The sequence below is a fragment of the Pipistrellus hanaki genome (genome assembly GCF_964339955.1).
Source record: "Pipistrellus hanaki genome assembly, chromosome: 16".
Lineage (NCBI taxonomy): Eukaryota > Metazoa > Chordata > Mammalia > Chiroptera > Vespertilionidae > Pipistrellus > Pipistrellus hanaki.
The window spans coordinates 45110345-45182433 of NC_140518.1; the positions used below are offsets into that span (position 1 = coordinate 45110345).

The 72089-nt window shown below is 41.9% G+C and overlaps 1 protein-coding gene across 1 annotated transcript; it reads right to left on the bottom strand.

Annotated features, from left to right (window-relative positions):
• Positions 1-12318: 12318 nt before the first annotated feature.
• Positions 12319-58097, bottom strand: TEKT3 (tektin 3). Its single transcript, XM_084861440.1, has 8 exons — positions 58064-58097; positions 36881-37488; positions 34176-34259; positions 31746-31816; positions 27641-27784; positions 24447-24669; positions 21643-21797; positions 12319-12633 (listed from the first exon to the last, which is right to left on the bottom strand). Exons 2-8 carry the CDS (start codon positions 37457-37459, stop codon positions 12417-12419), a joined length of 1473 nt encoding a protein of 490 aa, XP_084717566.1. The 5' UTR covers positions 37460-37488; positions 58064-58097; the 3' UTR covers positions 12319-12416.
• Between the last annotated feature and the right edge of the window lie 13992 nt (positions 58098-72089).

The following is a 72089-nucleotide window of genomic DNA, read 5'->3' on the forward strand; positions in this document are numbered from 1 at the left end:
GATGTCTTCCTCACAGCCAAGTTGCAGCAGGAGACTTACTAGAAAACACTCTTTCCTTATGTGTCCTGGCTGCCCCGTAGGTGTTCAAGTTTGCCACACGGCTCCAGAGCCTTCAGGATTTTTGACCCTCAAGGGTCTGGGGTTGTTCGGCTGTTCCATAGACTCAGAAATGCCTGCATTCTGGGCTGGCCGCTCCTGTGCCTGGGAGGCCTTGCCATGCCCTCTTCCATCCTGAGTGAGTGCAGACGAGTCTTACTACTGCTTCCAGGGATGGGGGTCACAGGCCCCTGGCTTAGGCAGCACCCTGCTCATGTGGGGAGTCAGGAACTAGATTTCACCGGGGAGACTGACCCATCCCAGGAGCCTCTGCCTCCAGTAGGTCCCAGTGCGGGTGCACCGCAGGCTTGGCGTGGCCGCAGTAACAGACAGCGCAGAAGTGGCATGGCTTTGAGCTGCACAGTTTCTTACACATGAAACATGGCTGCGATGGGTTAGCAGTGAAATTCGGTTTTGGTGTAGTTGCTCAAGAAGTATTCAAAGGTTATCTCAATGGTTAATTGTATATCTCAATGGTTAATAATATATCAGTGTGGTGGCTGGTAAAACAGCTTTCTGGGTGTGCCTGTGTGGATGTTTCTGGAAGAGATTAGTATTTAAATTGGTAGATGCATAAAGATCGCCTTCACCAGTGCCGGGGGCATCATTCAGTACGGACAGGCCTTCTGGAACAAGAAGCCAGAAGAAGAACAAAGTGCTCTCTAGCTGAAGTCGGGACATCCAACTTTTCTGTCCTCCGGACGCCAGTGCTTCTGTTTCTCAGGCCTTGGCATCAGGACTGAACCCCATCCCGGCTGTCCTGGCTCTCTCCTTGCAGGTGGCAGGTCATGGCACTTCTCGGCCACTGTATTTATGGGAGCCAGCGCTTGTTACATGTAGTCAGTAATGTACACACACACAGATTGGTTCTGTTTCTCCAGAGAACCCTGACTAGTAAGTCATGTCAAAAAGAAGAGGATTTTGGAGAGTCTCATGATGGTTATGAAATACTCAAACCTAAAGAGACTCCCATGCCTCCTGCTTGTACCTCGTTGTCCAGAGCTAGTGTCCTGGATGTGTCATCGCCCAGAGCCAGGCCCGAGGAAGCTGGGAATCACTGAAGCATAGCACTGATGCTGCCACATCAGCTTCCCAGAGGCACCTGTTCATGCATGAAAGGGTATACTGTCCTGGATTCTTTCCTGGTTAGGTTTACCCCACACACAAACCACCTCTATGTGGCTATCTCATTTCCACATTTTGCCATGTCGGATTTTTTGTTTTTGTTTTTTGGTCTCAAACTTATTTTACATTTTATCAATAGCTCTATCTTAGCCTAATTCATGCTAAAATTATTTCCCATGGGCACTAGTCATTTGGCTGCCTTCAAATACTTCTCACAGAGGTAGACTGGAAACCAAATCAAGCTGCGATTTGGCATATAGCTCAGCAGCATGCCATAGGGAGTGCTTACTCCTCAGTGCTCTCTCCTGTGATGCAGGGACAGACTCTTACCAATAATTACATCATAATGTTGAGCCTCTCAAATGAAAACAAAGTCAAACTATTCACTTCTATGTATCCAGCCATGCTAGAAGTTTCCTTTCCAAGGAATAGGCTGATAATCTTTTCTTGTTGTTAACAATTTGAAGGACTTTATAATTTTTAATTTTTGAACTGAACTCTCTTTAAAAATACATCCAGACTCCTCATCATAGTCACTTGGTTCAGACTAAACAGTTTTACTTGGCACACCCCATCTTGGCACAATTCTAGTTGGGGTGGTGGGTTTGCCTCCCTTAATATCTACTCAAAACTCTAAAAGTATGCCCTACTCTAGTGGCTAAAGCTCTTAAAAAACTACATTTCCCAGAAGGTCTTGCAGCTCAGATCTGGATGTAATTTGGGTTTTATTAACCAAAGGAATGGTGTGAGACTTAACTTTGGAACGCGGATGTATGGGAAGAGAAGAAGTATGTGAGGTGTGAATTTTGCCCTTGCAGATGACAGAGGTCATGTTCCTGGTGTTGGTAGCTATGAGTACCGCTTCCTGATTTAACAAAGTCAACTTTCTGATCCCAACAGAGTGGCATAGTTCTGGAAGGGTAGCTGTAGTGGTGGCTTCCCGTTCCGTGGGAAGCTTTCCTTCCTGATGAAAGGCCTCTTCCTTGGTGGCCTAGTTTAGCAATGTGGTTTGGGAGTTACTCAGGAAAGTCAGCCAAAAGTCTGTTTCCTCAGCTTCAGCAGTGACGCTAGGAACCATTTAATACCCTGTATGCATTTAGTCTTTCGGGAGGACACTCATCTGTCATGAGACCGAGCAACAGAGGTGGTCATTATCTCACCACTGGTGGGTCTTTGGGTTTCATTCCTGAGCCTCTGAGCTTTCCCCTTCCTAAGGTTTAAATTTCATTCCACTCTTCTTGAAGGCTGAACAATGATCAAGTCTCCAAACGTCTATCCTTTATGGAGGTTATTACTGATTTTTAGTACCAAGCAACAGGGACTCAAATGACTCTTGAAATCCTCACTAGTTAGCTCTGTATTATTGATTTGGGGTTTTCATTGACTCATCATTTCTAGAATTTATAATTAGACTCCTTTCCACATTTCCTAACACTGCCACTCCACAGTGCTTGATATTCATTACTGTAGCATTCCCTTGTATGCTAAGCTCCATATGAGCAAAGAAATAAAGGGTCTTAAAATCCACATGATGAAATAAAAAGACTCTAAACCAAAGTAAAAAAGGGATGTACCTAGTTCTAAATTCTCTCTTATCCCAAGTCATCCTGTTGGTTGCATCTAATTGCTTAGCTATTCCCTTGAAAGAATCTGGTATAATTGACAAACCTCTGCTGATCATAATAGTTTATCCAATCTACATTCTTATTAATAGTTGACCATCAGAAAAATACTGACTCAAATCCTTCTGCTATATGTTCCCTAGCTTTAAATTCATTAAGGACTCCTCCTGGAACCCCAATGGGTTCTGTGAATATATAGGGATCAAAGGAGCCACCTGAACTCTGACTCTCTTATTCCTCATCTGTCCATCAGTTAAAAAAAGTTTACAATATGCCAAAGTGAAAGGGATACCCAATTGTATCAGAGTGCAAGTTCTGCTTCAATTGCTGGGCAAGGCCACAAGTCAGGGTCCCCCATAACTTCACCAGACATCAGTATGGGTATCGATAGTGCAGCTTCTGAGGATATGCAGCCATTAAAGCATCTGATAAATTTCCCATAAACTCTGAGTACTGTTTCCCCTCTACCTTGAGAAGCAGGAGGTATGTATAGTTTATGTCACAGAATGGGGGCCAGATCATTTTGGGGGCCCTTACTTTTTACCTCTGTTGGGTAGGAACAAAGGGAGAGAGTCTTATAGGAAACATTTCCCCAGCTGGTTTCCTCCTTATAGAGGGCAAGTACACCTTCCATCCCCTTACTGTGTGAGGTCCATTCAAATGGAAATGGGATCACTTGGGCTTCTAGCCTTCCTGCTGAGCAATCATAACAGTCACTTTTATTTGGGGCACTACAAAATAGTTAATCCGTTCCACCCAGGCATTATTTTTCTTATAAATTACTTCTATTATTATGGGTGGTGGCAGTGGCTTAGGGTAGTGGTCGGCAAACTGCGGCTCTCAGCCACATATAGCTCTTTGGCCCCTTGAGTGTGGCTCTTCCACAAAATACCTTGGCCTGAGCGAATCTATTTTGAAGAAGTGGCGTTAGAAAGAAATTTCAAATCGTTGTACTGTTGATATTTGGCTCTGTTGACTAAAGAGTTTGTGGACCACTGGCCTAGGGGGATCTTGTCCTATGACACCTACTCCTAAATTTAGTCCTAGCCAATTTTTTTGGCCTAAAGGCTGAAATATCCAAGTTATTCAAATTATCAAAAACCAATAATTTAACTGGATAAGCATGATCCAGATAGTACATATTTCCCCAGCCCACATTGCAAGCCCAGAATCCTAAGGCAAACTAGAACCCAGTACATGATGGTTATTAAGACAACTCACATTTGTTAGTGTTAAATTCAAGGGAATATGTCCTGATATGGCTGTGAAAGTTAAGGTGTATCCGCCCTTAACTCAAGGTTGATGGGTTCATCCTTGCTCTGCCTCTGTGGTATGCAAAACAAGGTAGGGTCCTTCCCCGGAGGGTTCCAACTTGCTTTCCTTCCAAGCTCCATTAGAACAAACATAGTTTCCGGGTTGATGGTGATCAACTGGAAACTCAAGAGGAAGGCTTTGAGCCAGAAGGACTTCTAACCTGAGAGACATTAAGAAAGTGGTCCCTAGTCTCCATTGTGAAGATCTTGAAGCATTCCAGATTGGAATCACTTAAAGTCAATTCTAGATCAATAAAAAAGTTTAACTTCATTTGTACTTGGGTGTGGCCAGCAAATTGGATTTTTGCTATCTGTCTCCCTGAGTAGGTTGATATAAACTATTTGCTCTCTGGTTAGGAAGGCAAAATGCAAATCCTTTACTCTTAAGTGTCCTTGGTTTAGGGAATGGGATTTACTCTGTTTAACCATCTCAGTTTCCCTATTGTACTTATCCCAGCTTATTAGCATGTGTCATTTATATAACTTCCTTTTAACTTCTCTCTCTACAAATCTATAACTTTCACAGTTTTACAACTTTAACTCACTTTCCCCCCTTCAAAATGGATGCCAAATGCCTCATGTCCTCTGTTATCAAAAACCATACAATATCCTTCCAATTTAGAGAAATCTTTATTTTCCAATGATAACTAAAAAGTAAACAGCCAGTATTTCTTAGATTGACCTTTTCTTAGATGAACACTCTTACTTTTAAGAAACACACGTTCAATCAAAGACATTACATTAACATTTCCAAATCGACTTTTCTGTAATAGAAGCTAAAGTCAGCCCAGCAGCTACTCTGAGAGGACAATTATCTTGAGAACATCTTCATCCCCCATTCTCCTCCCAAATACAGACTCATTTGGCTTCCAGGAGCCCTGAGCTTGTGGTGCTGAGTGGACAGGTGGAGGGGCAGGGCCACATGCTCTCTCTTAACCACAGGTCACAACATCTGAGACTCAGAGAGTCCAGTCCTCCCAAGATTAGAGAAGTCAGAGGAGCCTCCCTTTGGAAAGGGTGCCTGGAGGCCAGAGGACAGGCATTCCTTCCTCCCTCCCACACACATTCCCTAAATATGTGTCAAAATGGTGCAGGGAGGGACAGACAGATGGTCAGGTGTGACACCTGTGCCTGGGGAGTTAACTGTTCTCAAAGGAAATTGCCCAATGGCATGTACTCAGCGAAGGAGCACTGAACTCCTGGGCTCTGGTTCCAGCTTTGCCCCATCAGAGTTTTTCTGGGCCTGATTTTTCACATCTCTAAAATAAGGGGGGTTGGCTGCATGGTTTCTGAGGTGCTCCCATCCCTGACATTCTATGAATACATAAGTGCACCCTTAAAAACATCATATTGTAAAACTCAACAGTAAACAACCCTATTAAAAAATGAGCAGAAGACCTGGACACCTCACCAAAGAAGATATACAGATGACAAATAAACATCTTAAAAGATGCTCTATATATTATGTCATTAGGGAATTGAAAATTAAAACAACAATGAGATATCACTATATACCTATTCAAAGGGCCCAAATCCCAAACATTGGTGACACCAAATGCTGACGAGGATCCAGGGGAACAGAAACTCACTCACTGCTGATGGAAATGCAGGTACTACAGTTGACCTTGGCCAAAAAAGGGTCATTGAGACACTTTGGAAGAGAGTGGGCTGGTTTCTTACAAGATAAACATGGTCTAACCATATCAATTGTGCTCTCTGGCATTTTCCCAAATGGGTTGAAAACTTATGTCCACACAAAATCCTGCATGAGAATATTTGTAGCTAACATTCCAAAACTTGGAATTAACCAAGATGTCATTCAGTAGATGTGAAAGGGTAAAAAAATGTGGTACATCCAGATAACAGAATATTATTCAGTGCTAAAAGGAAATGAGCTATTAAACCATGAAAATATATGGAGAAAACTTAAATGCTTATGATTAAGTGAAGCCAGGGTAAAACCACCAAAGCAGAGCAATGTCTGCTGTCCTTGGCTTGGGGACTGCCCCTTCCCAGAACCTCAGCATTCTCCCAATGGACTATTTGGGGAATGTATTCCCTAGGCATAGAATTTTTGCTTCCCATCCTCAGAAAGTTCCATACTGGAGATTTCTTGTGCTCCCCAAGATCCACTTAGTCTCTTTCTGGCTGCTTCCCTCATGGGAGAACAGAACTGAAGATCAGAACTCTGCACTCACTTCCCATCTAGAATGCATCTCATTCACACACACACACACACACACACACACACACACACACACACACACAAAACCTCCAGGATGTCCTGACCACCAAGGCCCTACCTACATCCCTCAGAAGGTTTTCTGTACCTTGGTCTATGCATAGAGTCGTCTGGTTTCCCACTTTCCTTTTCTGGGCCCTTCCCCCTGATTACCTCCTGCATTGGCTATTGAACTTCAGTCTGGAGTCTGTTGCTGGCTTGTAGTGTTGTAGGTTTCCCTCTCCCAGAGCCCACCGTAACGAGATGGTAAGGTGCATCTCCTCTAGGGAGGGAGTACAAACGACTCTCTCCAGCAGCAAAATCCCATACATGAGCCCTCAAATTGTTAGAAATGCCTGTGAATAGTGTGGTGGGAATGGGACAAACACTGGAAACTGGATTGGCAAGGCAGATTTACTAGTACTTCACCACCCACAGGTTGAGAACTGCTGCTGTGGAGCCCAAGATCATTGGAAAACACAGATATTTACATTATGATTCATTAACAGTAGCAAAATTATAGTTATGAAGTAGCAACGAAAATAATTTTATGGTTGGAGGTTACCACAACTTGAGGAGCTGTATTAAAGGATCGTGGCATTAGGAAGGTTGAGAACCACTACTCTAATTGGTCAGAGCTCAGAGCTCGGGTTCACATTATTGCATGATTGGCTCATTCACAGGAAATGGAGAGGTAAGACAGAGCTTATGGTGACAGCCCTCTGAGAGTCTGAAGGCCATTTCAAATGGCAAACTGAGATGGTGGTGAGCTTCTTTCTTTGACAGGAAAGTTTGCTGGTTGACTCTCACAGAAGTTAGCTATTTTTGTAGCTATACCTCCAGCACAGATGACAACTTAAAATGCACACATAAGAGAAAGAACCTATTCTGGTTAACTAGTGCCAGAATGCCATTGCATGTCAACACTAAACACAAACGTGTCTCACATTGGGCTAAATGCTTTTTGGGAGAAATATGCTGCAGGAGACCCAGGCATATAGAGGTCAACCCCACAATTTATCTGTGTCAATGACCAGTAGGATACTAGAAAAGGTTGAATAAAAACAATTACTTGGTTTCTAGAATTAAGTACCTTCTATTAAATTGTTGGAAATTTTTTTCTGACAAAACAGATACACTCAAATATTATTTTTAAATTAATTAAAGATAGACTCAAAGGAGTTTAGAGTTAGGACTTTGCAATATTAGAATGAAATTATTGTGAGATTAATTTTTCAAAATATCACACCTTGATGAATATGTTGACAAAAATCAGACATTAGTTTTAAAATAATTTTCTCTAAAAATCCCCCCACAACTTTTGAGAATGTTGAATTCACTCCTAGAAAGAAATAATAAAAGTTTGGAGTGCACCTGAGTTCAGCACCTGACTCTTGATACTTACTAGTGGTTTGACTGGATTATTTTAGTTCTTTTTGTTTAAAAGGATATTTCTTTTTAAAAATATTTTATTGATTTTTAGAGGGAGAGAGAAATAACGATGTGAGAGTGCAACATCAATCAGCTGCTTCCTGCACGCACCTTATCAGGGATCAAACCCATAACCCGGACATGTGCCCTTGACCAGCAATCTACTTGTATAAAGGACGATGCCCAACCAACTGAACCACACCAGCCAGGGCTATTTTACTTCTTTTAACCTTCCATTTCCTCATTTTTTGAAATAAATAATTAAATGTATGCACCCTAGAGAATGGTTGTGATTATGAAATAATATATGTAAAGTTTCTCTGCTCAGACATTATTAACTGTCATTATCATTATATGTATTAATTTCAAGTTGTGATCAATGGCTCAGAATCTAAATCTCACTCATGTTTTAATTTTATATAAAATTTACAAAATTAAAAGTTTATTAAATGCTTCTTCCCTCAAATGTAAATCCATCAATATGACCACAGGGCTAAAATACCTAAAATGTGAACTTTGAAATTAAGTCCAATGATTTCACTTCACCTTACAGGAAGAAAACAAGTAATTAAGAAATAAAAGTAATTCTTACAGATCCCACAGCCTTACTCACACACAATGAAATTCATTTAGAATAGAAGTGAAAGGCTTTCCTCCCCAAAAAGCCCCTCCTTACTCTACCAGAAAGCCCCCAAACTGTTGTTTGTGTCATGGTCAGCAATTCGGAAGGTCCTTGCTAAACAAAACAATCTGGAAGCAAAATGCATTTCCTGTCAGCTCCTAGCAAAATAGCTAACAGCAAGGTTTTATTGACATTGAAAGATGAAGACCTGAGCTGAAGGACTCAGGGATGTTTGGAGCTGGCCCACTTCTCCATCCTGGACCCCCTGCAGCTAAAACCTTCCTATGGGATCCTAGATTCTTACCAGTCTGAACTCACATATGGCCTCAGAATTCTTCTCAATACTCAAAAAAAGTACTACCAAGGTCAAGAGCTGGTCTTCAAGGTGAAATAGATCTTGCACCCCAGATGAAAAGATTAAGCATTGTTTCTTTTCCCCATGAACTTACGTATACTAATATAGGATTCAGAAAATACGGTAAGAGCCCTCTGCCTAGAAGGCTGGTGTTGCCAGCACACCAATGGTGGAACCAGTGCTGCCGGGAACAGGTGAAGGGCCAGAGCTGGAAGAGTGGAGCCTGACAGGGAACATTTTGGGCACAACATAGAGCAGTAACTTTAATTCCTCCTGGTGTTTTGGGTCAGTCCTGCACAGAAGGAAGGAAACCATTCCTGTTTTCAGAGCAAAACAAAAATTATAACCTAAAACCAGACCCCACCTCAGCTATTTACAGTGTGAACTCAGGATTCAAAGGTGCCAGTTGAGGTGTTTATGACAACACTCTCCAGAGACACAAATGGAAATTACTAAAATTATAGGTGACTTGGCTATTTAGGGGCAGTTCCGCACACTTCTAAATTGGAATGGTGCTTGGGTAGGTGGAAGCCTTGGACATTCCAGCAGGCCTTCTGGAGGCCACACGGTATTAAAGATAGATCTGCCTGCCTCTAGAAAGCCAGGTCACATGTTGATATTTGCAGTCCTGCGGGTCTTAGACAGGATTCCACTCTGTGAGTCTTGGCTTCTCTTGGACTTCAGTGTTAGAATACTCACCCTCACCAAGTAGCTTCAGCATTTTTATACCAGAAACCAGATGTTTATTTGTGGAGTTTAGCCTTTGCCCACCGTTTAACAAAATAACAGGAAAACTAGACTTTTTCTATGTTGGAACTGTGTTTTCTTCCCATGACATTCTTATAATGCCGGGAACATATGTGTAAATAAAAAAGACTCCACCAGCATATATTCCTAAAAAAAAAAATAACAAAGTTATAACTCATGGAAAAGTTAGCAGATTTTCCATATAACAAAGATTAACATATAACAAAGAGACATGTGCTGCTTATGTTTACTCTTACTGTTGTCTAAAAATGAGAACCATCAGCACTCCGTTCTAATTGCTAAGTGTTTTAGTGGCACTGACATCTTTGTTTCCATTAGAAGCAAAGAGAATGACAAAACCTACAATTTTATTCCTAAAATGGTCTACTGAACCACAAAAATAACACTAGTAGAGGTTTATCGTGTTTTTGTCAGCTCTACTAGCACTTGGAGATATTGTGTGAAGTTGACTAACCAAGGCCTGAAAAACTTCTAAGAAACAGATGAAGAAGGAGAAAGGTTTAATGAGCAGTGGTTAGGGGTGAGTGCAAGGAGAACACAGGCATAGGGAGAGAGATGTTAATAGGTTGGGAGCGGGGGGGGGGGGGGGGGGGCGGTGCATACAAGTAAGCAAGAAATCTAAGGGGGAAAGAGAGAAAGGTAATCTCTCTGGTAATCTCATCTTCTAATTTCAGAGTTTCTAGATGGAGGGCTTCAAAGCTGACATGCACTCTACATCATATCAAATTGAATTCTGCATGATTAATGGAAGTTAAGACATCCTTAAAAGAATGAGCAGAAGCCATAAGAAAGGATTTTGGGAAGAGGAAGAGCTTTCTGGTGTAACTCCAGAGGCTAAATCATGAAGGAAACATTTACACCTTTTATTGTCTACAACAAAAACCATAAACAAAATGAAAAGGCACATGGCATGTAAAGCATGTGCTCAAAACCTATGACAAAAGCGTCATGACTTAGATACAGGGAACTAAAACTTAAGTGAAAAAAGGTAAATACTAGGGGTGTCAGGCAAATCACAAGAACAAGCCGTGGGCAAAAGAAATTCAAGAGCCCAGTGAACAATCTTCTACACTAGCTTCCAAAGGATGAGATGTTCAAGCATCAAGACCAGCTTCATACATAAACAGTAAAGCAAGAGAGAAAGGCTTCTGGGACAGACAAGCCTTCTCGGGACCCTGGCCCGAGGGCAGAGAAGGCACACTCTCAGGTGGGCACCTTAACAACACAGCAGAAAAGCCTTTTAGATTGAGTATAACTCCTGATCTAATGACTCCATATCTGTGAACTGACCTTAAGGAAAATATTAAAGATATTAGCAGATATCTAGAATAAATCATGGCTACATTGTTAATGAAGAGCAAGGCACGCTATAAATATCCGGTAATGGGAAATTGGTTATAGAACACCCTAGAACCTCAGTACACTGAAATATTAAAGAGCCATTAAAATGAAGTGGTGAAAAGATGTTTAAACACATGGAAAGGGTGCACATTAACAAGAACAAACAGCATAAGTGTGTTGAGGCAAGGAAGGCTCTGAAATGACCTGACATCTAGTGCTTTATGAGCGCTGGCTACTTTTCTAAGAATGATTCAATTTTTGAGAGAAAAATACAAAAAACACAGAAATAAAATCTGTGCATATCAACACATTTAATTAGTTCAGAAATTTGGAAGGTTTCTATTTTCTTCATTTGCTTACTGTATTTTCTGAAATTTCCACTGAAATAATATTTAGTGTTTTTAGAGATAAAAAAGGTTTAAAAAATCAGGTTGTATATTAAGAGCTAATGCAATGGAAACACATTTATAATATTTGAATAGAAAAAGGGAGATTACAAATCAGCAGTGTGATCCCAAATATGTTATTAATTATGTATTTAGGTATAAGTATTATAATAATACATATTTATAAACAAATATAAACATTACAATGCTCTATTTTTGCAAATAAGATTATATACATACATAGTCATAGAGAAATGATTGAAAGCATACACAATAGAATGTTGGACACATCAGTGATTATTTTGGGTATTGTGATAGCGAGTGCTTTTCGGGAGTTTTGTGTGCGTGTATTAAACACCCTGAGAGAGAGAGAGACTGTAGATCTTCCTGAAATTCAAGCCCACCCAGGGTCAAGGCCTTGGGGTCATGCTGGCCCCTCAGCACTGAAAGTTCCCAGGTCCTGTGATTTGTTTCAATATGCTTGCATTTCTGCTGTGTTTCCGCTGCCACCTGTCCAGAGGGAACTTCCATTGCTCAGTCATGGCTTCCATAAGCCTTCTCACTGCTCGCAGATGTCCAGCATCAGTTCCCTCGACGCCTCCACCAGGGGCTGAAGGCCCCCATGGTCCCAGGCATTGTGCTTGTACGTACCTTCCTATACACCCTGCCTTAGGAACCGAACAGCTCTACTGTGATCGCTCCAAATGCACTCCATGGTTTTCCACCTCTGGTTTTGCTCAAGCTGCCCCCACTACCACACACTAGAGGCCTTGCCCTCTTTCCATGTTGCCTTTGCGGCATTGCTCAGAACCCACCATATGTGATTCCCACTCCTCCCTCCCAGAGAAAATCAATGTTCCCCTTCCAGCCCACTCATGTTATACAATGGATAAAAAGAGCAATACAAATGAGTTTTTACCTTCTCTATTAGATGGATTGTATTTCCCTCTACCCTTCCCTTAGCTCAGAAGCCCAATAAGTAGGAAATTAAGGTTTGGATGCAAACCAAAGGCTTTCCAAAACAGGAGACTGTACATTCCATCAATGCAATCCTTTAATAAGTGAAAGGATCAGCGCAGGCTCCACAGCTCTGCTGCTACTTTCCCAGGAGTAAAGAAGCAGCTCCTGCTGCATGCCTAGCAGTAGCCCACCAGCCGGAGGGTGTTGGGGAAGCTCTTGCGCATCCCCATGCACTTCTCCTGGTCGATGTACAGAGTATTGGCTTTGACAGCCAGGTCGTGCTCCAGGGTGGCTTTGGTGTGGACCAGAGACTGCAGGGTCTCCTCGGCCTCCCTCAGGCGCCTCTGCAAGGTCTGGATGGTGTCATCCACCTCGTACACCTCGTTGACAAGGCTGTGGGAGAGAAGAAGCATCGATTAGATTAGCAGAGGTCACATTTCCAACAGTGGTTATTAGCTAGATTAAGGATGCGCGTGGTCAGTGAATTTCTATTGGAGGTGTGGCTGCTGCTGAGCTCAGATGGAGTCCCTGAGGCACACAGGTCACAGGCATCACAACTACTTCATATGGCCAGACTGCAAGGAAGAAACAAAACTGATGTGGGGCCAGGGCCACACCCACTCACTACACCCAGAACCCCAAAGGCACACTAAGCATATGTTGGGGACAACAACAAATTTTTCACACACACACACACACCCACACACACACTAAACTTTTAAACGCCCCAAGATAATCCTCCAAGGTCCCAGAGTAAATATACTTGTAAACGCTGAAAACTTAATAGAACATGTAAACAATGTATTAAATCAGCTACATAAATTGTGAAACAAATTGGAGTTCCAATTAGGTTGCAATGATAGAAAAAAACATGACACAGTTCTCATTAAAACAAAAAGGAAACCTTTTTTTTTTTTTTACTTCGTGGAAAAATCTAGCATTTCTTCAAGTTCTATGAATTTATATTGTTTTAATTTTTATGTCTTTATTAGCGAACCTTTCCTAAATGTCTGTTTTGCATTTCTTTTGTGAATTCTCTCTCTGTTTTGTGTTCCTTTTTTTCACTGAGATATTTCTATTTATCTAATTTATTTGCAGAGAGCTTTTTCAGGATCAAGCACATTGATTTTTTTTTGTCTGCTATCTTGTGGCAAATGTTTCCCCAATTTGTCTTTTGCCTTTTAATTTTGTGATGTTTTTATTATATGTAAGAGCTCAGTTTCTTATTGTTGTTTTTTTTTTAATATATTTTTATTGATTTCAGAGAGAAAGGGAGAGAGCTAGATAAAAACACCAATGATGAGATAGAATTATTGATTAGCTGCCTCCTGCACCCCCACACTGGGGGTCAAGTCCACAACCTGGGCATGTGCCCTGACTGGGAATTGAACCGTGACCTCCTGGTCCACATGTGTCAAACACAAGGCCCGCGGGCCAAATCCAGCCCGCCAGGCCTTGCAATGTGGCTCGCACCGCGCTGTCATCACTGCACTCCGCTGTCAGTTTATGACATTGTCAGTTTATGACTGTTCAGTAAACCATTTGGCCCGCAATTTAGGCTGGATTTTAGATTTTGGCCCCTTCTCTGATTGAGTTCGACACCCCTATCCTGGTCCATAGGTCAATGCTCAACCACTGAGCCATGTTGGCCAGGCAAGAGCTCAGTTTTTGTTTTTGTTTGTTAAATACATATTTTATTGATTTTTACAGAGAGGAAGGGAGTGGGATAGAGAGTTAGAAACATTGATGAGAGAGAAACATCCATCAGCTGCCTCCTGCACACCTCCCACTGGAGATGTGCCCACAAACAAGGTACATGCCCTTGACCGGAATGGAACCTGGGACCCTTCAGTCCGCAGGCCGACGCTCTATCCACTGAGCCAAACCAGTTTCGGTGGGAGCTCAGTTTTTACTAAGCCAAATCTCTTTTTTCCTTTCTGATTTCTTCCACTGTGTTTACATTTAGAAAGTATTTCTCTTCCCAAAGAGCAATTAAGAGCTCCTCTAACCACTGATTTGGCCAATAATATCTAAGGGAGATAATCACATAGTCAGTCAAGAGAAAAATAGAAAATAGATTATAAAAAGATAATTCTATGTAATAAAAGGCTAATATGCAAACTGACCAAATGGCAGAACAACTGGTCGCTATGATGCACACCAACCACCAGTGGGCAGATGCTCAACACAGGAGCTGCCCCCTGGTGGTCAGTGAGCTCCCACAGAGAAAGCACCACTCAGCCAGAAGCCCGGCTCAAGGCTGGTGAGCACAGTGGCTGTGGCGAGAGCCTCTCCCACCTCCATGGCAGAGCTAAGGAGCATTGAGTAGGCAGGTGGTAAGGGGCAAGGGATCCCAGACTGCGAGAGGGTGCAGGCTGGCTGAGGGGGACCCACTTCCCCCCAGTACATAAATGTCGTGCACCGGGCCTTTAGTAATAATAATAATGGTAACTCATTTATCAACTACTTTATTATATGTATAATATAGTACGTATTAAATGCTACTATGTAGTAAATAGATATTCTATCCTAAATACTTCATGTGATCAAAAGATTTAATCCTAATAACAACACTCTGAAGTAGATACTGTGATTATTACCATTTTACAGATGAGGAAACTGAGGTACCAGGACCTTAGGTTTTACATGAAATCCACACCCACTGCTATTAATTACCGTGCTGCTTCCCTGCTTGACTCTGTTCAGTGGAAAACACAACTTCAAATTCACCAAATTTTAACCAGTTATTCAAAGTTAAGGTTTTCTTCATTTTTGGAGTTCATTTATCAGTGGACTGGAGGTACACGAGATTAATTAAAATATAGTAATATAAAGAGGGCAGTGACGATGAACAAAAGGGATATGGTCATCCCTAGAGACAAAAAAAGATTTTGTGATCATAGAAAAAATATTCAGACCATATTAAAATCATTATACCAAGGCAATTTAATAGCTTCCCAGAACTTTGCAACTGGAAAAGCAATGTGAAAGGTCATTGAGCCTGGCTTCCTTATTTTACAGACGAGGAAATTAGGCCCAGAGGACTGCTGGACTGCCTTCCAGGGGCCCTCCGCCACGTGTGTGTATTGCTGCACACAACAGGAAGCTAAGAGGAAGTGGGGACCCAGGTGGCCATAAGAAGAACCAGCTCTCTGAGCTCCCTATGAGAAAAGGACAGAAGCAGAGACCAGGATATTGGACTCAACACACTGGACTCCTTTCGATAAGACCACCTCATTTCTTTCTTTTTTCTTTTTATTTATTTATTTATTTGTTTATTTATTTATTTATTTATTTTTAACATATTTTATTGATTTTCCCCCCTCCCTCACTGCCACACATCCCCTCCCTCCCCAGAGTTCCATGTCCATTGGTTGTACTTATATGCATGTATACAAGTCCTTCAGTTGATCTATTATCTCCCCCAGATCCTCCTCCCCTCCCCGCTGAAATCTGACAATCTGCTTGTTGCTTTACTGTCTCTGTATCTATCTTTTGGTTCATCAGTTTGTTCATAGCAGCACAATCTACAATAGCCAGAATTTGGAAACAGCCTAGGTGCCCGTCAGCAGATGATTGGATCCAAAAACCATGGTACATCTACACAATGGAATACTATGCTGCCATAAAAAAGAAGGAATTCTCATCATTTGCAGCAACCTGGATGGAATTGGAGAACATCATGCTGAGTGAAATAAGCCAATCAATGAAAGAGAAACACCACATGACCTCACTCATTTGTGGATAAGACCACCTCATTTCTAACTGTAATTCCCAAAGTGCAGGTTGCCTCATAGTAAACAGGATGCCCAGTTAAATCTGAATTTCAGATGCATGTGTAATTTTTAATTATAAGTATTTTCCTAATTGTGATAAAATTTTTATCATCTTGAGTATTTTTAACTATGCAACCATTACCACTATCTACTTATAGAGCCCTCTCCATCTTGCAAAAACTGTCTTCATTCAATACGAACTCCTCATTCTCCTCCCCCGACCTCTGGCAGCCATCTCCCTGCCCTCTGTCTCTATGAATCTGACCATTGTAGGGACCTTCTTGCGTGTGGAGCCACAGTGTTTGTCTTCTGTGTCCTCAGGGTCAGACCATGTGGCAGCAGGTGTCTGAATTCCCTTCCTTTTTAAAGCTAAATAATACTTAGTGCAAGGATTTTTACTTAGCATAAGTATTTTTAGTTTGTTGTATGCAATATTTGGGGTATATATACTGAAAAATTAATCATTATTTATCCGAAATTCAAATTTAACTGGCTGTCCTGTTTTAATTTGTAAAATCTGACACAGGGCCAGTATAGTGCCAGGCCCTGTGGGCTCTCACAGCCTGTTATGATTATTAAAATGGCACCAAAGCAACAATTTTTCTACTCAAAATCCATCATGCACTCCTTTCCTACAGGGAGAAGTGTCATCTTAAGGAGTTGTACAAATCACAGTTGCTGTTGAGGTTGGGGGTGAGAGGGTGGAGAGGCCAGGAGAGGGAGCCTTACTTTGTATTCTATATAGATCTGTACTATTTGAATTTATTTAAAAATCAGAATACCACACCCACCCACAAAACAAACAAACAAACAACTTTTGGAGAAAAAAACAGGAAGGTGAAAAGTGTGACATAAAAGTATAACAAAATAATTTCTTCACAGTGTTATCTTGTATTGAGTAGAAGAGTATGACTAAATGAGAGGGAAAACATTAATGTCTAATAATAACGTATGCTATAGCCAGGTGACAAAATAGTATGCAAGCAATGCTTATAACAACCACCACCACCACCTTGTGCTTGCCGTGGGAAAGGAAGCCCACAGCACGATGCTGGTTCAGTCAGGATGTTAAATCTCATACGCAGAAAGATCCCAGTTTTGTTCTTGTGTATGCTGGTAAATATGACAAATAGCTAACATCGCCTATTCCTCGATGACATGAAGAATTAAGGATGGTTTTTATTCCTTATTTCATTTTCTGATATTTCTATCATGAGCTAATACTATTCTTAAAAGCAGAAAGAAAACAATAAATCTTTTTCAAAAAGGAAACACAATTTTGAGAGACTTGACCTCTCTTTGACCTTCAGAGAGGTTTCTGGCATGACTCAGCTGATCTACACAACTGGAAGCACCGCCTCTCACTTGGACAGCACAACCATCACACCATGACCTTTTCACAAACTCCAGGAGGGTCCCACCATGCCCTTGTGCTGGACTCACCCTTCCTGTTGGCCATGCTAGGGCGTGGCTGACCCAGGTCTACGCAGGGCATGGAGCAGGTGGTGTGTCCCATCCCAGGCAATGGCTATGTCATTCTGAGAATGCTGAAACCAAAACCCTCTGGTGATCGTGACCAGCCCTCTTCCTAATAGCCCATCCCTCAGTCATAGTCTTGTTATTCCATCTCACATGCAACACAGAGTCCTCCCCTGTGCTCTGTTGGCATGCCCTGGGACGTGCTTGCTGTCCCTGACCTCAGTGCCTTCACCCTTCCCATCCCCTCAGCCCAGCACTTTACCCACCACCCATCTGCCCCCATCTGCTGATGTATGCCATACTCAAAGCCCAGATAGAGGAACAGACTTCTTCCTCACATCCACAGTGTGGGTGTTCCAGGAGCACTAGCGCCCTGAGCCAATTTTGCTTGAGGCTGAAGCCAGCAGCCCTTCCGGAAATTGACAGGCATGCAAAACATACTTGTTGGATGAGGACCAACTTCAATGTCCCAAGTTAGGAAGGTCACTGTGGGAGGTGGGGCATTACCCAGAGGTCCAAGTCCACCACAGGGTCTTTCAAGAACAAGAACCGGACCCCAAGTGATGAAGACTGTGCTGGAGGGAGCCTGGAGGGGCCTGGATGGGCCTGCAGGTTCAGCTTCCCATCCACCTGCAGGCAGCCTGAGAAGAGGAAGGACACTGCAAAGCCCCCCGCCCCTCCGCCTCACCCCAGACCCATAGAAGCAGCAATAAGCCATGAGAAATATCCACACCACCTATCTTCTTTCATCTTAGACCCTGAGCCTGTTTTCTTACATGGGGAGGGATGGAATGGAAACTTCAGGGATAAGTTTCTTCCAGTCTGGGATTGCTAAACACAGAACAGATATAAAGCATGTTTAGCTGTTGTTTAGGTCACGTTGGGTTGAAACTAAGTCTTTGGTGAGGACCCTGGGGTATAAAATATCACCGGGAGAGAAGCAGGCCTCCCAGAAGGCAGCTGCACATGCGGCGGTGGGCTCCGTGCCCGGGGCTGGGTATGGTCACACAGGGCCTGCTTCTCATCTCCACCGCCCCTGCACCCTGCCTCTGCCTTCCAAAGGAAAAGTGAGGCCCCAGGAACAAGAAGATATATGAATATTTACTCCTCGCAGCCAAACCATAGTCTAGTGGAAGATCTAGCTGAGGGAACTTTTGAAAATATACATATTAAAATATCAGGGTTTTTTGTTTGTTTGTTTGTTTGTTTTTAAGGAATTTAAGACACATAGAAAGTAGGCAGTTAACACCCTGTGCCCCATTGCTGTGTGAACCCAGATGGCAGGAGGCCCCTCCCTCCACCTGCGCCATTGGGGACACATCCCCTCCCTCACCCACACTTCACTCTGGCTCCTGGTCTTGTGGCTGTCCTGCAGAAACCTCTCATTTGGAGGGAATTACAGAATTGAAAAACATTTGCATTCAAACACAAATAAGGTGACCATAGTTAAAAAATGCATCAAGATTATTTAAGTGAAGCAGAGCCTGGTCTGGCCGGCCGCCAACGATGCCAAGAATGTTTACAATTACTTTTGAAAGGACCCATTTAGAACATTTTAAATGAAAATAAAAGTCTTGAAATGAAAACAGCAATTTTTCTCAGCCCTCCGTCTTTTGAGTTTGTGGGCTTATTTTTCCTTCTTCTGGCGGGCCAAAGGGCTGCTTTCAGAATCATCAGTGGAAGAGGAAAAATACTCCCCTCCCCCAATAATAATCCTAAATTCCGCTGTTGTTAATTCTGGGGCCATATTTTTGGCAATGCTATTTTAACAAGAAATCTTTATGGAAACAAAAGCAGGTTTTGTCCCGAAGCCAGTGAAGGAGCAAGGGAAGTAGACACACTACAAAGTCGACAGGAAGTCGGGAAAAGCAGCTCTGTGTGGCCGCAGCAAAGGAGGAAAAGAGTGAACGCCATTCAGCGCTGTGAATGCCCCGTTGTTTGTGGGGCCAGCCCACCACTCCAAACCCTTCTGAGAGCGCCCGGCTTGTGCTCGCAGTCTGAATTCTACTGCCACATGTGAGGACGCGGGAAAGTTTCTCAGAGCATGAAACTCCCCTTCGGTTTCTCCTAATCATAGTTGCATGCAGCCACAATCTGTGCCCCGGCCCTCCCTGGCCAGATGAGTGTGCTCTCTGGAGTGCAGACACTGCACACTGCCCATGGGACCCACCTGGCTTCTGGAGGGAGTGCAGCCTGACCTAAATAATGGGCTCTGGACCAGAGTGGTCCCAGGGAACTCCCTTTGAGAAACATGTAGCTGGCTGAACGCCTCTGTGACTGTGGCCTCAGACAACAGCTCCCCTGGGAGAAATGCAGTAATCTGTCTGCATGCTTTCTAACGTGTGCTTCCGAGCACCTGACACAGACCCCCAGGCTGTGCGTGTTCAATGACAACCCCTCCTTGGCTCTGGGTCTCATCCTCCTCTCTTCCTCAGAGAGAAATGAGGATGCAGGACCTGCATTGCTGACTCACCCACACGGGCATTGCAGTCAGAGGAGATCAGCTACGTGACAGGGGACGGTGAAAACACTACAGTGAGAAAGCTGGGGGAGCAGAAGAAGCAAGCAGCTTGTTTGGATTCACACTGTGGCTCTCCTTGTACCATCAGGTGCCACATGGACCAGGTCACTCAACCCACTTCTGCCTCGGTTTCCTTATAACCTGAAGATAATGATGGAGATAAAGTGCTCAAGACAGGGGACAGTGCAGAATGAGATCACTGGTGGTGCAGCTGTTATTACTGCCTCCATCACCATCTATATTGTTATTTTCATCATTGTCAGCCCCACGATCACTCTTTCCTTTTCCCCCAGAAAACCCACTGTCTTTGTGGTGAAGCTTAGGGTCGTTTGACCCCTTGGATAAAGGATGCATGATGACATGGGGATTCTGTCCTGGGCAAGGGACAACAACTGCTGGCATCTCTCCCCAGAAGCAGCTCTGCATTTCAGGGCTCCCCGTTTGCCCTGGCAGTGGCTCTGCCTCTGCAAAGAAGCGCTTATGACCTAAGAATAGCAACAATGAAATCCAGAGAGAAAAGGCAGAAGAAGGCATTTAGAAATTAGAAAGAAAGCCAGAATTAAGGGGGGATAAGGGGCCTGGCCAACAACTTACAAGCCCATCCTAAAAGGAGCCTTCAGAGGTAACAAATACACGCAGTGTTTAGTAGATAAACGATGGTGTCAGATTCCTTCTGCCGTGTGTGCGCGGGAGACGTATGGATGAAGACCAGCTGGTCTCAATTTCTACTGAGAATAGAACAAGCTGAATGATTCTAAAAACCTTTTAGGGGTTTCAGGGGATCATGAGGATGCTCTTAATGACAAGGGCAGTTGTATTAACTACCAAAGAGGCCAAAGAGAGTAAAGGGCAGAGCAGAGAGAAGGGGTCAGTGGGACTGTGATGTGGGTCCCTTTTCTGACAAGTCTCGGGCACTTAGAGTAAATACACAGCAGACAGCAGACAAGCGCACTCTGCCATGACTAGCAAGGAACTCCAAATCCACCTTGGCCTCTGAATAATGCCAACTGTTTATCACTTTAAAAAAACAACAACACATATTTTATTGATTTCTTATAGAGAGGAAAGAAGAGTGATAGAGAGTTAGAAACATCGATGAGAAAGAAACATTAACTGCCTCCTGCACACCTCCTACTGGGAATGTGCCTGCAACCAAGGTACATGCCACTGATCGGAATTGAACCTGGAAACTTGCAGTCCACAGGCTGATGCTCTATCCCCTGAGCCAAACCGGTTAGGACTGTTTGTCACTTTTTGTGTGTGTAATGTTGATGTCTTTTTCTTGTTTAAGAAAACTATGGTAAAATATACATATAGAATGTGCCATCTCCATTGCTTCTAAGTGCACAGTTCAGTGGTATTAAGTACATTCCCATGCTATGCATCCACCACCAACATCCATCTTAAGAACTTCTATCAAACTCCATGAACCTAACGCAGTGGGCATGGGACGCCAGCTCCCGTCAACAATACTGACAAGGGCCCAGCAATGAGCATCACTGTGCTTTCTCATGAGGTGCGGTGTGTTCGAGACAGCGCTTTCCTGAAGAACAAGGAGCCAGGCAGGCTGGTGCACTGTCCCAAAGGGCCCTGCTTTCCCCTGCAGGGTGCCCCCTCCCCGCTCACCGCAGCTGGGCCATGTCTCTGCACAGCTCGATGTTCGGTCTCCTAGTGCGCTCATCCAGCCTGGTCTGGGCCACCTTCAGGAAGGCAGACTTGTCCTTGATGGCCTTCCGGATGGATGCTATGGTCATTTCGGTCAGGAAAATCTCTTGCAGTGTCTGCAGAGAGAGAAGCAAATGCCCAATGCCGAGCTGTGCTGTGTGTTCCTCCCACCTGCTCTTCCTCCTGCCTGTCCATGGCGGGTGGCCCACCTGCTTCTTGGGATGGGGAGGTGGGCTCCCTGAGCACGCCCGCCCTCTCCAGTCTCAGCTCCAGTCCCAGCCTGAGCTCCAGCCCCAGAGAGCCTGGGCTAGGGCAGCTCTCTCTCTTCCTGAACCCGTCTTCCTGACTCCTAGTTTGGGGGGCGGGGAGAGGGGGCATCAGCCAAGGTGGTAATTTACGTCAGATGGGCAAGTGCTATAAATTAGAGCTCCTTTATTTCCAGACCACCAGCTTCTGAAATGTTTCCGCCAGATCACCAGTTGTAACTGAGGTAAGTGAGGCTGTGAGGTTTGAGTGGCCCTAACTTCCCTCCTCACCTCACTTGGTCCTCGCCCCTTCTCTCTGCTCTCCCTGCTCACTAACCTCACAGGGTGTCTTCCTGCTGGTGGGGATTCATCTTGAAACAAATGGAGGTCTAGCTGCAGGGAATCTCAGTTGCAAGAGGGGGCACTGGCAGTTTTGTAGTCCTGACTTTATATCCTTTATTCTTAAAGTGGCCCCCTTCCCCCAAACCGAGTAAACATGGCCCTCTGCCTGGATCTCCTCTGTGAAGTGAGTTCCCCCTTCCACTAAGCTCTGAAAACCTTCCCTTCTCCTCCAGCTCAGACCTCTGCCCTCTTATTTCTCCACAGCCCCTTCCTATCACTCTCCCACTTCCTCTTCCCGTTCCTTTGGCCTGAGACACACTCAAGTATCACCCAATTCCTCTAAATCTGTCTGTCTACCACCACACTCACCAGTCCCAGGGGGTGCTCCCAGCTGTGCTGTCTCCCCAGGCTCACTGCCACGTGCTCACGCCTGCCTGCACTTCCTTCTCTCCCTACTCAGTAGCCATGGAACTGTCTCTGGCCGAGCTGCCCTATGAGACTGTGCCCTCAAAGCCAGCAAAGGGCCTTTCTGAAGCCCCCTCCCCTTGAGTCCCTCACCTGGCATAGTTTCTCTGGCCAACTGCTGTCCTAATTACTTGCCATTCTAACTCTCCCTGCTCACTTCCAGTGCAAGGTGCTGTCCCCAGACCATTCTCTGCTCCACCCTTTCTCCTATCCCCTGCCGAGCTCTCCCATAATCGCACAGATTCAGGCTTGTGTACCCCAGGAACTCTTAAATCTGTCCCCTAATCTTTGACACCCCCCCCCCCCCCCCCCGCCCCGAGTCCCAACAACCTCTGCCCTGTTCCTACATCAAGGCCCTGCTCTGGAGCTTCTGCCTCTCAGGCTGCACACAACTGCTGCTTCTGCTAAACACATTCTCTGTAGCCCCGAGGGCTTCATTCTGCACCTTTCTGATGCAGCTCATCAGTTTCTATGTATGTGTCTTATCTCACTGTGAGATACAAGATGGCAAGGTCAAGGTGTCATTCACACATATATCCCCTCAAGTGCCTGCCTTGAAAGCATTTTTGATAAGCTGAATTCTACCCTCTCTGCCACCCTCCCCCAAATTCATTTGTTAAAGTCCTAACCCCTGGCACCTCAAGCTTTGATTGTATTTGGAGATGTGACTGAGTAAAAGCTTGGGTTAGAACTCGTTAAGTTCTAATCCAACGTGCCTGGTGTCCTTATGAGAAGAGGCAGTTAGGACACAGACACATGCAGAGGGAAGACTGTGTGAGGACACAGGGAGATGATGGAGAGAGGCTGGACCTCAGACTTCCAGCCTCCAGACCGTGAGACAGCAGATCCCCACTGCGCCTTGTTTGGCAGCCGCAGCTAACACCGGAGTAAGTACAGTTTGGGGAGCCAAGGGGCTCCATCCCATCAGTCTTCAAATGGCTCTTACCTTTCCATAATGTCTGCAGTCTGGGGACAAAAACTACATTTTATACTCCGTCTGCCCTTCACAGTCGGCAGCACACGCTCCCACTCAGTAAGTGTGTGTTACCCTAAGAAAGCGCCCCTCAGAGGAAGGACACCTCACTGCATCCTGAGACCACGGGGCCCTCCAGGGGCTAACATCACTCCCAAGTGACATGACGACTTGTAAGGTTCTTAAAAAAAGAACTGACAACAGATGCAGCATAAGCCACAGACACAACAAGGGCTCTGAGACCGACGCCAAGTAAAGGGAGCTCCCTGGTTATCTTGAGACATATGAACGCTGATGGAGCCCTTCATTTTATTGTCCTTGTAAAACTCTTACACTTAGAGCACTTAGAAAGCTCCATATCAGGAACACTTTGAACCACCTAATAATTTCCAGTATTTGCTTTTGTATTCCAGAAAAAACAAGTGCCTGAAATAATTCAACAGAAAACATTCCTACCATATGTTCTAATAATAAGTTCACTTCCTAGTTACATACAGTGATTCATTAAGCTTTAATAATATTTTTGTTTCTGTTAAAAATATTAGGAAGCTTTTATTACATAGTGCATTCTTTGTGTTCCCAAAGCCAGTGGGTTCCAATTTCAGTCTGACACCTGACTGCCTTCTAAAATAAATGGTGCACTTTGTACTGTTTTTAATTTCTCTTCGTCTGTAGGGAGGTGAGCGCCCTGGTCCCAGAGCCCCTGCAACGCCCATCAGCTCAGCTGTGGCTTGACTTACCTTTGCTAAGTGAACCTGAATCTTGCTCTTAGCATCAGCAGTCTCAGCAATGCGATTGGTGAGGGCCAAGTTTACTTTGTTGAACTGATTCCACATCTCATTTGCAGTCACAACCAAGAGGTTTTGAATGTCGCCTCTTAGTTTGGCTGAGGCTGCTCGTTCACTCTGAGAGCGAAGAAGATTGTCATCTGTGAATTTGGCCCATGACTCGGGCACTGAGACCCTGGACAAAGGAAGGAAAGCCAGACAACAGTGACAACGATGAACTGGCAATCATCCATCCCAGTAAGAGAACCCGTACACCGATCCTGGCTCTAGTGCCCCAAACGCAAACATCAGAGCAAAGCTTAATTTAAATTTTTCTTAATTGCTTTTTATTTTACTGCTAGCCAATTTTCTATAAATCCAAACCACAAACTGACTCCTTTACTAGTTTTGGGGAGAAAAGGGGGATTGGTGGAGTATAAGGGTAGTAGGTTCATTACAAATGTGTCACACGTGCTTAGTAAGCATATAAAAATAATCCACATCAGGAATAACCAAAGAAGCAAGGAAAACAACAACATATTAGTTAATAAGCCTCTTATCAAAAAGGAAAGCATGAAGAGAATAATGATTTGCTGGTTAGCTGTGGAGAGAAACTCATCTTCTGCAGGTAGGAACGCTGAACTGGTGCAACCACGGAGGAGGGTGAAAAGTCAATGTGCATGAGGTTCTTTCTAATGCGTATAACCCAGAATATTCACTTCTAGAAATATTTTTATTGAGATATAACTGACATATAATATTGCTTTGGTTTTTAGGCATGCAACATATTGATTTGATACATGTATATATAGCAAAATGATGAGCACACTGAGTATCGTTAATATCCATCACCATACATAATTACACATTTCTTCTTGTGATGAGAACTGAAGATTTGAAGTCTTAGTAGCTTTACATATACATACAGGATCAACTATGTCACTCTCTCCTACACATTCGGCCCCAGAGCTGATAATACAGAGGTGCCTTGCATGTCCACAGGTCCCTGCAAAGGGCCATGCTAACCGTCTGCCATTCCAAGGTGAATGGGTGCTGATCAAGCAAACAGTGTATAAACTCACCCCAAGGAAAATGCTCCCAAAAATTTATATGCAAGGGCCATTTTCAGCAATAGTTATGTCAATCCCTAGAATCCTGGAAACAATCTGATGCTTCAAGGTAAAACTGAGTGAATTATGGTTTAAAAAAAAAAAAAAAAAAGCAAACAAAAACAAAAACAAACAAAACAAAACACCCTTATAGCATGCAAACTCATATTTCAGAAGAATATTTTTGTAAACAATGTTTTGGATATACCATGATCTGAGTACTCAGGCATGCTACTCAAGCAGCATGTATGAAATACCATTACTTGAAGCATAACTCTATGTCCACATGCATGGGAATGCATTTGAAGGACTGATGATTAATTGTTAACATTGGACACCTGTTGGGAGCCATCAGAGTTGATACAAGCAACTCCATCTTAGAAAATACAACTCCATCTTGGGAGTTAAGTTTCCAACTCCTCTTACAACTCACAGTCACCAGAGATCACGTGGTGCCCTGCGGTTTGGCCAGAAGCTAAAGATAACCTATAGCTTAAGGACACATCCTGCTCCGGAAGATCCCTACAACATCCCCTCCCTGATCTCTCTCCCACAGTTTGCCCCGCCTTGGAATGTCCCCGCGGCAACCTCCCCCTACAGCCTGTGTATATATATATATATATATTGCAGCTTCAATAATAAAATTCGAGGCTTGATCAGAACCCTGTCTTGCCTCCATTTCTTCGCGTCTCCTGTCCTCTATCATTCCCTTCTAGGTGCCTCCTCGCCCCCACGTTGCTCTCCCGCTGGTTGGGACAGGCACCTCTGGATAGTAGGGTCATGGGTGACATTTCTTTACTTGTTGTTATATCAAACAATACTCTTATTGTTGGCTAGAGGTTTTAGCTCAGGCCCCAGTGACCCTAGATGACACACTATCTACTCCATACTCTGTCATTCTACAAGAGGTGGCTAAGAGTTCATGTCGCACATAGATGCCCTGTTCAGAGGGCTATGTGGTCAGGGTGAGTGGTTCCAGCCCAGCCCCCCATCCCTGGGGGAGCAGAGGAAGACACTTCCTGCTCACGTCCAGCCAAGGCAGAGGCACTGGGGACCCCTTAGAACACAGAACTTGAATCTGAGTCACAGCTCTGAACCTAACAGTCAGAGCTCATACTGCTGCTCCCCTAGGGTGGTAGGAGTGACCAGCCCACAGGAGAGAACCTATTTCGGGTTCACTTTATAAAGAGAGGGTGCATGAGTGTGGGGAGGAGCACAATGGAACTTTTAGGGGTAATGGAAGTACTTTTTTAAATATATTTTTATATTGATTTCAGAGAAAGAGGGAGAGAGAGATAGAAACATCAATGATGAGAGAGAATCATTAATTAGCTCCCTCCTGCATGCTCCCTACTGGGGATTGAGCCCACAGCCAGGACATGTGCCCTTGACTGGAATAGAACCTGGGACCCTTCAGTCCAAAGGCTGATGCTCTATCCACTGAGCCAAACCAACTAGGGCAATGGAAGTATTATTTAATCTAAACTATGGTCATGGTCACATAGGCATATAATCCTGTCAAAATTCATCAAAATGTACACTTACACTGAATACATTGATTGAAGGTGAATTTCACCTAACCGAGTTGATTATTTTAAAAGGGAATGACTGGAGAAGACCATGAACCCAAAATTGCATGCCAGGGCCCGGCAAAGCAACCATGGACAGACCACGTTCAACCATCAGTGGTAACAAGAACAGTACAGTAAGCTATTTTCAACTCGCACCCCACTGCGTCCTGGGCATCGGACACAGGCGGCACTTTCCTTTACGTTTAGCTGTGTTTTCTAGGTTTTCTACATCAGAAAGTGTTCTTTCGATAGGTAGGAATCTGAAGAAGAAACACCCTTTTCCAAAAGAATACAGGATGCAAGCGCCTGACTGTGAACACACAGCGCCTGAACTGGACACTTGCCCAGCGCAAGCGTGGCCATTCCCTCCCCATGCCTCCCCATACCTCCCCATGGCTCCCATTTTAACTTGCCAGCTGCATCCCTTTGAAAGAAGAGCGAACACAGTAAATACCATCAAAATCATGAAGGTGTGTGCCCCACTTACGTCGCGTCCACCCTCTCCACTCCGCGAAAGTAGCTGACACCGTCTGAGGTGTTCCGCAGGTGATGGCACTTGTCATCGATCCGGTGTGCCACCTGCTTGTCATGTAGGTCCTTCTCCAGCTCATGCTGGGCTGCTCTGTTCGCTCTGCAACACAGAGGAGGACACGGAGCTTCAAGATCGGGGAGCGATGTCATAAGAGGGAGAGGAGCGGCCCTCTCTGCTGAGACCCACCCTCTCCTGCTTCCCAGGTCCCTCCTTTTTCACACCATGGCCACCTTTTTCCATTAAGAGGACCCTTCCCTGAGCATGGCCATGCACATGAGTAATTAGAACCCCGCCCATCAGGCCCCTCCCATGGCTAGGAGAGAAGATGAGCAGATACACAGGGGTCAAGCATCTGGAGCCCTAGGACTGGAGTCAACTTTCCTAAAACACAAATGGTTCCAGAGAGGACCCTGGCTTAGAGGAACCTGTCCACACGTGTGCTGCTCTGTCTGTCTCCCTCCTGAACTCTTCCCCCATACCCCTCCCCTGCTGTGCTCTGGTGAGAAATGTGAGGCTATTATAGCCAGCCTCTGGGCCTACAGGTGCCTCAGTTTGTGGTCACATGAAGCCTGAGGAGCTGTCCAGGAGATAGAAACCAAGGGTCAAAATCAACCTCCAGGGCAGGAGTCAGTGCTTGGAAGAGTTGGATGGGTGGGCTCCCAGGCTTGCTTGCTTTAGCAGCCACGCTCCGGGAGGAGGTGGTGAGCTCTGAGATGGTGGTTTCCTGTCCTGCCAGCAGAAAAGAGGCCTGGTAGTCACTACCAAAGGACAGGCCCGGGGGGGGGGGGGGGGGGAGGAGTGTTGGAGACTGGCAGCCATGTCTTCACTCCTGGAGGAGTTCATTCAACAAATAGCAACCAGTGCTACCACATGCCAGACACTGTTCTGCACACCCAGAATGTGACAAAACATCTCGGAGGAGGAGGAGCCTGCATACTGTTGGGAGGAGACAGGCGATGATCATGGCAAATAAGCAAGTCATGTGGTTTGTTAGCAGGAAAATGGGCCAGGAGCATGAGTGAGGTTGTTAAATAGGGCCAGTGGGTAGGACTTCTTGAGGTGGTAGCGTGTGAGCAAAGGCACACTGGGGGAACCAGATCAAGCAGAGCCTCAGGACACCAGAGGCACTGGGCTTTCCTCCTGAGGAAGCGAGAGATCACAGACTTACAATTCAGAGGAGCCTTCTAGTGCTGGGCTGGGAACAGCTGCAAGGGAGTCAGGGAGACTCGGGAGCAGATGGGGCCATTACCCAGGTGAGATGAGGGTGGCTCAGACCGAGGGGTAGCAGTGAAAGAGATGAGTAGTGCTCAGATCCTGGATGTGTTTTAAAGATGGGACCAAGAGAATCTCCTAGGAGACTGAACATCAGTGAGAATAAAGAGCTGAAGTTCAGTGACTGGAAGAGCAAATCCTATCAACTAGGGTGGGCCAAGCTATGGGCGAGGAGCTCAGGACAGGACAGAATGCAGCCGACATGCTGAGCTTGGGTGTCCACTGAATATCCAAGTGCAGGAATCAAGTAGGTTGTTGGAATTTCGGAGAAAGTTCTAGACTAGTAAGAAAAAGTTGGTAGTCACTAGTATATAGATAGCATTTGAAAAAGCAGAACAAGTGGATGGTCTTGATCATTTCTGTATTCCAAATATTGTCTTAGCATCTAGCTGTCACTCAATAAAGCCTGCACGGAATTGAATGGGCTGGTTCTAGTGACAGCATCCCTTCCATCAAGTCTGTACCTTTGGGTAAGTCACTTGACCTTTTGGATCTCTTTTTTGATTGTTATTTCTGAAGTGGAACCGAGGGTAGCAGCATGCAAATCACCTGCATTCTGTGAATTCTGCAACAGTACACATGTGAAGTGGACAAAGGACAGCAAGGCATCTACCCTTGCTACTCTGGGTTTGGCCTCTTCTCTCAGTTGTTGGTTGAAACTCGAGGATTAGAAGGCCTTTCTCATTTTTGTCCCAGATGAGGATGGCCCCCAGCCTTCCTCCCCTGACCTGGCCTCAGATTCTCTCCGGCTACCTAGAGCTAAGGAAAGTCCTGGAGGCAGCACCCCACCAGCCTACTGATAGCCCAAGATGGGAAATCTTGGCTGCCATGTTGGTGCCCAATGAGATTTCATATCCAGCGAAGATTCAAGCTAAATGCTTCACTGCTCCTTTCCTCCTCCCATCACCTTGGGTGGACCCAGCCCAGTGGCCATATCTGGGGCTCAGGCCACCAGATGCTGAGGAAGCTGTCCGAGGAAGTGAGGTGGGCATCTCTCCCAGATCTTTAAAGGATCGCCAACAAAGAGGCCAAGCAAGTGCACATGCAGAAACAGAACTTCCCACACAGGCTGGACCAGGGCCACATGGGATTGTGGGTAATGGAGACTGAGGAGCATGTGCTGTCCAGGGCGGCACAATCTGGGCCAAGAAGAGCAAAGGACCCAGAAGACGGCAGCAGGCTACCGATTATGAAAGAAAATGGGGATGAAGAATGGGACCAGGAGAAAATCGCAGAAGCAATTCTTTGAACCTCACTAAACTGTGATTTTGAAACTCCTAGGGAGCAGAACCCAGAAGTTGATATTGGAACTCTACTTGCCTGGTATCTACAGCTTAAGTAAATTGTATAGTTAAACCATAAGCAGTGAGTCATCCTTAATTACTATCATACCTAGTGTCACCAATTTCCGAATCAAACTCTTTATAATAAACATTCTAGAGACATCTCAGATTGACACCTGGATCCCCCTGCCCCCCCCCCCCCAATCTTTACAACTGTCTTGATGGGCAGGCTGGGCAAGCTAAGTAAGAAGTACCAACATGACTATAAGGCTCACTACTCTGAGGATGTCACGCAGAATCCTTGAAAACATTAGTATATGCAGAATCCAACTTCTTTCTGTGACTATAACCAAATGAACACTGATCTGTTAGGCAGCAGCCCCAGCAGCACGTTCTATGTTGACAGTTATTATCACTATGCAAGTCCCTCCTCTGATTATTATTCATCTTCTCACATCTTCTACTATCCACCCTTGCAGAGAAAAGAGGGATGCGTGTTCTGGTAGAAAATAAGGTGGATGAACACTTACAATGCTATGATGAATGAATGCTGAAATGTAACGAATGTTGATTATAAAGCCCTTCATTCCAAATTGCTAAGCAATGGTTATAATGAATATTGAGATGGTGTGATCAGAGCAGGAAGGAACATTTCTGCCAGGAAATCGGAAGGACACGTCCTTAAGGAGGTACAGGAAGTAAACATGAAAGTGAACCACAGTTCATCTCTCTTCCAACTGTTGGGGGCTGTACACCCCAAGTCACTCTCTCATCAAAGAGTAACAGTCTTTTGAGTTAAAAGAAATATTAGCCATACTCCAAGTTAAGACAGAAATAATTTCTATGAAATCTCAAATTATTTTTTAAATAAAAATGTAAAGTAAGCATTCCAAGTACTCATTTTAATCTCCAAATATAAACATGTGTGAGCACTTATGTGTGTGTTTGTGTATCCATATGTAAGAAATCCTATTTAATAAAAGAGTAATGTGTGAATTGACCATCACACAAGATGGTCAAAGATGGCTGCCCCCATGTGGACACAAGATGGCTGGCACAAGATGGCTGGCAGGGAGGACAGTTGGGGGTGATCAGGCCTGTAGAGGAGGGCAGTTGGGGGCAACTAGGCCAGCAGGGGAGGGCAGTTAGGGGAAATGGGACTGGCAGGGGAACAGTTAGGCATCAATCAGGCTGGCAGGGGAGTGGTTAAAGGGTGATCAGGCTGGCAAGCATAAGTGATTAGGGGCAATCAGTCAGGCAGGCAGGCAAGCCGTTGGGATCCAGCAGTCCTGGATTGTGAGAGGGATGTCCCAGATTGAAGAGGGTGTAGGCTGGGCTGAGGGACACCCTTCAGCCCTTGCACGGATTTCATGCACTGGGCCTCTAGTTCTCATATAAGAAACTAAGAGAAATCTGAATGGAAGGTATAGAAGTATAGTGTCATAATAGATCTTACATTGTGTGAGAGGTTATAGTTTTTACATTGTATGAGGTAAAGCTCTTACGCAAGTTGGGCCACGGCCTTATCCAAATGCAGCTTCATCCTTTCTTGACAACACAGAATATTATCAACTTCCTACTCAATTGAAAAACACACACATTAATGTTTTTGTTATTGAGTATTGCATTCAAAGTCAACAATATAACAAAACACAGATGAAGGAAAATTAGGTTTCTGGTTAAACAATTAAACAACTTTATATCTACTTATTTTCATATATGCCCCAATAACAGTGTGATCTAAATATCAGGCTGAAATTCATTATTTATAGGGCTATAAAAAGTCATATCATGGAACAAGCTGGGAAAGGGGTAAGATTTCAAGGTTTTTTACATCTCTGGTTCTAAACAATACAATTCTGGAGATGTGCAAAATGAATATTAACTATTCTTCCAAGATAGTAAATCAGGGAGGGAAAAGGCAGTCAAAAAGGGGCTTGTCTCTGGCCGTGAGGTAGCCTCCAACATGCCCAGCTCTTTGGTCCAAACAGAGGCTGCCTTCCTGCCCCACTGGCCCACTGTGCCCAACAGCCCCACCGCTCTGCTTGACCTCACATGTGGGATTTTGACGCTGCTGTTTTGTAAACACTATATATATCAGGTGTTATATCAGAGTTTTTAAAATAAACATTTGATTTCCTCTGATATTCACATTAGAAGATCTAGGAACTCAAAATAGTACCAAGATGATATTTAAAAAGTGCACAAAATTGTTACAACTTTTTCAAGTGAAGAGTTTTGTGGTTTGTTTTTAAATTTTAAACTTGAACATTTCCCCATGACATTAAACAATATTATGATGAACAACTTCAATAAATATTTTCTTGATATATTGTTCACATACAATGGAATTCATGTACAATTCAATAGTTTTTATTCACAGAGTTGCATAACTATCACTAGAACCAACTTTTAAAACATGTTCATTACCCACCAAGGAGACAACATACCCCTTAGCTGCAATTCCCAGTTTCCAATCCCCAAGCCGCCTTCTCCTGAGCAGACACTAATCTACTGTCAGTCTCTGTAGAGTTCCCTAATCTGGACATTTCATATCGATGGAATCATGCAGTGTGTGGTCCTTGGCACAGGCTCCCTTCATGCAGTAGAATCTGTTCAAGGGTCATTCATGTAGTAGAATGCAGCAGCACTCTATTCCTTTTTATAGCTGAATAGCATTCTATTGCATGGAGAGACCACGCTTTATTTATCATTCATCAGTTGAGGAGCAGATCCCCTGTGATCGATCTGGGCTCTGCTCCTGCTCAAGGCCTGGTGCAGGAGCGGACCCCCAGCGATCGATCGCTTGGGCAGAAGCAGACCCCCTGCAATCAATCGCAGGGAGCTGGGGGTCTGCTTTTGGCTTGGACAAGAGCAGGACCCCTGTGATTGATCTCAGGGAGCTGGGGCTCCTCTCCTGCCCAAGAGGCTTTCGGCCTGGGCAGGGCTGGGCAGGGGTGGAGCTGGTAACCAGAGGGAGCTGGAGGGCCCCTGCCCAGGCCTAAAGCTTAGGCCAGAGGCTTTAGGGCCTGGGCAGGGCCCAGCCCGAATTGGTGTGAACTATAGAGGAAACACCTTTTCTAACTGCACATTGGCTAAGCTTCCTGTATGCCACTGGTAATATTCGTAGTAACTTGGGTAATAAGAATCCAAAAATGGTGATGTAGGGTTTTTCTCCACATTTCTGGAGAAAAAAACAAAGGTCTGCTGCTGGAGGGCTAAGAAATGTCATATCCTGTCCTAGCTGGTTTGACTCAGTGGATAATGCCTTGGCCTGCTGACAGCAGAGTCTGGGTTCGATTCTGATCAAGGGTATGTACCTAGGTTGCAGGCTCCTCCCTGGCTGGGGCCCAGATCAGGACTCATGCAGGAGGCAACTAATCAAAATGTTCCTCTTACTTTGATGTTTCTCTCTGTCTTTCCCTTTCACTTCCACATTCTCTAAAAGTCAATGGAAACATATCCTCAGGTGAAGATAAAAAAAAGAAAAAAAAAAAAGAAAGAAAGAAATGCATATCTTATGAAAGACACATCTTGAAAATGCCTAAAGAAAATTGTCATTTTTTCTTGGTGAAGGGACTGAAGTCCATGTTAATGAAAATACCTTGGTGACTGTGGTGACTAGCAGTGGCTGCAGCATCAAGGTGATGGGCTGGTGCCTTCCCCAGATCAGCCAGGTTGCCTCCCACAAAGGAAGGCCAGACTTTGGCTTAGGCCCGCTCCGCATGGGATCTCAGTAGGACATCCCCTGAGGGCTCCCAGTATGTGAGAGGGGGCAGGTTGGTCTGAGGAACCCCCACCCCCAGTGCCCGCATTTCATGTACAAGGCCCCTAGTTTCTTTTTATAAGTGGCTATATGTAACATCACTTTTGTTTTAACATTAAACGCATGTTGGCAGCTAAGTTCCTGGTTAAAGCATTTCCCCCATATTTACCGTCAGCAGCTCTGCTTCTACTTCATCGTGAACTAAGTCAATACCCATTCTCTTCTCTCGATGAAAAAGACATTCTCGAGCTACCTGCAGATACACAGATTAGGAAAATCTCTAACACAAACTGACTAACACCAGTGACCTGAGTGTCTAATGACCTGCTTCTAACACAAGTCAACAAACACTCCCAATACCAACTTTTCAAGCCTATTTGTTGGAAATGTGGGTGACACAAACCATGACAGCTACTAGTAAGTAAACCCCTTGTTCTAGTTAGAAGGTAAAGAGTTAACTCTTCAATTGTAGTTTGAAATTTTTCCAAATTTGAGCTGACAAAATGAAGCAGATAGCATTAAATTGATTGCCACAACTTAGTATCTGAGAAAATTACTTGGTGTTAATTTCTTCTACAGAAATATTTCAATAACCTGAGTTTTCAAGGTATTATTTATATTATCTCCAAACATGTTCTATAAGAAGACTAAGGAAAAAGACAAATAATTGTCTTTAAAGACACCAAAATACTTGTGTAGCCAAAATCCAAGTGATTATTTTTAAAAAGGCAATTATAAAAATAAAATTGTCTTATCCATTAAAGAGAAAAATACAAATAGGAGATGATTTAGCCATACTCCTATCAATGTTTTGTTTGTTTGTCTTTAACAAAACAGAGATTATAGTGTCCTTATAATGTTGTATTATGCTTTTTGGGGTTGACATTAAATGATAGGCCATATTCATGAAATAATCTTTGAGACAAAGCATATAAATGGCACCAATGGAAAATAGCCTATATTGCTAGACATAAATTAAGTATGAAAAAACATTATGTAATTTCTAAAATACTTTTTCAAAGAATATTTCATGATATGTGGTGATTTTATAATGTTAAATTATTTTTAAAATATAATAGTATGACCATTATAATCCAAATATAATATCATTGAACAAAATCTTTGAGTGAATCTTTAATTTTTTAATAGTGCAATTCACATTTGCTAGAAGATTATTAATGAGTTGACAGGAACTCTGATTATTTTAATGTGTATTACTAAATAACTTTCCAGGAAGTTTCTCCTTTGCATAGTCCTACCAGCAATGTATGAAAGTGTTCACTTTCTGAACTTTGCCAATCCTAGATGTTATCAAATTTTTGTTAATTTTATAGGTCAAAGATGGTTACTTCATTGATTTCATTAGCATTTTTATGAAGTTTTAACATTTTTTTCATGAGATGGCAATCTATATTTTCTCTTTTGAGAGGAATCAGTTTACATGACTGATTTTAATCAGGGCCTTCCCATACTATGTTGATAATAAGTAATCAAAAACTTCTAGACAAAAATTGAAGAAAAAATCAATTCAAATGAGAACCATCTCACTGAAAGCAGTCATCTCTGAAAGGAGCACTTGCCAGGATAATTTAAAGTAAGTGCACTTGGATGTGGTTGGGCATAGAATAGACCAGAAATCCTCACACTGAGTGGAGCACAGAGAAAGTACAGAAGGGCTTCTAATCCCCAAAAGACAATTCATGATGACATCATTAGTGTCTATCAACCTCTCTTAAAATTTCTGGTGGGTTGCATGCATTTGTATATGCTTGTTTTTAATAGGGAGGGGGCACAAAAAGAGTAACTGTGCAGGGGTCTCCAACAAACTCTTCAACTCACTAGACATCAGCTCCTTGATACTTAATTGGTATATCTGCAGTGGTTACATCAGCCACTACAGATGTAACAATAAACTATGGCAAATGTTTATCATGTGGCAAATAAGTCACCCAAATATGAAGAAAAATGGTATGAGCTTTGCTCACACACATACACACACACACACACACACACACAGAATGTCTTCTTTCAGTGAAGGTGTATAGAATGAGATTGGAGTGCCCTCACACACTCAGAAGGTTGGAGGCAATTTGAATTCACTTCGAAGCCTGGTCAGAGGCCAGTAACCAACTGCAATGTGGCCTCCATGTCCCCAACTGGCTTAACCTCAGTCTCATTTCTCTATTCAACTAAACTATTCCATCTCCTAAGAAGATCTCATTTGGCCCCACTGGTGTGGCTCCATGGTTGATCAACCTATGAACCAGAAGGTCACCCTTCAATTCCTGGTCAGGGCACATGCCTAAGTTGCAGGCTTGATCCCCAGTAGGTGGTATGAAGGAAGCAGCCAATCAATGATTCTCTCTCATCATTGATGTTTATCTCCCCCCCCCTCTCTCTCCCTTTCTCTTTGAAATCAATTATATATAAAGTCTAATTTGATCACTTCCTTGTGTCAGTAAATGGAATTATACTGTACACACAGGCATTTCACAACCCAGACTAAACAAATAGTTGGTTTTGTGGATGTATTTTCCCCCAAAATGTTTACGTATGTTAATCCAGGGATATCAATGACCAAGATAAAAATTTCATCTTCCCATCTCTTAAATATATTGTGTGTTCCAAGGTGTCTCTTTAACTAGCCTCCTTTGCTTTACATTCAGAATTCTTTCTGCTTATATGATTATTCTGTATAATGTGTAAAAATAGCAATTGTTTTAACATTACTGGCACCAGTTACTTATTTATTGATAGGAGCTGACTTCTACAGGTGAAATAAAACACAATTCAACCAATAATTAACCTCAGAAATTCAACCAGTGAATTATAATCATAACAGCAGAGTCATTAATCATAAGGTCTTATATTTACCTGAAGAGGGGCTTCTGTCTCCATCAAAGCCCTCTCCAATTTTTTCTTAAAATCAGTTAGTTCATTTGTCTCTCCAATCATTGAATCCAGCTCATGAATTATTTCAGATTTCCAAAATCCTATGTCATTGACTCGTTCTCCCAAATTTTGAGTGGAATCTGCCTGGGTTTTTCTTATTTGTTGGTATTTGTCTTGAATCAAGCGAGATGTGTCTACTCTTAGACTCTCTGAATTATGTCGGGAAGTGTTGGATTCTTGATAGTTGGTTAAATTGGACCTGTACCAATCATCAGGAGTGTACCGCGTAAAGAGAGTGGTTCTATTGGAAACAAAAGGGAGCATGGGGCTCTCGGATACCTTCTGAGCTCTGGTGCAGTAGGGGCCCAAGGTTGGTGAGTTAGCAGCTACTTTGTAGTATGTGCTTGGTCTCCAAGGAAGACTCAAGCTATGGGTCACATTGTAGTGGGGGAAGCGGTCCTTATAGCTTGATGTCACGGTACCGATGGCTGGTAGAAAGTTGGTTGGTGTTGGTCTAGGGTGGGCATAAGTTGCCGTTAAAGTTGAACCTAAAAACTCCATGATGCTCAAACACTACTTGTAAATCTATCCTGTTTAAAAGGGGGGGGAAAGGGAAAAACAGACAGTCATATAATTTAATCTTTGGTGAAAATTTACAAATAAAAGGCCACATCTAACTTAGTATTAGTAGCAATGTTCCCAAGTACATATTTGTTTTACTTTGATACCTACTTTTACCAGTAATAATATATTCGAACATTTTTTTCATTTCTGTCTCCAAATATATTAAAAATCACATTTTTAGATTGGCTATTTGAATTTTTAAAATATTTTCAAGTTATAAGAAGTAATATTGTCTTACAAAAAATTCAAATTAAGAGCCTAAACTACACATTTTAACAGATAGGCTCTTCTACTCATGAGCCATGTGACATTGGGCAAATTACTTTTGTGCCTCAGTTTCATCATCTTTGTGCCTCGGTTTCATTATCTTTCAATTGGGAATAATAGTACTTCTTTAGATTGTTATGAGGGGTATTAGCAGCAAGGTGTTGCTTGGCAACATTCTCCACACAATCTGATTTACAATGGTGTGCTTGGTAAGCAAACCCAGATCCCCTTCCTGACAACTTGGCACCTGTAAGCATTTACAATATGAACATTCTAGGGAAGCCACTGAGGTGTGAGGATTGAGTCAGACAGTGCTAAGTATGTGGAATGCTTAGCACAGTTCTGGGCATATGGTAAATGCTCAATAAATGCCAACTTCTAAAATTACTAATACAGAGGAATATATAAAATAAAAGGTAAATATCCATTCTCCCTCCCATAACTGAACTCAGAAGTAGACACCATGGATAGTTTACTAATAGTTGTATCTCTCCAGGTTTTTCTTCTTCATATGACAATACCGTGTTTCCCCGAAAATAAAATATCCTCCGAAAATAAGACCTACTTACAGGTTTCCTTCTGAGTGAAATATAAGGCATCCCAACGAAAATAAGGCCCCCTTAGGCTCTGTCTCAGAATGAAAATTAATTTACCACAAACTGGTTGCTAGGGCCACCCCAACTGGTGTCTAGCAACCAGTGACTTTACGCGGAGTCCTGACATCACTGCTGTGTGGAGGCAGAGTGGAGGTCGGAGTAAGCGGTGAGCGCAGGACGGGAGAGAGGAGACTTTCGCAGATGCGTGTAGAAGAACAGGAGGATTAGAGCGGACAGGATGCGGTGAAGGTGGTGAGTGCTGGTCTGTCTCTGGTGACACCGCCTGATGCTCGCGGCCGCCCTCATGATGACTGAAGGTTCTCAGTCAGTGGCAGACCCTGCTCCAGCCCAGATCCAGGCCCCAGCAAGCCCAATGACAGTCCCCAGGCAGGCCCCAGGGGGTAAATGTCTGATAAAGGGGTAGGGGGGATGTCTGGCGAAGGTGTTCAGTGGCATAGGGGTGGGGGGAGGGGGATCACTTAAAATGACACAGGAGGATCAGAGGGAGCAATCAAAATGACACAGGAGGATCAAAAGGGGTTACTAAAATGGTAATCCCCCCTCTGATTCTCCTGTGCCATTTTGATTCCCCCCTCTGATCCCTCCTGTGTCATTTTAAGTGATCCCCTTCCCCCACCTTGATACCCCAATTCCTTTTTTTTACCCCTAGAAATGAGTGCAAAAAGAAAAAGCTACTCCATGGAGTACAAGAAAGGAATTGTGGAAGACTCTTGGGGCCAAAATCTTACTGCTTTCTGCAAAGAGAAGATGTTGAGTATCTGATTGGTCCAAAAATGGCGAGCAGACTATAGTAACCTCATTGAACAAGTGGACAAGGGAAATGCTAAAAAGCGCAAGTGTGGATCAGGTCGGCAACCATTATTTTCCGAGCTAGAAGACTTGATCTGTGAATGGGTTGTTGACAGGAGAGCAGAGGCTTTGGTTGTGAATGGGGCTCAGATTCAAGAATTTGCCCTTGCAATGGCACCACAGTTTGACATAGCCCCCGAAGACTTCAAAGCATCACAACACTGGCTGGATAATTTCCTTCAGCGAAGTGAACTGTCTTTAAGAAGATCTACAACATTGTTTAGGTTGGAAGATACTCAAGTTATTAAGCGAGCACTTGCATTCAAGTCCTTTATTGATGATGCTAACTTCTCTAAATACAATCTTTCCAAAATGATTGCTATGGATGAAACTGCAGTGTTTATGGGCCAATCATCTCAAACAACAATTGAACAGCGGGGTGCTCCTTAGTGTACAATCCCTCCACTGCTTACGAAAGTACACGTGTTTCCTGTATTTTGGCAATTCATCTGGATGGCACTAAAATCCCATCTTTAATAATTTCTAAGGGCAAGAAGGAAAAGACTGAACGTGTTTTGGGCGTTTTTATTCTTGAAACTGAAAAAGCCTGGGCCACACATGCAGTTATAAGGAAGTGGTCGATTTAATGCTGCTGCTTGTTATGCGAGGGAGCCAAAGAGGTCTGCTAGTCTGGGATGCAGCCAGCACTCACCATGCTAAAGACATGAAGACATTTCTTCATGAAAGAAAAATAGATCAGATAATGATTCCCGCAGAAATGACGGCCTCTCTCCACACTCTTGATATTGCAATAAACAAGCCATTCAAAGAGAATTTGTGCATGGAAATTAATGACTACACTGAAAATAGAATAGAGAGAAATCAGCTTTGTGAAACCTAAACTGCAAGAAGTTGTGACTTGGGTGAAGAATTCAATCACTGACAGTTGCATTGCTAACGCACTGTGAGCAGGCTACCTTGACAAGAAGTACTCATTTAAAGACAGTGCTATTGCTAAACATGAGAGATTTGGTGCACTGATTCTGAAAGAAATGGAGTCACAAGAAATTCACCAGGAAATTCAGGAATTGGATTGTTATGATGATGCTCCAGAAGATGATGACATGATTGTCATTGAATAAATGAGTAAATTTTTGATACTGTAGGATTCACAGTTTTTCTGGTTTGTGTTGACAACTACCATACTACCGTACCATATACAGGTAATAAATTTCCTTTATTTTCATTTAACAATAAATGTGTACCGTATTCTTCTTCATGGAAAAAGAAGACATCCCATGAAAATAAGACCTAGCGAAACTTTGGGAGCAAAAATTAATATAAGACACTGACTTATTTTTGGGGAAACAGGGTATATGTATTATTTTTAAACCTGTGTACATACACCATTTATTCATATGCACAGAGATTTTAAAAAATCTCTGTGCATAAAAAACTTAATACATTGATTTTCTTAATCATTATAAGTATTATTGTAGAATATGCATCTATGTTTTAGATCTCTCCCACTAGAACATATAGATCTACTTCATCTTTTTTACCAGTTGAAAGTATCTTATTGTCTGAAAATTGTGGTCCTTCTTAGTCCAGAAAGCGAAGGTTACCATAGATTATGACATACTTTTCAGCATCTAAATATCATTCTGTCTGGGGCGAATGTCTATGTACCCATTTACTGAAAAGGAAAAATCAAATCAGATTCAATTCCACAGCCTTCTCAGAATAAGAATCATTCTTTTTTTCCCCCAAATAGCTATGTTTTGAAGCCTTTGGTATTCAAACCACAAATTATCTATCTGTAAAGTTGTGGTCAAATAAAAATCCACTTGGACCACATGTGATGAAATAGCTGCCCACTGCTATTTCATCACATGTGATCCCACCTGACCTTAGATCCCTGACTTTCCCTCAATTCTTCTTTCCTTTAGCCCCCACACAGATACTGGCCATGCTTAGAGCATGATGGTAAAATAGAAACCTTAATAACCACTCCCAGTTCTTGACTTAAGTATGTAACTTAAACACTGCCTTTTGAAACAACAAATTCAAAGTAACTTGAGACACTGAGCATCCACAAAGTAAACCTTAGGCTGTTCCTAATTCTAATCACCTCCCAAAGTCAAATCTAGAAATAATCCAGTAATTTTCTTTCACCAAGAAGCTTCAGATGACTTTTCTTAATTCCCAACAGTAAAGGCTTTAAAAGAGAATGTTTCATTTGATCCCTCAGCCAAGGGTTTCCAAGTGCAGGATTACCACATGCATTTACACAACACCTCTTATGTTGAGGGACCTATCTTTGTCAAATATTGACGCATGATCATTTCTCCAAGGGATGATGTGTGATGATGCAGAGGTTCATTAGGAATGAGATATAATTTAGAACTTGGAATCTGAATCCTAAAGCTCAGCTGTTTAAAGGTCACAGATGTAGAGCTCCTTATATATGGCAGTATGTTTCCCAGGGAGACAACAATCCACAGCCATGCTGAAGTTCAAGATTTAGCTAGCCATCATGCACATCATTCAGGAAGGCTGAACAAAAGACAATAGCATAGCAATGACTTGCATTTGGGGTCATTATTGATAAAACATATTGAGTGTGTCATTGCCTAATAAATACTCAAAAACTCAAAATAGACTCAATCTCCAACCAGGATAGAGAAATAAAAACTAGACCTAGCCTCTTACATATAAAAACTAGGCAAAACACATGAAATCATTTTCTGATATTGGACAAAAATCCTCACAGGACTCTGATCCCTGAAAGAAGAGAAACAGGTAAGGTAAGCCCTCTGACAGGAAACACAGGGCCTGGCAGCATTCGAGAGTTGAGGAGATCAGGTCAGAACTAGGGACACTGAAACAGCTCAAAGTTTTGAAGCAGGTCCTGCAATAAAGCAGGTTGTGCAGAGAAAGAGCTCCAATCTACGCAGTGAGTCTTGGCTGCTTGATAGGCCATTCCACAGACCTTGGCGAGGAATGATGGCAGATTGTTAGCTGAACAATTCCTAGAGCCCACAGAGAGTGGGGAGACTTGCAGCAGTCAGAGTGGAGAGTCCATGGAGACCCAGAGCGGTCACACATAAGAGACGGAGCTGAACTATCTCTGGAATGCAGCTATTGTAAACTCACTCTAGCAAACTTAAAAAGAGACCTGAGAGAGATCAAACCACTCCACAAGTCACTAAACTCCTGACAACACCAAGACACTCAAATATATAACATCACAGTGTCCAACATCTGATCAATATGTCCAGACATGAAAAGAATCAGGAGAAAACTCAGTCATAGAAACAAACCTATGAATAGCAAAGAAGTGATGGCACCAGCAAATGATGTACGTGCATTTAAAGGAGAACAAGAACATAACAGAGACATGGAAGATTTAAATAGGAGCCAGATGGAATTTATCAATAAAATATACAACATATATTTGCATAATTTCACTACATGGGATTGACAGCATATTAGATACAGGAGAAGTAAAGATTAGTTAGCTTCAAACTAATCAAGCCAAAGAAGACTTTTTAAACTAAAAAAAATAAAAATAAAAAGAGCCTCAGCAATCTTTGGTACAGTGTCCAAATGGTCTAACATCATGTACTTGGAGTGTCTTAAAGAGAAAAGAGGAAAACAAAACCTTTGAAACAATGGCTGCATATTTCTCATATTTAATGAAAACTACAAACCCCTAGATCTAAGAAGCTCTACACAATTCAAGAAGATAAACACACAACCGTGTGTACATGCCCACGTGCACTGTCACCACCACTATATCGCTTCATAACTCACCATAACCAACTTGCTAAAAATCCACAACTAAGGGAAAAAATTTAAATCAGAATCAAAGGAACAAAGATAAGAATTAGTGCAGAATTCTGGTTAGAAACTGTGCAAGACAATCAAACAACTTTAAAAGCTGGAAGAAAGTGTAAGCTTAGAATTCTGCATCTGGTGAAAATATTCTTCAAAAATAAAGGTGATTTTTTTTTTTTTTTTATAAAAACAAAAGCCAAGAGAATTCATCAGCAGCCAAACTGCTCTAAAAGAATTGTTACAGGAAATTCTTCAGGCAAAAGGAAATTATACCAGATGGAAATTTGGATTTAAACAAACAAATGAAGTGTCAGGAATGGTAAGCATGTGTTCTCATATAATTTTTTTAACTTTTAAATTTCCATAAAAGATGGTTGTTTAAAGTAAAAATAATAATTTTTATGCAATTTATTTAGAAATTAGAAGTAAGTTATATGGTAATAATAGCACAAATGATGGGAGGGCTAAAGGAAATGTGTTATAGTAAGAGTCTTATTTTATAACTAAAATGGAGCAATGGAACTTAAGTATATACTGCAATAAGTTAAGCTTTAGGACGACAGTTCTTAGGATATAAGCCAGGAATTTATGGACTTGTCTATAACCTTCAGGGGTGACAAGGTCAAAATTACAGGGTAATCCCCAAAATTACACAGACTTTGGCTGCCATCTTTAATTCTAATGATTTAAATCTGAAAAGAAAAAAAAATTCAGCTATCAGCTGTTAAAGTGTGTATAAATTTTTTGGGACACCCTGTATTTGCATAGTAAACACTTAGATACCATTTGCCTTCTCTCATAAATTTACAAGTTTCCAGGATGTGATGTGATACATCACAACAGACTGAGTGCAGGATCCAGCACTAAGAAATTTTAAAACTTTGCCAAAAATGAAAATAATGTCACTCTTATCACTAATTATTTTGTTTTAAAAAACAGATTTTTAAATAAAATAACTGTAATTTATATTACTATACAATGGGTTTTAATGTTTATTTTTCTAAAGAATTAATGCTTTTAATTTTTAAATTTCTAATATAATAAATATTAAGAGATACAATCCATTTAAACTAAAACTCTTTGAGGTCCAGCATGAAGTCATTTGAGTATAAAGGGGTTCTAAGACTAAAATGTTTTTGAACTGCTGACCTTGAGCAATCTCTAAGAAAAAAATAAAACAGAGTTAATGCTAATAAGCCAACAGTTGAGGGGAAAACAGGGAAGATGTACAAAAGACATATAATTAGTTCAAGAGAGATAAAAATAAGACAAAGAAAAATCAAACAGCAAGATGATAGACAGGAACCCAATCGTATTGATGCTGATATTTATAATAAATGGTTTAACAATCAAATTAAAAGGTGCATATTTGTAAACTGAATTTTAAAAAGCAATATTAACTGTATGTTGTGTAGTGAAAAATATAAAATACAGGTAAGTTAAAAACCGAAGTATAGAAAAACATATGCCATGTAAACACTAATAAAAAGAATACTGAAGTAGCTATATTATTATCAAGCCAAGTAGATATTAGAACAAGAAATATTATCAAAGATGAAGAGAAAAATAGGATAAGTGGATTAATCAGGGAGATAACAAATGAATTATCTTAAATATCTATTTAACCATTATCAGAATTTTAAACACATGAAGCATAACTACCCGTGTTTCCCCGAAAATATGACATCCTCCGAAAATAAGACCTAGCGCAACTTTGGGAGGAAAAATTAATATAAGACACTGTCTTATTTTCGGGGAAACAGGGTAGCAGAACTAAAGTAAAGAGGGACAAATCCACAGTCATAGGTAGATCATTCAACACTCATCTGTCAGTAAAAAGGTGTTTGTGATAGGATATTTGAACACCACAATTAAATGGATCTATTATATATATAGGACACACCACCCAAAACATCAGATTATGAAGTTTTAACATTAATTAAAGACTATTTCATGATATAGTCTTACACAATATTTCCAACTGCACAAAGAACATTCACCAAATAGACAATATTCTGAACCATAAAACAAGTCTAAATAAATTTAAAATATTGAAATCATGCAGAGTATTTTCTCTGACCATTACTGTTAGAAACTAGTAATGGTAAGGTATTTGGGAAATCCTCAAATAGCAGGAAATTAAACAACACACTTTTTTTTTTTAAATATATTTTATTGATTTTGTACAGAGAGGAAGGGAGAGGGATAGAGAGTTAGAAACATCAATGAGAGAGAGTCATCAATCAGCTGCCTCTTGCACACCCCCTACTGGGGATATGCCCGCAACCAAGGTACATGCCCTTGACCAGAATCAAACCCGGGACCCTTCAGTCCCCAAGCCGACACTCTATCCATTGAGCCAAACCGGTTTCGGCAACAACACACTTTTAAATATCCTCTGGGCCAAATATCCACATGGGAAATTGGAAAATACAATATTTTGAACTGAATGAGAATGGAAACACAGAATATCAAATTGTGAAATGCAGCTAAAATAGTGTTGAGAGGCAAGTTCATAGTTTTCAATGCTTATATTAGGAAATAAGAATGAGCTAAAATCAATCAATTCTTTCATTTTTAATAGCTAGGGGGAAAAAAACACACACACACAAAGTAAATCTCAACTAGAAGGAAGAAAATAATAAAGAAAAAAAAATCAATAAAGGGCAAATCCAGGGAGGGCAATAGAATACTAACAGTAAAATTGATAAATCTATTTCTGGGTTGATCAAGATAAAGAAAAAGAGGAAACAAAAGAGGACAAATTACTAATATCAGGAATAAAAGATGACATATTACTATAGAGCCTAAAAACATTAGAAAGTTAATGAAGAAATATTACATTATGCCAAGAAATTTGACAACATAGATGAAATGGGCAAATTTATTTTAAGACCAATACTAACTAAAAGAGAAACAGATGTCCCAAATAGTTTCATAGTAATTAAAGAATTGAATCTATAGTTTAAAATCTTTCATCAAAGAAATCTTCAGGCCTGGATGAGTTCACTGATGATTTCTACCATACTTTTAAGGAAGAAATAATACCTCAGATTTTAAAAGCCTGTGTGTACTTTGACATTTTGCCTTTTCAAATGTTTAAATTATTCTCTAAATTCTATCCCAGTCACTCCCTGGAGTGTGTAACACATACTTAAGATCGTTAACTGTTATAAACTAGAGGTTTGTGCTCCGGTTGGGTCCCTAAGCCTGGTCTGAGGAGATTGGGTGGAAACTGGCTCTCTGACTCCCCTGAGGGTCCCAGATTGCAAGAGGGCACAGGCCAGGCTGAGGGATCCCAATGGTACACGATGGAGGATTGGGGATGGGGAGGGACAGTGGGAGGGCTTCAGGGCATGTCTGGCCTATCCTGCCCAGTCTCCAGTGGCTGGACCCCAGCCTCAAGCTAACCAACCAGTTGGAGTGTCTGCCCCCTGCTGGTCAGTGTGCATTATAGTGACTGGTTGAATGGTCAAACAGTCAAACATTTAGCAAATTAGGCTTTTATATATATAGATATCTCATATTTCTAAGTAAACTGAACACACTCTTTGGGGAAATAAATGAAAATAGCTACAGAAAAATCCATTCCCTAAATCATGCAATTGCTTTTTTAATTATACTTTTTGTCACAACCAAAAGCATAAGATATGAGACATGTGCTGCTAAGTCAAATACAATGTTTGGCTGTGTTCATTTAATGTGGGGTCAATAATTATTTACACACTGGAACATACTATAATAATCTCATCAATATTAACATGGTAAAACATAATCAATCACGCAGAGACTTTAAGTACCTAGAAAACTTGATTTACAATCCAAAATGTAGCCTCTAGTTGGCTAAACAGATTTCATTAGCAAATTTAGGCAATACTTTGAGATCATAAATATTTTAAGGTATAAAAATCTATAGATCATTTTCTACAGAAGACAGGCCCAGTGCAGAGGGTTTCCACGACTCATTGCACACTCTGCCCCAGATGAGTGACAACGTGAAAGGACAACATACAAGCTCAGTTCTTTTGGTCATATACATGAATACACATAGTTTTAAACTGGAGCAGAAATAAAACACTGACCCAATATATTAATAAATACCATAATCAGAAGAAGAAATTTTATCAGACTCTAATGTTTAAGTAATTTATCTTTATGCATATATTAAATAAGAATGCAGAGAAAGTTCAATAATCTTTCTCCCCACACCTTGAGTAAAAAATCTCAAAGTTTGATAGGACTCTATTATTGATGGTGGAAGTATAAATTGCTCTCCATCAGAGAGCTACATGGCAGTATCTCATAAAGTTGAAACTGCACATTCCCTATGATGCTGCAATTCAACATTCTGACATCTATCTAGAGAAACTTAATTAAGTACACAATTGGAATGCATAAGAATATCTTTATAGTAAATTTTCAAAGGAAACAACCTGAAAAAGACCATGAACTGGGGTACGCATGCATAATATGTGATAGTCATACAAAACTTTTCACAGCATGGGTGACTTAGAGCATGTATGGCATGATATCACTATGTAAACTTAAACAGTAAGTGCTGGTACTGGGGTAGAGGAGGCGAAGGAGAGAGGGAACAGGATTCCCAAGGGAACATATGAGGCCTCATCTGTGCCAGTAACAGTTTTGTAGCTGTTGTTTGAAACGAGGCATGGATACATGGATGCTTGAACACTCTATTTTGTGAAATATTTTACTCTCGGCCGGACAAAGAATATTTTATCAGATACCTCCAAACATTTTGCCAATTAGTGAAAGTATTCCCTTGCTTTTTTCACAATGACCAAAAGAGTACTTTTACCCATGTAGACAATGCTTATTGGCCCAGAACACGGTAAACATCCAGGGGAAAAAGATAAAGGGGCTTGGTCTAAATTCGAAATACAGTGAGAGCTTCCCAGCCAGAGCCCCTCAGAAGTGGCAGCGCCAGAGTAGTCACCAGCCTGGGCCGAATCTCAGGAACTGCCCCAAAGGCAAGGGGACTGACCTGCCCTCCCCTGGCTGCGCCCAGCTGAAGAAGCAGGAGGCACAAGGAGCAGTGTCTGGGACACGAACAGCACAGTGACAACGCACAGAACTGCTAGGAGGTGTAAGAAAATTTAGGAGTTAGCAGAGGGCCGGGGGTTCGAATGCCCCTTTGGTTCTGCCTTTACTTCTTAATCCTTCAAAAGCCTCAGAAACTTAGATCAGGAAGGCGTGGGGGTGGAGGCTGGACAGGCTGCCTGTAGATTTGTCTTGTTTTATTTGGGGAGGGCGGGCGGGGGAGTGGAGAAGTGAAGGGGGATAGAAATTCCAGGGTTTCCTTGACTTCACCTGGGATTCTGAGGTCAGAATCCTGTTTGGGAAAGGGACCTCTAGAGGGGTCGCCCCAGCGAAAAGCCAAGGAGACCACTCACCTGTCTCAGGTGCCAGGTGAGGGGCGGGAGCAAGAAAGGTCGCAGACCCACCACCTAAGGTCCTGGGAGGTGCAAACCCCACCGCTGGGCCTTGGCGCCGCTTTGCCGTGATGTCAGAGCCCGAGGGCCAGTCAGCGTCAGCCCCTGTCGGCCCGCTAGGAGCCAATTGGCCAGTGGGTGGAGACTCGGGGCGACAGAAGCTGGAAGAACAGGTTACCATGGACGCTGTGGCGCTTAGTAACCATGGCTCTGGGAAGCCCCGCCTGACCCTGGAGGTGAAAGGGGTGAAGGACAACCCCAGAGGATGGCTGGTGATGCCTGTTCTCTGGTACCTGATCGGGACTCTTCTATGGTGGCCCCTCTAAGCGCAGGATGCTGACAAGACCCCACATTCACTCCTGTCTTCTGTCTGGAAGATCTCCCATGATGCCATTATCTAGTGCTCTTCCCCTCCTTCCTCACTCCAAGGAAAAGATTAGAGGCTTTCCCTCTCTCTTGAGCAAATATTTCTGTAAACACTGGTCCATTCTATTCCAGTGAGGTGCTGGGTAGTGTCTTCCATCATTATTCATCCTTGCAACCTCCTTACAGCCATATAGGAGTTTACATATGATCGAGGACATGCAAGCTTGGAAAAGCCCATGGACTTGGGCAAGGTCACCCAAGCACTAAGTGGCAGAGCTAGTACTAAGACTCGGATCTGTCCAATTCAGGACAGGCCTTCCAGGCAGCAGTGGGAAGGAGGGACGAGCAGAGTCCTGTGCTGCACCTACTGCTAAAGAGGACAAGGCCCTGAGTTAGTTCCTCTTAGTGTGTCTGGCAGGTCCTGTGAAGGCCCACTGAAGGCTGATGCTGGGGACTTGCTGCCAGGATGGGGCAGTCTGGCCACCCCCTAACAGACACAAGGAAAGTAACGGGCTGAGGGCCTCCGTTCTGTGTGTTTTCCAGGTTTAGTAGAGGCTAAGTCAAGCTAACTGAACTCGGAGAAACCTGAAGTAGAGAAGCTGCAAAGGTTTGCATAAGCAACATGGCACCTCTGACAATGGAGACACCATCTGCTGACCAGAAGCCACTCTGCAGCCTGGCCACAGCACTGGGCAAGACAAGACCCAGACCCTGACCCCAGGCCCTGCCCAGGGCACTGGCAACCTTGCCCTTTTGTTTTTCTATGTTTCTTACCAGCAATTCTTTCTACTTCTGGTCAAAAAATAATTTTACCCTGAGTTATTTTTTTTAATTTTTACTTTTTCTTCATGCATAGAGTGTTGACTTTTTAGTTTTAATTTTTAGAATTCTAGATGGGTTTTGCTGATGTGTGTAAGCTATAGATACAGTAAATACAACAGCCAAAGGCCTGCATCTGGTCTAAAATATATTTAATTTTCTGCAAACTCCTTGAAAATGACACACAATATTTGTGCTTTTGAACACATCAAAATGCCCAGTATCACTTCTAACTGAATATCAACTTTATTCAATTTGTGCATTAAAAACAAACAGGTGAAATTATAGAACTGGGATTCTAGTTTCTAATCTTGCCCCACTATACCAGCCAAAGTAAACTTTTTTTAAATGTAAGATGATGTCACAGCTTCCCCTTGCATTTATCATAAAACCTACATACCTTACTCTGACCAGTACCATGGAAGATCACATCCTTCCTGTTGCCCCTGACCTCAGACCACCCCTCTCACTTCCTCCCTCACTGTGTGCTGGCCACACTGGCCTTTGCTCAGGTTTCCCAGTGTGCCATGCTGTATCCTACCTCAGGGCCTTGGCATATGTTTTTCACTAGATCCCTTTCCCCCTCAAATGTCTTTGTCCCAGAAGCAATCCCCTTGCTCAAGTATATAACCCTGATATACTCCCCAGCTCCTTTCCTTCATGGCATGTATCACACTTTTCTGTTAGTTAATTTGTACAATTATTTAACTAACATCTGAGTTCCCTTCCAGAATATAACTCTCAGGAGGGGAGGAACCAAGACTTTTTTGCTCACTGTTGAATCCTCAGCAGTCACCTGGCACTGGGAAGGATGTATCCATGCCTCTAACAACTTCTACGGGGCAAAAGACTCCACCCATAATTAAACTCATGTTTTACTGAAGGATTGAAAGTTAGACAGTTTCTGATTCCAAACTGTGATGTGAATGGTGAGAGAAACCCCCTAAGCATTTACATGGCTGCTCCAATGTTCATAAAACAGAGGTTCTAACAGTAGCTCCATGTATGTTTGTATGTACTTGCTCCATGTGATCCTCCACCATGTGCTAGGGCAAAAGCAGAATGGGAGCCATAGTCCCAGTGGCAGAGCAGGAAATTCCACCAAATTGATGCCAACCAGACAAGGTATCTGCATTCGCTCAGAAGCAAACGGTCCAGAGATATACTTAACACATGATTATCCTGCTCACAAACCTTTGCTGGTTCCTCAGAGTTTGTAAAACTAAGTCCGAACCTCTTAGGTTGGCATCCAAGGCCCTCTGTGTCCCAGTCTGGCTCTTTGGCCCTCCCACTCACTCCATGATATCAAACATGGGGGAACAGAGCACAGCTCCAGCCACCCAGCCCCCAGTGGCCCCAAGAATGCGCTGTCATTTCTCTGTATCTATGGTTTGCTCAGACTCATCTCTCAGTCTATAGTTCTCTCCCTCCCATCTTCGCCTGTATAAATGCTACTTATTCTTTCATGTCAAGGGCAAATGCTACTCCAAAGCATTACTGATTTTGCTTGTCAAAGTGAATCTCTCCTTCCCTGTGTTAGTTTCTATCACATGTATCATATAAGTTATTTGATGCTATAGTTATTTACTAATATTTTAGCATTATTCATAGACTGTAAACACCACTATTGCACTGTAATAATACAAATCATAGCTAATATTTCATTAACTCTGTGCCATACACCATATATCATGCTAGGGCTTTACCTCCATCACCCAGTTGATCCTTCCTAGTCCCAGTATGAGACAGACTGTTATTGTTTCTAGTTGAGGTGAAAGAGGTTTGGAGAGAGGTTGGTGAGTGTGCCCAAGGCCGCACAGACAGTAAGAGGAAAGGCCAGGTTTGGAACCAGGTCTGCCTGACTTTACTTGCTATGGTTTTCACCTCTCTGCTATGCAAATCAAAGGGAAACAAGGCGTAACTCAGAAACATGCCATCAACCATGAAGGAGCTTAGAGTGATAACATGAGCCAGGCACTACCCTTACATCCATGATTCCTTCGCCTCCTCAAAGCTCCCGTGAGAAAGGCCCTTCTGCCCACTCCATGGCAGTCCACGCTGATGGCCTGTTCAGTTACTTCATCTCAGCTTACTGGCAGCAGGGCAAGCTGGCACTGGGGAAGAGGTCCCCTGCTGGGAGCCTTTCAAGTCAACTTTTCTAGGGACAACACCTTGATAAGGCAGCCGAAATAGTCTAGACATGCTCCAGAATGGAGGATGAGGGGCCTACAGAGCAGGTACAATGGCTGGTCCAAGAGAATGTAGGCAAAACCTCCTCAAGGTTCTGGGACTGGCATCCTTGAAGATGTTTGTTTTCAGTACAAAGTCCAATGGGATATCAGAGCGGGGCTCAGAAGGCTGACAGTGGCTCTCGGCTACACTGTGAAACCCTCTAATGGTCTACAAGATTTTAACAGGCCAAGCAGGAGAAATGTGTAGGAAGCTTGCCACTGTAAGTGTGGCTGAGGAAGTCAGCAAGTAGCCGACTTCAGCCTGTTTCCACACAAAGCAGCAGCCCATGGGGGCTGAGAGGGAGTCAGAGAACCCTCTCCTCAGCTCTTTAGCACAGGAAAAAACAAAACAAAAACAAAAAACACTGCCTGTCTTTGGTGGGTGTTTCTCCAAATGCATTCCCTGGACCATTAAAGAGGCTATCTAATAAATCAAACAATAATAGTTCTATATAAAATACATTTTATTTGTGGATCCTGGTGCAAAGTTCAATGGGTTTCTTTAACACAAGAATTCTGAGTTTTTAATGTAACAGTTGAATTTTCCCACAGGATTCAACCCCAGTTTTTAAAACTTGGAACACTTGTTAACATTCACATTGAGCACATTCAGAAAGCTCCGGTTTAAATTCTCTTAATTCCATCATTTCATTTTCATGGCTAATTCTACAAGGAAATTGGAAGCATTTGCATTGTCAAAGGTGAGAGAGACAATAGAAATCTTTGCAGTCTAAATTGTGGGATAATGTGAGTTCTTAAGATGTATTCTTTGTCACTATTGTTGGAAATCACTTAGAAACAGATTTTATTTCAATTTGAACCATCCATATCAATGATATCATTTTCCTTGAGGGCTGTGTTAGAAATCAGTATTTTGGGAAACAGCAAGTCAATATATAACTGGGCATGGGATCCACATAGACCATATGTACACAAACTTCATTGAATATGTGATTCACTCACTGAGAATTTTATCATTTACAACCGGAAGGGGATAGCTGTTGTCACTGTTGTTTTGCTCTGTTACTAGGCTATTTATTGGGGTGTGTATCACTGTCAGGTCTTTTAACTGAATAGACATTTATAGCCTAACATTGCAGGGCACACCTTGTGGGAGTACCTCCAGAGAGCCAAAGTGCACAGACTCCATCAAGGCCAGCTATTGTCTTAAAGTTCCCTTGTTTAACAGGTAAGGAGCTGTGATTCTAGAGGCCCAAAGACATGCTCAAGGTTGCATTTTTACTTGTAGCCTCCTGGTAGAGTGGGCTCCCACAGTGCTGTCTTGTTCTCTTTCCATCAGAGCTATTACTTCATTGCCATATGTTTTCACAGGTTGTCTCTCCCCTGTGGGCAGGGAATAACCTGTCCTTCCCCTTATAGGCCCCAAATAGATTGTGAGCCCTATAAGGGGAAGCACAGGTTATTCCAACCTTAGTAGCATGGACCATTTTTAAATACTTGCTCTATCCCAGCTTCATACACCTCATCTATGAATCTCACAATAACCCCACAAGGTTGATTATATGATTCCCCTTTGCAGGTATTACAGGTTGAGTCACTTAACCAAGAAAACATTAGCCAGGAGGTTAGAGAGCTAGAGTACAACCTAGGTCTGTCTTACCCCAAAGCCCATGGTCTTTCCCCCACATCAACAGTTCTACATCCTACTTGTACATTCTCCTTTTCATCTTACCGCCTACCATCAAGCTTTGGTCTATGGTTTACCCCTAGCACATGTTTGTTGAGTAAATGAATGAAAAACTAAAGTAGCTCTTGGAGAAAGAGGGACCAACTTCCTTCCTGGCATTTCCTGGTGATACGATATTGGGTAAATCCCAAAATCACCCCAGGTCAATTGGGTCTCTGCTTAAAATAAGGATAATGGTGCTTCATTGGACTGTAGGGGAGAAATTAAATCAAATTTTTCAATGACGTTCTTCCCAGAAAGTATATTAAAATTTGGATGCTCAATTGTGAGTAATTCTGGAATTGCTAAGAGTACTTAGCCGGTGTAAATAGGATGACCCCTACTTCTACAGATGTTAGCAGGATTGTTTCTCTTTCTCCTCAAAAGAAATAAAACTCAGGGGGAAATACCAAGATTGGGGTTATGAGATGAAGAACATTACGGTGTAAGTCAAGCATGTCAAACTCACGGCCCACAACGAATATTTTTGCAGCCCAGGCAATAAAACAATATGTAAGAAACATTTTAATAAAAATTTTGTAACTTAATTTTTACAATATTCTGTTATACATAATTATTAATAATGAACTACAACGTTCGCTAATGACTGATGACTATATTTGTGTTGCATTCATTTCCCTTATGCGACTTGTGCGCACCATTTCTCTCCACTAATACCAGCAGCGAATATTTTAGCAGCTGATTGCCACGTCATTAGTCTTAGACTGGCTTGTTTGTTGAGCACAACAGGAAATATTTCACTTTCTGAGAACAAGAAAAATAGGTTTATTTGTGTGATGCTTATTAATTTGTGCAATTATTCAGTGCCTGTTAAGTTAATGTTCAAGACAAAATAATAATTTTTTAAAAAATGTTCTATTTTTTATGTTAACAATGGCATTTATTTTAGCCCATTGTATTCAGCATGTCTCTATCAAAATGAACCTGTATTTCTATGAAAATTGAAGCTTTTGTTTTTTTGCAGCCCACATAAACTTAAACCTTGTTCATTTGGCCTGTGTTAGCCTTTGAGTTTGACATGCTTGGTGTAAGTAATCAGAAACCATCACAGCAGTTGAGATGGCTCAACAATTAACTGCTCTTTATGACCTCAAAGCTTTTCTTATATAACCTGAGGCTCCTCTGGAATTTAATCATAAAGTTCCTATAGAAGTTTCTAGTATTTATTGGCAGTCCAATGTCATCAAGGAATCATCACCAAAACAAAAAATGATTCATATGAAGTGCTGTTAAAAGATCCTGACACTAAAGGAAGAGTTAAACAAGACACAAATAGGATATTTATGGTGGGGGCAAGGGGTTGGTTTAATGTTGTTAATTAATAGTCATACAAAGGTAAATGTTGGGCTGTGAATAGTATCAAGTAATGGCTTATACTTTATAATATGCATAAAAAAATAGGGGAATATATCAAGACTACTTAAAAGCTATGACATTTTAGGATCTGAGGAGATTTTGTGATATTCTTGCTAAGATTCTGCAGACCATGCATTATTAAGGAAATGTGAATGGTACAAGCAGAGAAAGACTAACAGATCTGAGTAGGCTGGTTTTTATCAGAGTTACACCATATTTCATCCAAATAATCCAATGGGACCTTAATTTGTTAAGAGAAATTGCTTCTAGGCTCAGCTACCACTGGGAACATGTTAGGATTTTATCAATGATATAGAACATGTCAGAGTCAGAGCACCAACATCTCCATGTGCTGGGCTCATATCACTCTTTTAATCACTGAACATTATTTACCCCTCGGTTTACCAGGCAGTGAGTACTGACAGGTGACTAGCAGTGGTGTGCAAGAAACTGGTTTTAGTGGTTTTAAGAGCCCATTGTTACATTTGCAGGGATTCTGCAAGCTGGTTGTTAAACCCAGTCACTATTACAAAAAATTATATAAATGTATAATTAAATAAATTATATTCAAACAATGGTAGTACATACTCAAAATCATCCCTCTAGTTTTTTGTTTGTTTGTTTGTTTGTTTTTTACAACATTCTACTGTTTGTTTGTGGGTTGTTGTTTTTTGTTTTGTTTTTTTTTGTGTGTGTTTTTTTTATCCTCGAGTTTATTTTCGTCTGTTGCATATTTAGGTGGGAGTACTACATCATGATGGCAAGCCTTTCCAACTTTAAGTTCAGTGACATCATATTGGTAAACATAGGCATATGTTTATGTCTATGCCAGCTGCTCAATGTTTACAACACCGTGAGTGGGGCCCTGTTCCCATCTTTAAAGGAATTTTCCTCTGGTGGGACAGGCAATGCACCTGTGGTGCTGGTCCCAGCATAGCAAAATCCCACAGAGGGGGAGCCAGTCTTTTGGGAGTTCCAGAAAGGAACAGCATAGCCAGCCAGGACAGGGAAAGCTTGGTTTACAGCCTCCAAGGGAAATCATGTAGCTCTTTGAAGGACTGAGAGTCTGTGGAAGTAAAAATGGACTTGAATATAGGTAGATGTGCTATATTTTTATAAGATATTTAAAATGCCATTTCTCAGTGACTTAATAAGAAAGTTAATTTATTTTTGTTGACATTGTTGAAGATAGTTTCTCACTTCTTTGTAACACGGAAATAGCTGAGACTGGCTGGTGTTAACTTAGCCTGCTTTGTGTTGGCCTTTGATTTATGCTAGCTTCCGTTGGCCATTTTCAAAGACACCACACTGTAGACAAAGGTACTAGGTAACTGACTGCACTGTTTACAACCAGAGCTTAAGTTTCCCGGTCAATGTGTTGTTGTCACTGGCAGGCAATGAAGAGAAGGCTATTATTCAGCTTATGGCATCAGCCAAGACCTCAGCGCCTGGTGAAGGAAACCTTGCTAATTACTCTTTTAGGTGGCTATAGCAGGTGCTGTTAGCACCCAACCCACACCCCTCAGGTCCTTGAATCATTTCTTCAGCTCAGACTCTCAGAATACTTTCCCTCTCAATAGCGGACTGCATACCTCCAGGAAGCATTGCCTTCACATGCCACAGGACACTACCTAAGAAAAGCTGGAAGTGTCTGGGAATTTGTGTTTTAGGACAGCATTTAACCAAATATTAATGAGTTCAGGGTGTGTATACCCCAGTTCCTTGGCCCTGATGGGGACAATTCTGAGGTGTGACATACCCTTCCCTTCTCCAGAGGTCCTCCTATAGCACTGAACCCAAGTTACCCTCCTGGGGAGTTTGCTTGTTAGCATATTCCTGCTTTTCTCAATTTCCCTTCTAGATCTCACTTCTTCATTTCTCTACTAGTTTTCCAGGGAAATTTTTCTGATAAATCTCTTTCACACTAATCCTCAAGGTCTGCTTCTAGAAAACCCAAACTAAGGCAGTGGCTATGTTTCATATGATGTACTCTTCACCCTCACGTCCATCCAGCACTCCCTGGCCACAGCTAACTGAACCATAGGTGGGCACCTAACTCAGAGGAAACCCAGTTGTAGGCAGACTGAGGTGAGCTAGCACAAAAGCCAACCTAGGCAGATCCTCTCTGGGGAAGTTTGATCTTGAATCATACACAGAGTAACTGAGTCATTGTATTTGATATGACAAAACTCTAGGTGAGACTCATAGACTTGGAATGCCAGAGAGCAACAAAACAATCCTGCCATTGAAGCCTATTGCATTCTCACTGACTTTCTAGTTCCTAAACATTTTCCTATGCCCATGACATTTCTTATTCCTACATGCCTCCTTCCTGTAATCCTCACTACAGGTTAACTGGCTATCTCTGTTTCTCAAAAAGCCTGAAACACAAGCTAGGACCCAATTTTCTGGTCACTCTTTGCCAAATGATTCAGGCCAGGATTCCTGAAAACTATCAAGGAGGCCATAATGATTTGAGTAGTAGCAACATGAAGCCAAATTAGTACTTAAGTGAGTTGAATAATGAAGATAGAAAGAAATTTGTTTAAGATGCTGAACAGCTGAAAGGAGGCAGGCTAGTGCTCTTGCTTGGCATACAAAAAACAGCTGAATCCCCTTATTTTTTTTTTTTTTTATATCCCCTTCTGACAAGAGCAGCAGACAAAAATGAGGCTTTCATGAGAGGAAGAGATTGATAGTAGAAAGAGTGAAAAGGCTATAATCCAGGAATGTATGAACCATTAATGTTGAGCCTTTCTAGTCTTTGGATTCCTTTTGCTCAAGAAAGCACTTCTGTTCTGGAGATGGAAGGCCCAGATTAGAATGGAAACCAAGGCCTGTTTATTGCCTGGGGCTTGCTCCAGGCCTGCTCTCTCCGTAGGTTAAAAACGAGTGTCCTGACCTCACTCAGCTCAGCAAGCCCAGAGCAATGGAGCTCAAGGCAGACATTTTGTTCAGAAATACAAACCAAAGGATCTCTGTGGTATCAGGCCAGGTGAGGTGTGGACATGAGGGACCACAACCCTCTGCATTGGAAATGGAGAGCCAGAATTTTACAGACACGGAAAATGCAAGCAAATAGAATTCATACTTGCCTGGAATCAACACCATCTTCCCCGCTGGCCCCGTGCACGTCTCTAGGCTGCTCATTAAAACACTAAGTGCTGCTCCCAGGCCAGCAATTAGCTCATCGGAGGCACAGCGCATAGACATTTTGCTCTGCGGGGCGTTCCAAGTACAGAGCATGACACAGCAGAACTGTCCTGAGAACTCTGAAATGCAGACTTCAAGGTCTTAGCCCAAGAGGGTCTGATTCAGTAAGTCTAGGCTGGGGCCCAGGAATCCATACCAAGAAGGAATTTACTTGGATTTGACCAATAAAATCAGATTTTACATTTTGTTTAGTTGCCCCTTACTCTAATGTTGGGTGGTTTATTTTTTGTGTGTAATGTTGGGTGGCTTATTTTTTGTGTGTTTTTTTGTTTTTTGTTTTTTGTGGGTTTTTTTTTTTTTATTTGTTTGTTGTTGTTTTTTGTGTGTCTGTGTGTTTTGTGGTGGTTTTTTTTGTGGTTTTTTTTTTTTTTTTTTTTTTTGCAAAGAAGGCACTCTATACACTGATTTGCTTTGTTTTAGAAGAATATTTCTAAAGCTAATATCTATATTGTATACAAGTTACCAAATTTTTGCTTGTGAGATATTTTTCAATAGTTACTTATATTCTGGCTTAAATTAAGTTTACTTTTTGAAGTGTCCAGGAAGAATTTAAATTTCTTAACATTTTTCCTCTCCTTCCCTCAGCTGTCCCATAAAGCACATATTTTTTTTAAAGAGTAACCAAACTGAAGTTAGCTAAATTGCAGAAAGTGAAATCCAGAAAGATCTTAATAACTTCCCCAACCCACTTCCATTTATTAGATGAGAATATTGAAGCCAAAATTATTAACTTGCCCAATGTCACCCCAGTGACCTGGGAGACCTGTCCCCAACATCCTGTGATGTCTCCCCTAGACCTGGGAGGCCAGATGTGAGTGTTCCCGTTCGAGCTTAATATCTAATCTTGTTCTGCAAGCAGCACTTCAATGCACATGGAGGACCATGCTGTCAGTGAACTCACCCCATCTAGGCAGTTCCATCTCCTCTCTGATTAGACCTTAGCTATGCAGCACCCACCCATCATTGCCTTGAAGCTTCCCTAAGGAACACTTTTCCCTAAGGAACACTTTAAAAGAAAAAAAACTTTATTTAAAAAAAGAATATTTGATTATACTTCAAGATAGCTAACATTTTCTTTTTTACCTAAATTCCCAGAGCCTGCACACACACACACACACACACACACACACACACACACGCACACTAGAGGCCTGATGCATGAAAAAGTAAGCCTTTCTTCCCCTGGCTGCCAGCAGCAGCTTCCCTTTGGCTCCCGGAACCTGGGCTTCACTCTCAGCCCCGGCTTCATCCAGAAAGTCATCCAAAAGGATGTCTGGTCTAATTAGTGTATTACGCTTTTATTATTATAGATAGATAGAGAGAGAGAGAGAGTTACACATATATGTATAAACATACAGACATATACATTCATACATATGTGTGTATACATATGTACATTGATGTGTTCTCTATTTCCCTGTGTCCAAGGTGAGATTCATAAACTCCACACTGCATTATTTCTCCTTACCTGATTCACGGCAACCTTTGGACTGTCATCCAGTCAAGATAAGGAGAAAACACAGTGAGTAATGTCATGATCTGTAGACAGTCTCATGCCATCTCTCCATTCCCGAGACAGGAGGTATCACTCAGAGCTGTCCACAAACACAGTGTCTTTCTGTGTTTTTTCCACCCCATCATTCAAAGTCACTGATCCGCCCAGACCTTGAGCTTGTCATCACTGTGAATTGAAAAAGGGATCATCTATTGCTTATCCTGTGAAGGGATGCAGTTCTGCAGGGGCCCAGCTGCCTCAGTGGATGACTCTGAAGACTGTCTGGTTTGCACCTGTGCGCTGTGCATCAGAGCCCCCAGCACCCAAGCTTTGGACAGATTCCAAACGTACTGCCCCCAGCAGCCAGATCAGATGGGGCCCTTACCACCAGCCTTAGACAGTTTCTTCTGAATAACCAAACCACCCCTGCCTGCTGTTCTCCTCCCTGTGCTTGCTGTGGAAAGGGCTGGGAAGCTGCTCTAGACACACATCTGCTAGAATTTTCAAAGAACACAGCCATGTCCAGTAGCTGATGCCACGCTCCTACCCGGGTCACTGGCCGTAGATCTGGATCTGGTGTCCCCACCAGAACAATAATGGAGAAAATCTCTCTCAGGCGGCCCCGTCATGGTAGAAAGGACCTGGGCTCAGGAAGGAGGCTGATCTGGACTGCTGGTCTTGGTGTCCTTCCCTCTGACTTAAGGCAATGAGCAAGTAGTGAACAGTTCTGAATTCAGTTTTCTTATTTGTAAAGTTGGAAAATGCAAAATACCAAGTTCACAAGTTGTTCTGTACATTAAGGGAGAACACAATGAGTGACAGCTCACTCCTGCATGTGGGGTGAGAGTCTTGTTGTTCCTATAGAGCAGGGGGGGAAGGTTTGTGACCCTCCACAGCCCGTCGGCAGCTATTTTCTCCTGGCTGCCACCCTCTCCCACGCAGCTGCGGGAAGAGAGAAGCCTGGCATTACCCCCAGCAGAACCGCTGCAGGACTGGACTTCATGCCAGGTGGCTGCCAGCTAGCCACAGGCGGGATGAGCTCAGCGGCGCTTACAGAAAATGACCACGGGCTTCTGGAAAGGTGACAACTATTTTTAAATGACCAGAGTTTTAAACAAATGTTTTCTCCTCTTTTCTCTCAGCAGATTGGCCCAAGGCCGATTTAAACCAGGTTTATTGTGAGGCCTATAACTGGTCTTTCTTTCCTACTTCTATAGCCCTGGAGCTCATGTCCACGTTCAAGCACACAGCTTAGAAATCATAATGGAAACATATCACTTGATTTATACTTATACGAACATTTTTACTGGATGTATATATTCTGACCTGCATCCATAGGAGCATACATGGGAAGTTTAAGTCATTTCTCTGGAGCTGGATTCTTTCTTTGGAGTCGCCAAGGAAGCCAGAGAGTGCAAAGGGCGGGGGCATGGTGAGCCACTGCGGTTCTGAGTCACCCTGAGGACGTGGAGTGGCGAGAGGAATGGGAGAGTCTCGGCTGGGTCTGTGGTATCCTCTGAGACGCAGCACCACTCCTTCCTCAGCCCAGTGGAGACCACTGCACTATCGGGCTGGCCTACTGGAGGTACTGGAATGCTTTCCAGGGACTCTGTGGGCACTCGGTGGTTTGAGGGCATCCATTTCTGGTCTCAAATTTCAGTGTACTGTGTCTTCATCTCCACAGCTGGCCTGCTTGGAGGGGAGCAGGGCCAAGGTAGGCCTCCTGGATCCCTGCCCCTTCACAAAGATACTTCTGACTTTCGGTGGTGGGATGCCCTCAGGTGTGGAACAGTCTGGGTGCCAAACAAAGGGAAAATGCAAAGGCCCGGTAATTGGTGAGAAAGTGTATCATGCTAATAATTAGGCAATTAATTCCTTGGCCAATCAAGTGCTCTCTCTCCAGTTTGTTACCTATAACATTGGAGGGAGACCCGAAAAATTGTGCATTCATCAAGTAAGTCTGGATAATAAATGATCCTGTTATTTTTGGCATATAACTCAGAAGGAGTTACGGTTTACGTTAAGTAACATTGATGTAGAGATTTGCTGTGCTGGTTAATCTGTATGAACAAGGTTTCTCAACACCAGCGCCTATAAAACTGAAACGCTGGCACCAGACAGACACTGACTCACCTTAGTTTAGCAGTGATATGTGTATTACTAGCAAACTAAGTGAAAAATGTTTATCCATCTCCTGGAGAGCTGCATTTCCAATAAAAGTTTGCTTTGGGAGTTTAATAATAAAGTGAGTTTATGTTATTTAGATCACTAGTATACTGGTTAAGGAAGGTTTAAAATATTTTACACTTATAGCCTTTTTAATGGGTTATAAAGAATTTAAAATTTTAAGTATTCCATTTATATACATATTTTTGCAGCAGAGAAATATGGCTGGGTGATCAATGGGAAACTTTCAAGCCTAAATATGTAGCATTACATTAAAATAAAATTCTGTGGGGAAGTGGAATGGGAAAATGAATTAAAAAATGATGTAAAATTTCTGGCAGTCAAGAAAACCTGGTTGATTTATTTTTAAATGGATCGTGGTGGGTATTATGCATTATGATTATTAACTGAATGTATTTTTAAAATAATGGAATGGATTTACTTTGAAATACCAGTATTTCAGTACATGGAAAATTATTCCTTTGCAACGACTTAAATTTGTAATTTTTTTTTAAAACATCACTTTTAAAAGTGCAAGAGACTTGGTAACAGATAGAGGTGGTGGTTGCACAACATTTTGAATGTACTAAATGCCACTAATTGGTTCACTTTTAAAAGGGTTAATTTACATCATGAGAATTTTATCTTAATAAAAATAATTAAATGTGTGTGCATATATAGAGAACAAGAGACTGTATTATAAAAATATTTATATGTCTATCTGACTTTATATAGTACTCTGAATAACATTAAAGTATATATCAAATCCACACAATATCACAAACAACAAAAGCTAAAAAGAAAAAGTACTTTTTTCTGTAGTATTTTGATTCATTGTTTTTCTCCATGCACCAAACTACTTTGTTTGCATCCCGATTACAGAATTTTTCACATCTATTAAATTCTAGAGTACCTTAAGAGACCTGCATTTGCTTAAGACAGAGCTGCAGTGTAGGCAGAGTGCTCCTTATGTCCTGGGTAGGGCACTGTGCTGCCCATGCATTATGTGATTGAAACTCAGCAATCCTGTACAGAGGAGTTGTATTGTTAATCCCATTTTACAGATGAGAAAATTGAAATTTAGAGAGCTAAATTCATTTGCCCAGTTACTATATGATGGTGCTGGAATTTGAATCTACATCTCTCTGACTCTTTTACTGTTTCTTTATAGCAAACTTTATTTTACTCACACTGTGTAGGGATGCCTGGTTCTTGAATCTTGGCACAATACATCAGACATAGCAAGTGGATGCATGCCATCCTTCATCCCTCATCTGGAAGTCAGAATAGACAGTACTGAATCACTGCGGGACTCTTTGCTCCATGGGGCTCCAGCTGGCAACACCAGCCAATGGGACTGTCATGTGTTATGAATAGCACAGGGGCAGAGTTTGGATGTATTGGGTCAAAGAAGGCTTCCCTTATTTTCCCACTCAGATGTTTGTTTGTCTAAAAATAACCACGAGATTTAAGAACATGCTTTTGAATTTAAATATTAGCTAAATTTCATGGATAGGTGAGGTTCAGGTCAGCACATGGTTGCCATTTCAAGACCTCCAAAAAGATGATGATTAGTGAATTTTTACCCGACTCAGTTCTTCTTCACAACAGCCTCACATATTTAATTCAATGGTTTCTCACATACAGGGACTGATTGGTGGACTATTAGAGCTAGAAAGGGTGTCAAGTGGCTTTGTTTTTATTTCCATCTTGTTCTGGTATCAATATTTTATTCCACAGGGAGTGAAAAGTACATATGCCTGTACTTCTTTTTTTCTGGAGAAGTTAATAACGGATCTCTCCCTCTTGTTCTGCAAAGCAAAGAATATTAGAGATCCAAGGGAACTAAAACATCACTCAGTTCAATCCCATTTATTTACAAGCAAAGAAACGAAAGCAAAGGCCAAGGAGGTTCAATGAGTTACCCACAGTCACTCCAGTGGGAGAACCTGGACCAGAACTGGTGCTGTGCCTCAGAGAAAACACTCCCACCAACTCACATGGCCCTCTCAGAACACGTGTGGGCCCTTCATGCAGCTGACATTCCAACGCTTCCACTTACCTTGTTTTTCTCTATTAAATATTCTGTTTCTGGTTCATTTGCCTTTTTCATTTATGATTTTCTTTTTCACATCAGTGGAATAAATCTTTGTAGCTTCCTATGCAAAAATTCATGGGCAATAAAAATTATGATTCCTATATATTTGAAAATGTCATTCTTTCCTCACACTTGGTTGACAGTGACAGCTTGTGTTACGTTCTAGGGTGAACATAATTGTTCCTCAGCGTCTTGTCATTTACCTTACAGAGTTGTGTGATACTATTTTGAATGCTAATCCAATGTAATCCGGTTTTCATCTTTGAATTTTCAGGATCATTTCTTAATTCCTATGAAAACAGACTTACAACATGTCTGTTGATAGTTTGTTCATTTGTCATGGTGCTGGACACTAGGGTGGAGCTCTACTGTGTGGATTACGTCCTGTGGTTTTAGAAAGTCTTCTTGCACTGTTTCCTTAGTAATGTCATCTTCTCTTATTTCCTCGAGAACTGATATTAGATGGATTTTGTTTTTCCTGAGTCCATCTTCTAATGTTTCATTTCTCTCCTGTTTTCCATTACTTTGCCAATTAATTTTTACACTGTGGAAGATTTCTTTAATTACAATTTCCAGCCTTTCTGCTACAATTATTTTAATTATATTTTAATTTCCATGAATCTTTTATTGTTACATGATTTTCCCCCCTGAGGACAGTGTTCCTATGTGGATGCAATGTCATCCCATACCTCTTAAGAAACTTTTATTATACTGTATTTTTTCTTCTCTGCATGAATAATTTCTCTTTTCTTTTCTTATGTTTGTTTTGGACACTTGCTCAAATGACTGGTGATCCTGGACTTCCCATTTATCTTTTGGAGTGAGGCACTAAGATCAAAGCTTGTCATCCAGTGGCCTTACATTTGAGCATCTCCAGATTTCTTTTCTCTGTGGATGAATCCCTAAATTCCCACCCTTGTGCATAGCTGCTGACACTTTGGGAGCAGAACAAAGGAAGGAAGCCAGGATGGGAGTAGAAGATGCAGACTTTCATTTCATATCCATTTTTATTCTTATGTCTCACACCCCTTACCCTCATTATGCCTGAAATGCCCAAGCCCTGAGCTCCCATTTAATCATCCAGAACAGTAGCCTACACATTCCGTGGTTCCTGGTACTCTTGAGTCCAAGATCTGCAAAGGGTTTTATAGTTTTAAATAGTGGTCCAGTGCACAAAATTCATGCACAGGGGTTGGGAAGGCAGGGTGTTCCCTCAGCCCCACCTGCACCCTCTCCAATTAGGGACCCCTTGGGGGATGTCAGACTGCTGGTTTATGCTTAAACCGGCAATAAAAGATCCCTCTTGCAATATGGGACCACTGGTTCCTATCACTCACCTATCTGCCTTCCTGATTGCCCTTAACTGCCTCTACCTGCCTGCCTGATTGCTCCTAACCCCTCTGCCTGCCTGCCTGCTTGGTTGCCCTGAACTTCACTCTCCTGCTGGCCCAATTGCCCCCAACTGCCCTCCCCTGCTGGCCTGATCGCCCCCAACTGCCTTCCCCTGCCTGCCTGATTGCCCCAACTGTCCTCCCCTGCCTACCTGATTGCCCCCAACTGCTTCCTGGGCTGGCCTGATCACCCTAACTGCTCTCCCCTGCTGGCCTGATTGCCCCTAACTGCCTCTGCCTCAGCCCTGCCACCATGGCTTTGTCCAGAAGGACATCTGGAAGGTTTCCAGAAGGTCTCCCAGTTTAATTAACATATTACTCTTTTATTGGTATAGATTAACTTGTTTTCTCTCAGTATTTCCTGCTTAACTTACATTAGAATGCAGTTTCTTTCTCTTTACTAAGACAGGTGTACTCTTGCATCTGTTTTCCATCTCTCAGAAATGTGTTTAAATCTCTTGCCTACTGCCTTGCCTTCTTAGTCCCTATGAACTTGTCCTTTTATATATATATATATATATATATATATATATATATATATATATATATAGTGTTATTTTAGAGTGATTTTGAGTGGGGATATGAGGAGAAAAAAGTGATACAAACATATATTTAACCTGCTACCTTTTATCGGGTCTTTTTTGTTTCTTCTATTCATGTCCAGTTAAAAGTTAAGTTATTAAGTTCATTACACAAATTGGAAAGATTTACACATTTATTTTATGTCCTGGAAGAGTTAATGTATTTCTTGGTGAAATTTATAAAAAAAAAACAAAAAAAAAAAACACAACAGCCTAGGTCTTATATCCTTTTTAAGAGTTAGATTGACCACTTTCCCAAGTTTTCTATGGTATTGGTTTATTTAGGTTTTCTACCTCTTCTCAGACCTCTCACAATATGGTGTTTGGAACTTTGGATTTCAAGATTTCTTACCCATTGTCTCATTCCTTCGTCTGTTTGTTCTATAACATAAAAATCCAGAACATAGCAGCTCTATTCTCAATAGGCAAAACATAGATGCAACCTGAGTGCCCATCAGTGGATGAATGGGTCAGCAAAATGTGGTGTGTGTGTGTGTGTGTGTGTGTGTGTGTGTGTGTGAATATATGAATATATCCAGTCTTAGATAAGGAAATTCTGACACATCCTAGAACTTGGATGAACCTTGTAAACATTGTCTACTGAAATAAGCCAGACATAAAATGATATGTAATGTATTATCACACTTGTATTAGTACTGAGAGGATTCCAATTCATAGAATGGTGTTTACCAGGAGCTGGAGGAAGGGGGAATAGAAATTTCGTGTTTAATGGGGACAGAGGTTCAGTTTTGCAAGATGAAAAGAGTTCTGGTGATGTATGTTGATGGTGGTTGCACAGCAATGTGAATGAGCTTAATGCCAGTGAACTGTGCATTTAAACATGATGAAGATGATAAATTTTATGTTATATATATTTTACCTCAATTTTAAAAAAATGTAAATCCATACATTCTTTTAAAATCAAGGAGAATTTCTTAATTCAACCATTTGGCAAATTTGTTCCCACATCCCCCTTGAGTTTTTCACTCCATACATTAACATTTTTTTTAAATGTATCTTAACCTGGTTCTTTTTTTCACATCAGCCATTCTTATTTTGTTATGAACCCATCACAAGATATTAATTATATATATTTCAAAGTAATTTTCTGTTTCCACTATCTCCTTGGAGGATGATTTTTCACAAAGTTTGATGGTTCCCTTTCACCATGTTTGCTTTTCTGGGATGTCTGACCCGCTCTTTGTCTGTCTATGGCTGTGGTTTATTCTCCTTGATCCTTGCTCTCGGTGCCATGAGGAGGGGTTTTCTAGGTGCAGGTGACCCATTCTCCTGAGGCCTGTAGCTTCTGGGAGCACTGCCTCCCCTCTCAGGCGGTCTCCTCAGTGTGCACAAGCTGGGGCAGCATTTGCCAAGCCTTGTTGGCCTCCCCCATGCAGCTCTCCAATGAGTATCCTGAAGAAAGCCCAGGAGTCCTACCTGTGCCTGGGTTTCTTCTGGCGGGTGTGGGGCAGACGTCCTAGCACCACTGTGTTGGCAGAGCAGCCTTTTGCTGAGACATCCCTGCTTGGCTCTTTCTGCTATCCTGGCCTGCCCCCATCTTCAAAACACTGCACCCTCCTTATTAGCTAATAGTATGATAGCTTGTTTTTTTATGCTGTGGTGAACTTAATACTTCAAGAAACTTTCTTACAAGTGGTCAGTCCACCTCCTTAACATGCCCTTCATTTCTCCTCTTTAGAAGCTGCTTTGGGAAGGACCATGTTTCTTCTCTGCTCAGCACTTAATTCTTTCCCCTGGCTCCGAGTGTCTCTCCATCCTTGGGCTGGGTTACATTCACAGACAAACAGAGGGGATCTGGAGCAGCCTATGGTGCTTTTCTGCCTGCACTGCAGGTAAACGGGGCTGTCACACACAACACAGCCTCCTCTGAGTGCAGGGCGACCGTGGGCCCATTCTTTACTACTGTAAGAACTTTCGAGAGGAGGCACTGGAAGTTTTAAACCAACATCATGAAGAAGCAATGCAAAGCCATGGGAGAGAGAGGGATATAGGCATCCTTTTGTACCACAGCAATTAGTGCATTCCAGCAGAGCCAGTTCTGGGCAGGGGCAGAAGGGGTAGCCACAAAATGGCCTTTGTCTGAACTTCATAAAAAATTCCAGCCGTGGGAGTGAGCACATACATATAGTGCAGAATCCACTGTGCATGTCCCCAATCTTGGCTTTTACAGTGAAACTATTCCAGGAATCCATGGACCGTGGTCTATGCAAGGAGGAGGAAAGCAAATACCTTCTCAAGAAAAGGTGCCACTTTCTAAAAGCTGGATATTGTGGAGCAGGACTTTTGATTACTAAGGAGTTGGTCTCTTGAAAGTTGGTGGGTTATTTTGTTATTAGCATACAGATGCAGCCACGAAAAGACAGCTTTCCCTCTTCCCTCACCCCATGCCTACCCCAGCTCCTCAATACACATAGAAACTTGTGTCTAGCCAATTTGATTCACAGGTAAGTAATCTCTACACTGTGCTACATCTTTCTCATTGTAGACATACATAGTAAAACTTACTTATCAGATGGGAGATATGATTATCCTCTGATTAGAATGGGGAAAACTGAAGATCCAAGAAGTTAGGTAGCTGGATGGAGGTCCACTGAGAGCGGAATTTTCATTCAGACCCGCCCACAGCATCACCTGGATGCCTGGTCTCCCACACAGGAGCCTGCTGCTGAGAGAAGGAGTGGCACGTGGGAAGGCTGAGTCCAGCCTTGCCAAGCACCACTGGCTATTTCCAAATCTTAGCTTTTATAAATCATGCTGCTATGAACATAGGGGTGCATATGTTTTCTCATTGATGTTTCTGATTTCTTGGGATATATTCCTAGAAGTAGGATCACTGGGTCAAATGAGAGTTCCACCTTTAATTATTTGAGGAAACTCCATACTGTTTTCCACGGTGGCTGCACCAGCCTGCATTCCCACCAGCAATGCAGAAGGGTCCCTTTTTCTCCACATGCTCACCAGCACTTGTCATTTGTCTATTTGTTGATGATAGCCATTCTGACAGGTGTGAGATGGTACCTCATCGTCATTTTTATTTGCATCTCTCAAATGATTAGTGACTTTGATCATGTTTTCATATGTCCACTTTTGAAAAGTATCAATTTAAGTCCTTTGCTCATTTTTGGTTGGATTCCTTATCTTCCTTTTGATAAGAAGTTATGAGTTCCCTATAAACTTTGAAGATTAGGCTCTTATCAGATAAAACATTGGAAATTTGTCCTCCCATGCAGTGGGCTTTCTTGTTGTTTTGTTGCTGGTTTCTTTTACTGTGCAGAAGCTTTTTATTTTGATGTAGTCCCATTTGTTTATTTTCTACTTAGTTTCCATTGCCCTAGGAGCTATATTGGTAAAGATATTGCTATGACATATGCCTGATATTTTACTGCCTATGGATTCTTCTAAAAAAAAATTTTTAAATATTATTTATTTATTTATTTATTTATTTATTTATTTATTTCAGAGAGGAAGGAAGAGGAAGAGAGAATTGTTAATTGGCTGCCTCCTACATGCCCTCTACTGGGGATTAAGCCTGCAACCTGGGCATGTGCCCTTGACCAGTATCAAACCTGGGACCTTTAAATCTGCAGGCCAATACTCTAGCAACTGAGACAAACTGGCTAGGGCTCTTCTAAGATTTTTATGGTTTCCTGTCTTATGTTTAAGTCCTTTACTCATTTTGAGTTTACTTTTGTGTGTGGTATAAGTTGGTATTCTGGTTTCCTTTTTTTTTTTTTTTTTTTTTTTTTTTTTCATGTATCTCTCCAGTTTTTCTCAACAGCATTTATTGAAGAGACTCCCTTGACTCCATTGTATGCTCTTGCCTCCTTTGTAAAATATTAATTAAGTCTAATGGCTTGGGTCAATTTCTGTGTTCTCTGTTCTGCTCCATTGGCCTATATGTCTATTCTTGTGCCAGTACCAAGCAGTTTTGAGAACAGTGTCTTTGTCATATAGCTTGATATCTGGTATTGTGATCCCTCCAACTTTGTTCTTTCTCAGGATTGTTGTGCCTATTCAGGGTCTTTTATTTTAATTTCACATAAATTTTTGGAGAGTTTGTTCTAGGTCTGTAAAATATGCCATTGGTATTTTAATGGGAATTGCATTAAATCTGTAGGTTGATTTGGATGGTATGGAGACTTTAATGATGTTTCTATCAATTCATAAACATAGTATATTCTTCTATTTGTTTATATGTTCCTTTATCTCTTTTTTCAATGTCCTGTTGTTTTCTGAGTACAGGTCTTTTACCTCCTTAGTTAAGTGTATTCATAGGTATCTTAATTTTTTTTTATGAGGCACACATTTTCAATCTCATTTTAATCATATACATTGAAGGGGTGGCTGGAAAGACTAATAGTGAACTTTTTTATATATTTCCCAAGAAAATAGAATTTGTTCCATTGACTTTAGGGAGAGAGTGTGTTAACAAGAACCCTGAATGGAAGGAAGTCATGGGAGTCTAGTCCTGAGGCTGCCTCATCCACTAACCGGTGTGTGTGTGTGTGTGTGTGGTGGGAGGTTCGCTCTCTTCTTCTGCACACACAGAAACATAAGAGTAAATTGATTTACATATAATGTTCCTCATAGCTCTAAAAGCATATTTTTTCAGCTGTATTTCTTTGTGAAAGTTAACCATTGTTTGTCTCAAGGCCAGGCATTAAACAACCACCATAAAAATGAACAAATCTAAATCTTTGAATGATGCATGCTAATCTCAACTGAATTGAACTAACTCTGGGCTAAAAATTTTGAAATAGTAAAAGCAAATCCTTTTCAAAATAATAATAATAATAATAATAATAATAATAATAATAACAACAGACTAATAAATTAAGTATGATATACTGAGCCTTTAGTAAGTGGTGAGTTCACTTTTTTGCATCACATAGTTTGTTTTCTTGAGAGTTTCACCTTTAATGATTGATTTCCACTGCACCTTGGCATATAATTTAATTTATAAGTTTGAACTTTTTCTTAGTGGAAGGGTGGGAACAAGGTGTGAGTTTGATGTCTACTCTACAAATAATCTGGCTGGTCTGTCCCAACCCATCTGCAATGATTCAAAATATCGTCATCATCATCATCATCATCATTATAACAGTTGTCCTGAACTTATCTCTGTGTCCCAATGTCATACCCAGCATACAGCTCAGCCAAGGAGAGGCTCTGAGTCACTTCTAGCTGAGGAGTCATTTTCCCATCCTGCTTAGAATCTTCACATAAAGAAACATTAAAATTCTGCTGAATTTTAATTATTCCAATAGGTAATACAAGTACAGCATTCTCATTATCATGGTAGTGGTGGTCTGTAGTCACTGAGACACTGGATGAATGAAGCTCAGCCATTGCTCCTAGGAAATTGAGTTCACTGCCTGTGAGCTTTTGGCCACACCCTTTTCATCAACCAATCTAGTGGGCTGAATGTTAAGCTTCATGAAAAGAAAAGTATATATTAAAATCTAGTGGAATTCAATTATATAAAAATGAAAGAAGAGCAGGATCCTCAGAGAGGTCTAGAACCAAATCTGTGGATTTATTATCCTCATAAATACAACAGTGTTTTTATACAACCTTATCTTATGTGTGTTTTTGTTTAAAGCTACTTTATTTAGTATATATTATTACTTCACTAACATTGGATTCATAGCAAACACCACTCTAGCACATACTGGATGAAGCACGCATATGAAGTACAAATGCATTCAATTTCTCCAAGGGCTCAGCACAGCCTTCTTGCACTTGGGAACTCTAGGCAGCATTTCAGCATTACACTCAGAGGCCATTTTAAATAGCAAAATCATCAACAAAAAGGCTCAAAAATGTAAAAAATGTGGAACTAAATATGCTGCAGTCCAGACATCCAAAAAGAGAAGGCAGAACTCAGCTTTGTTCTCATGTCCGACTCGATTTGAAGGTGTGTCTTGGAAGGACTGGGACAGTGGTAAATACTGATTTTGGAGCTACAAATAAATATCAGCCAGTAAACAAATTCACAAACAATGAGAATCCAGAAGTGCCAACTCCACAAATAATCAAGATTGACTGTAGCTTAAACACTGGGGAGGGTAGCTAATTAGGAAGCAAAGTGCTGTGCAATTTAAGAGCCAGGTTTTGTCTCCACTATGTACTAAATGGGAAAATTCTCCTATGTAT

Excerpts from the sequence above, each read along its gene's own strand:
- TEKT3 (XM_084861440.1), bottom strand. The coding sequence starts at position 37,459 with ATGGAGTTTTTAGGTTCAACTTTAACGGCAACTTATGCCCACCCTAGA. Across the intron at positions 24,670-27,640 it reads GTGGAGAGGGTGGACGCGAC|GGTCTCAGTGCCCGAGTCAT; the intron begins GTAAGTGGGGCA and ends TCCTTTGTCCAG. Across the intron at positions 21,798-24,446 it reads TTCAGGTTCACTTAGCAAAG|ACACTGCAAGAGATTTTCCT; the intron begins GTAAGTCAAGCC and ends CTCTCTCTGCAG.